General features: G+C 46.0%; 1 protein-coding gene across 1 annotated transcript; it reads left to right on the forward strand.

The window, feature by feature from the left end:
• Window positions 1-4,022: 4,022 nt before the first annotated feature.
• BRPF1 (bromodomain and PHD finger containing 1) lies at window positions 4,023-42,458 on the forward strand. The gene is given in 16 exon segments (XM_044300520.1): window positions 4,023-4,306; window positions 7,748-8,356; window positions 9,746-10,705; window positions 17,754-17,910; window positions 19,632-19,727; window positions 24,478-24,609; window positions 24,706-24,852; window positions 27,151-27,321; window positions 27,323-27,464; window positions 27,715-28,032; window positions 32,854-33,147; window positions 33,953-34,094; window positions 35,224-35,354; window positions 37,479-37,600; window positions 37,799-37,953; window positions 41,626-42,458. Coding segments are annotated over 15 exon segments (3,750 nt in total). The 5' UTR covers window positions 4,023-4,306; window positions 7,748-7,757; the 3' UTR covers window positions 41,810-42,458.
• Window positions 42,459-72,089: the final 29,631 nt, after the last annotated feature.

Here is a 72,089-nt window from a genome sequence, read left to right on the forward strand (position 1 = left end):
TCTCCCCTGTGCTGCTCCTCCTCCCCTCTCACAGCAGGCACTGCAGCTGCATCCCCCTCCTCCCTGTCTGCTACTTACTGTGCAATTCTAAATTGATATTTTGGAGACAGAGTAGGTTTCTGGACATTTAAAAGGGGAGGCTGGAAAGTGAGGAAGATATCACTTTCCCTATCTACCTAATATCTATCTATATCTCATATCTACCTATCTATCGCTTGCATATCTATCTACAGGGTGAGTCAAAAGTCTCAGGACACCCTTTTATTTCAGAAATGAAAAGGAAAATTAAATATCTGAATACCCCAGCAAGTAATGGGCGAGGGGGGCTTATCTTTTAGGCCAGGCATGCTCAACCTGCGGCCCTCCAGCTGTTGTAAAACTACAACTCTCACAATGCCCTGCTGTAGGTTTATAGTTGTAGGCTGTTCGGGCATGCTGGTAGTTGTAGTTTTGCAACAGCTGGAGGGCCGCAGGTTGAGCATGCCTGTTTTAGGCTATGTCCGGAACATGGCCCCCATATGGGATCAAGGGCAAGCTTTTTCCAATGGTAAGGTAGTACCAGAAATCGATTGCAGCAATCAGATTTGCAATATCTCTTGTGGTTCAAAAGTTATCAACACAGAAAGTTGCAACAACTGGGAACGTTCCCTGTGATGCACGGCTATTTGATGTGTTCACTGTGTTTTCCCTGGTGCTGAAGGCTCAAGAGTTTTGAACATTCTGTGTTGATAACTTTTAAACCACAAGAGATATTGTAAATGTGTTCGCTGCAATCGATTACTGAGAACATTCTGGCCTGCTGTGATATGCTACATGACCCCCTTCCATTGAAAAAAATTGCTCTTTATCCAATATGGTGGCCATGTTCCAGACTTTTGACTCATCCTATCTATATATCTATCCATCACGAAAATGATGAGGCAGCACTCCAATTGTAGAGATAAGGCCTCATTGAGGCCTTTGTCAACCAAACAAATGATGTCCAGTACAAGTATATACTGTATACCTATAGTGCTTAGCAACAACATAATTACATGATTGATTGCCAATAATCCAAATAGTATTACATTTTATACAAACCGTGATTCAAAATACACGACAATAATATCTAGAGTGTTACATGATTAGAGTATCATTCATGTCGTCCAACAAAAAACAATGTACAAAGTTGAAATAAAGTGCATAGTGTGTGATCGACCAATTAACACCTGCTGTGAAAAAGTGAAATATGCATAATAGAAAAAGCAGTAACAGCTGGTTTAAATAAACTAAAGCTACTTTCACACTGGCATTTCGGCTTTCCGTTTCTGAGATCCGGTCAGGGCTCTCACAAGCGTCCAAAACGGATCAGTTTTGCCCTAATGCATTCTGAATGGATAAGGATCGGCTCAGAATGCATCAGTTTGCCTCCGTTCAGTCTCCATTCCTGCTTGCAGTGTTTTGGTGTCCGTCTGACGAAACTGAGCCAAATGGTTGGCACACAAAGTAAGTCAATGGGGACAGATCCGTTTTCTATGAAACAACAGAAAACGTATCCGTCTTCTATTGACTTTTAATGGTGTTCAAGACTGATCCGTCTTGGCTATGTTTAAGATAATACAAAAATGGATCCGTATTGAGCAGATGCAGACGTTTGTATTATCTGAACGGATCCGTAGGCCGGGCACATGACGTCAGTCGTGACGCTGCCGCTCGTCTGCCCGGCCGGCCAGCATTAAGATAACAGCCCTGTGAGTAGGATGTGGCTGTATTGAATGTAATACTGCAGAGGGGGCCTCATGAATAGAATCCTTATTAATTGTACACATTTTATAACTACTGGAGCTGGGGGCCGGAGCACAGTGAACGCACCGGCCCCCAGCTCCTCCTCCCAGTCCCTCCCCGCTGATACATCGCAGCCTGCCATGCTGGAGCATGGCAGGCTGCGATGTCAAAAGGTGGCGGAACGCCGTTCCGGTGCGTTCCGCCAGAAAAAAAGCCCTGCCGCTCATTATGCGATTTATTATCACTTCCTGCAGGGGCCGCCTGCAGGAAGTGATAATAAAAGGTGAAGGCTGGCGGCCGGCGGCGGCTACGCGGGCCACATGACGAGGTCTGGCGGGCCGGATTCGGCCCGCGGGCCTTGTGTTTGACACCCGTGATCTAAAGGATAGATCATCAGTTTAAACAAAGTGCAGAACCCCTTTAACAGTTTTACTTGAAAAAAACTTGCAATAAACTTGTGTCATCCAAACAATGTTTGATCGTTCTCTTGGCTCCAGCAGGCGAAGGGTAAACTGGCAGGTGAACCTGAATACTTTGCTTTATCTCTCTATTCTGCTGAGCTAATCTCTGGCTTCAGTCTGGTTCCTATCAGCTTCAGTTACCATTTCTTATGAGAGTGAGGTATCCGGTGACCCATTTTGCTGAGTAGGGGTATTTGGCTCTGTTTTCCCTCTCAGAGGCACCAAGCCCTTTTATCTATCAGACATGGGTTGCTCTCTGAGCTACTTTCCCAAAGCTCCTGCAGCAGCGAGGGGAACCGCTCCCTCACCAGACCATGCTACTTCACTCTTACTCCAACTCTCAGCTCAACCATGGCTTCATCCAACCCTTTCGGTGGTAGGAAGCAGAAGTAGCCCACCACTACCAAAAAAGGGGGAGAATGGAATGGTAAATTCCATTCTATCTAAAAGGTACTCTCTGCCAGATAAACTGCCACCTGCTGGTGAACCAGGCACATTACATGAACATAACAGTTTTTGCATATAACAAAATGCCGCTTTGCTGCTGGTGGTACAGTTTGTGGTGCAAACCAATACAATGGTGGCAGGCAGGCTAGCAATAGGAATGTCGGAGTGGTGGTGTCCCTCTGGGCCACTACATATACCTCTGCCATTCTACTACTTATCCTGTGTACAATATTTTTTAGGTGTCACTCATAGGAGAATGTAAAGAAGGCGTCCGCGACCCTCAGCTGAAGAGACCCAACAAGACCATGACTCAAAGCACACGAGTAAATCAACTGAAGAATGGTGGAAAAATTGTTTTGAGAGGTCCATGTCCTGACCTTAACCCTATGGAGAGCCTGTGACAAGACCGGACGAGGGCTGTGCACACAGGGAACCGCAGATTGATTGACAGGGCCAGGTGTGATGAGGTTTCCACTGCCTGATCCTATCAAAGTGCAGAGGACGCAGCAGTTGCAGAGAGAGCTGAGCCTCTAGGTGTAATGACAACGCCCCCGTTGCTCCTAGAGGCTCATTTGCATATAATAAAACATCATTTTTCTCAGCAATGCGGGCACATATGAACATGGGAACAACACAGATGCCTTCAGCTGCCAAGCGCACATGTAACAGGTCAGCCAGTGTCATAGGGACAAAGCTGCTGACAGATGCCCTTTAATGGCTGCCTGCTGCTACCTGAGCAGCTCCGATGCTGACTGTACATGTGTATTACAACTCCCATCAGGAGGAGTCCGGAGAAGGTGGGTACTGGGCAGAGTCATTATGGTGCCCATGGGTTGGCTGGCACCCTGTATCACTGCCCATCAGTCATGTGTAGGGCAGCCATGTGCCACAGAAATGGAGGGTGGGGCCCCATTTCTGCCTCAGGGGTACATTGAGGGGGGTTCACGTTTCCCTGCGGTTCAGTCACAGACTTGAAGCCGCAGAGTTCACTGTCTCCTCTCAAAAAAAAAATTTTTAAACCCGTAAAAAGCAGAAATAGTAAAGAAATCCGAATTCAAACAGGAAAACAATGGACGATTTCCCGACCACTCGTCGTCCCTCCGCCTCCCCCCGTGTCACCCCCTCCACTCCAGGACGCTGCATGAAACCATCGGCGGCGGCAGATTCGTCACAACAAAAAAATAAAAATAAAACCATTCGTTTCAAAAATGAGACTAAAACCCCCCCGAGGTGTATCCCGGGCGGACAATCGGTGTTGCTCTGTTAGAGTCCTATATTTTTTTTCCGGAGGTGTCAGATGTGAGGGGCGGACGCGAATCTGCCGTGCCTGGCGCTGCGAGGGGCTGACTTTACACGGGCAGGGCCGCAGCTCCCTCAGGAGACTCCATTGTTTTCCCGCGGCTCGGAACGAGGGCCCCGGGCTCGGCACTTGGCCCCTGGTTGCCTGGTTAACGTGTAGGAGCCCTGGGATAGAAGTGCTGGTGCCCGGTGACCCCCTCGGCGGGAGCCGCCACGCCCTGCTACCGGGAGCCCGGACTCGGGGCCTGGTCGTCGGTTGCTGTGCGGGTGTAGGCTTCCTTTCCCCGGTACTAGGGCTGCACTGCCTGGAGATGAATCAGGGCGGTCTCCGGCCGGTAAGTCACGTCTGTAACGGCTCCGTACGGCCTGCCTGTTTACATATATACCCCATCAGTGACGTCACTAGCGGCAATGCCAGCCTCCAATTCTTTAGGGCATGTTCACACTGTGGACGTTTTTTTTTTTTTTTTTTTCATTGTGCCAGAATCCATTCACAACTTGCATCCCATTGTTTTCTATGGGAATCCCTGCCACAGGTCATTTTTCCAGCAATCAATCTGTGGCAGAAATCCAAGGGTTAACTTCTGGGGTGGGGGAACAGCCTGCCGCACCTGTGCTAACGCTAGCCCACCGTGCCGCCGAAAGTCCGCTCCGGCCCCGTTCACTGTAATGGTGGAGGTCCGGCCACAGCACGGCGACCAAGCTTAGAGTCAGGCGGACAAAAACCGCAGCGTGCTGTATTATAGTGAATGGGGCCGGAGCGGACTTTCGGCGGGCTAGCGTTAGCACGGATCCAGCAGGCTGAAAAGTCGCAACCTGTGGGTTGGTTTGCAATGTTTATACTCCAGTTTCTCAAGTGGGGGGGTCATAGTGAATGACCCCTATACCTGACAGGAGCAGAAGGTAATATTATGTATAATGACCCCCCGCAGGGACGCCAGCATCCAGACCCTACTAATCAATGGGGAAGCTCATCTGTAAAGGGGTGTTGTGCTGAGCGAGCTTCCCATTATACACACAGTATAGCGAGCGTTCATCCGTCAGCGATCTCCATAAAAATTCACGCCGGGGTTGGCTGAGCTGCATGTTTATTCGGGGGGGGGGGGCAAGCCGAGGCCGGACACCCCAACTCCTCAGTACCCTCCGCTATCATGTCGTTATGTCTGGAAAGACGTACAGCGCTAAGTAGCAGAAAAAAAAACAACAACTTTAAACCTTAGTTAGGCTACTTTCACACTAGCGTTCGGCTGTCCGCTCGTGAGCTCCGTTTGAAGGGGCTCACGAGCGGACCCGAACGCTTCCGTCCAGCCCTGATGCAGTCTGAATGGATGCGGATCCGCTCAGACTGCATCAGTCTGGCGGCGTTCAGCCTCCGCTCCGCTCGCCTCCGCACGGACAGGCGGACAGCTGAACGCTGCTTGCAGCGTTCGGGTGTCCGCCTGGCCGTGCGGAGGCGTGCGGATCCGTCCAGACTTACAATGTAAGTCAATGGGGACGGATCCGTTTGAAGATGCCACAATATGGCTCAATCTTCAAGCGGATCCGTCCCCCATTGACTTTACATTGAAAGTCTGGACGGATCCGTCCGAGGCTATTTTCACACTTAGCTTTTATATGCCAATATAATGCAGACGGATCCGTTCTGAACGGAGCCTCCGTCTGCATTATTATGATCGGATCCGTTCAGAACGGATCCGATCGAACGCTAGTGTGAAAGTAGCCTTATTGTCCCGTACGGGGTCCGTTTTTTTTTTTTTTTTTTAGGCTTTGTTCCAGTTCATTAAAATAAAGAAGAAAAATAACTTTTCAAAGTGGTTAAAGATCTGCCGTTCTGTGTGTGCAGCTCCTGGGCACATTTACACATCACAAACAAACCCTTTACATATCAGGTTGTGATAGTCGGGTGCATCTAAGGAGAAACTTGGGCCTCTTTACACGCGGCAGATTTTGTTGCAGAAATTTTCTGCGATTGAAAATCGGTTCCATTCTCCTGATTCGGGGTCGCAGAAATCTTTGTGCTTTGCCCTTAAAACAACCCCATTCCCATGAACAAGAAATGTCTGCAACAAAATCTGCTGCATAGGAAGGCCCCCGTATACACAGTTGTCAGTTTATCCATACAATTCCTGGAGGAATAACAGAGGAATGATTCCCAGAATTCTAATGTTGCAACGTTAAAATTTAATTGGGAATAAAAGTATTTACTGAAACGGACAAGTCGGAAGAGATGACAGGGCATCCTTTTATCAGACAGAACAGTCCGAAACATGATCGGTGCAATAAAGGGGTTGTCCAGCTTTTGCTAAGTGATGGCCTATCCTCCGGACAGGGGTCTGACACCGCACACCTCAGCTGTTTGGGTACAGCCCTGACAATGGAAGTCCGGAAAGAGCTTGTAACTGTAGCTCTGCTCCCGTTGACTTCACTCTATTACACAGTTTAGGTTACTTTCCCACTCACGTTTTGTATGGATCTGTTCAGATAATACAACCGTCTGCATCTGTTCAGAACGGATCCGGTTGTATTATCTTTAACGTAGCCAAGACGGATCTTGAACACCATTGAAAGTCAATGGAGGACGGATCCGTTTTCTATTGTGCCAGATTGTGTCAGTGAAAACGGATCCGTACCCATTGACTTACATTGTGCGCTGGGACGGATCCGTTTGGCTCAGTTTCATCAGACGGACACCAAAATGCTGCAAGCAGGAATGGAGACTGAACTGGTGCATTCTGAGCGGATCCTTTTCCATTCAAATGCTTTAGAATGCAAACTGATCCGTTTTGGACCGCTTGTGCGAGCCCTGAACGGATCTCACAAACGGAAAGCGAGTGTGAAAGTAGCCTTAGGGTGCTGTGTAGTCCCGGCACAGGAGCTACATTCTACAGCTGGTTGTCAGAGGTGCAGGGTGTCAAACCCCCGGCCGATCAACTAGTGCTGGCCTATGCTGAAAATAGGCCATCACTTAAAAGCTGGACAACCACTTTAAGTGATATTAACCAAACACATAAGACACAATAGTACGACGCACTATCTGCTCCACTTCCCCCGTAATATGACCATTCGTTATCGTGGAGGGGAGACATGGTTTACAAATAGAGCAATGCGTCCACCCCTTATTTCCACCATTAGATTGGCCTGTGCCTCAGACATGCTGCGGTATTTGTCCGGTGTTTGCCGAGCTGCAGTCGGACTTCTGGCCCATCCCAATTATAGGGACTTCCGGCAGCACACATGTGCAAGCGTTAGTACGGATCCACAGCCTGCCGGACAAATCCAATGCTATTGTGAAAGTAGCCTAAAGGTGGCCGTGGACACTTGATGGCTGTCACCCAGACACTATTCCTGTCACCCCACACGACCAGAAGCACGCTCGGCCAGGCCGAGTATAGATGTGCTGTCGATGGTGGTAGGATAAGGTGCTACCAGACACCTGTGGTCTGATCATTTTCTTCTCATGGAAGATAAACTGCTAAGTTGGAAGTCCAGCATGCCTGATCCTTCTTGAGCTAATATCTGCAGTTGGAGGAGTAGGGACACCTCCATATTCACATTAGATGGTTTGTCAGTCCCTCAGAAATTGGCAGGTTCTTCTAATGTAAAATCTCCTCTGTGGCCAGGTTAAGGCTGCATTCACAGTAGAGGGCGAGAACTGCACATTGCCTGCAGTGGCACACTGACTTCACTGGCTGTAAGCTTTAGGAGCTGATTTGCTCTGCTTCCATTTGGTTATTTTGGATCACTCGGTGACCTGCTTGTTCTGTATTTTATTGCAGATGTAACATAATGGGTGTGGACTTTGATGTGAAGACATTTTGCCACAACTTGAGGGCCACTAAACCTCCCTATGAATGTCCAGTAGACACCTGCAGAAGGATCTATAAAAGCTACAGTGGGATTGAGTATCACCTTTACCATTACGACCATGACAACCCACCGCTCCAACAGCATACACCCATCCGAAAATCCAAAAAGAAGGGCCGGCAGCCTCGTTCCACCAACAAGCAATCGCCTAGTCACTCCGAGGTGTCCCAGTCACCTAGCCGAGAGGTGATGACCTATGCTCAGGCCCAGCGGTTAGTTGAAGTGGAGCTGCATGGAAGGGTGCACCGGATAAGTATCATGGACAATCTGGATGTAGTTTCAGAAGACGACGATGTTCCGGAGGAAGCTCCTGAGAATGGGTGCAATAAAGAAAACACAGAGACTCCGACAGCAACTCCTAAATCAGGAAAACATAAGAATAAAGACAAGAGAAAGGACTCAAACCATCACCATCATCACAGCTCGTCCACTGGTACCACGCCAAAGCTTCCAGAGGTCATCTATCGGGAGCTGGACCAGGACACTCCAGATGCTCCTGCTCGTCCTTCCTCTTATTACAGGTACCTGCAAAACCTCCTGTAGCGTGATAATTAGAGGGGTTGTCTCATCATGGACAATGGGGGCATATCGCTAGGATATGCCCCCATATTCTTATACATGCGGGTCCTATATCGAGAATGAGGCCCCGCAAGGTGGTGACTGGAGGACTCCGCTCCGGCCACCACCAAGCCGGCTCCCATTAATTTCTATAGGGCCGACGGAAATAGCCGAGCCAGCGCTCAGCTTTTTTCGCCCGGCCCCGTAGAAAATAAATGGAGGGCGGCTGCGCAGTGCACCCTCTGTCACTTGCGGGGTTGCGTTCTTGATATACGCACCTATAAGACAATGGGGAGCATATTTTAGCGATATGCCCCCACTGTCCATGATTAGACAACCCCTTTAAGTCTTTTTTTTTTTTCTCTACCATTTTCTTTCGCCATTTCCAGACATGGGTAGTATAGAGAATACAGCAGCGTGGAAGGATTTGATTTCTGCATTATATTTTCCACTCCTTTGGATGTGCAGACATACTTGTATTTCAACATATTCGCACTTCAGTCTAGTCTGTTTCCAGCATTAGACCTGTAATCTGTTTTCTCTTGCATTTCCATAGAGAATGAATGGAGCAGCAGCGCGCATACTTGACTGCCACTCCATTCATACAGGGGACACCGGACCCCTCTTCTTATGATTATTGGAGGCCCAGTAGTCAGACCCCCACTGATCAGACTCTTATCCCCTATCATGTGCATAGGGGATAAGTTTAATACTTTGCACAACCCTATTAATTTCAGCTCTCGTATATAGCATCTTCACATGGTCAAAGAAATGTCTTATTTGTTTGTTGACCACTTAACCTACACTTTACACTCCCTTGCATATTTTCCTAGTAATATTAAAGGGGTTGTCTCATCTGAGTCAATGGGATATGACACAATTTCAGATAGGTGCAAGTCCCACCTCTGGGACCCGCACCCATCTCCAGAACGGGACCCCAGAAGTGAATGGAAAGCAGCTGTGCATGCCCCACTGCCCTGCATTTATTTCTATGGGACTGCTGACAATAGCCAAGCGCACTCGCTCGGCTATTTTCGGAACTCCCACAGAAATGAATGAACAGCTTGCATGGGTGTTGCGCTCTCCTTTCCTTTAGGAGGCTTGTTCTGGATAGAGGTGGGACCTGCACCTATCTGACATTGTTGGCATATCCTATTGATATGCCATCAAAGTCCCAGATGACACAACCCCTTTAAGACGAAGATTTGCTTTATTTTAAGCCGCAAGAACTATTAGATCAGTATATTAGTATATTTTATTAACAATTCTCTCCTGGGTGGAGAACACCTCATAGGATAACTGCTGATTTTTGTTTTTTGCTTTTGGCTATTTTTCCCCTTCTACTTTTCAAGGTACATTGAGAAGTCTGCAGAAGAGCTGGATGAAGAAGTTGAGTATGACATGGACGAGGAGGATTACATCTGGCTTGACATCATGAATGAAAGGCGAAAGACCGAAGGAGTCAACTCCATCCCACAGGAGATCTTTGAGTACTTAATGGACAGACTGGAGAAGGAGTCGTACTTTGAGAGCCATAACAAAGGGGACCCAAACGCGTTAATAGACGAGGATGCCGTGTGCTGTATCTGCAACGATGGGGAATGTCAGAACAGCAATGTAATATTGTTTTGTGATATGTGTAACCTGGCTGTGCACCAGGAGTGCTATGGGGTGCCTTACATCCCTGAGGGACAGTGGCTTTGCAGGAGGTGTCTCCAGTCACCTTCCAGAGCTGTAGATTGTGCACTGTGTCCTAACAAAGGAGGCGCATTCAAGCAAACAGATGACGGCCGCTGGGCCCATGTGGTCTGTGCTCTCTGGATCCCTGAGGTTTGCTTTGCTAACACAGTCTTCCTAGAACCTATAGACAGCATTGAACATATTCCACCGGCCCGCTGGAAGCTGACGTGCTATATCTGCAAACAGCGTGGCTCAGGGGCTTGTATACAGTGTCACAAAGCAAACTGTTACACGGCCTTTCATGTTACGTGTGCTCAGCAGGCCGGACTTTACATGAAAATGGAACCTGTGCGGGAAACGGGAGCCAATGGCACTTCTTTCAGCGTACGCAAAACGGCCTACTGTGATATCCACACACCCCCTGGCTCTGTCTGCAAACTCCCTGCCCTCTCGCATAGCGAAGGCGAGGAGGAAGACGACGAAGAAGATGATGAGGGGAAAGTCTGGAGTTCGGAAAAAGTGAAAAAGGCAAAGGCCAAGTCAAGGATTAAAATGAAAAAAGCCCGGAAAATCCTTGCAGAAAAAAGAGCTGCGGCCCCAGTTGTTTCCGTTCCTTGCATTCCCCCACACAGGTAAATACGTTAATGCAGCAATATATGACCCATAGCAAAAACTCAGTTGTTCCAGTCAGTTAGTAATCTTAAATTAAATTACATTTTATAGGGGTTGTCTGGTAATTATTATTGATGACTTATCCTCGGGATAGGTCAGCACGGGGGGATTAACACCCAGGACCGCTGCCAATCAGCTGTTTGAAGATGCCAGGCGCTCAGCACCATGTGACATTGCAGCTCAGCCCCATTCACGTCAATAAGAATACGCTGCAAAGAAAGCAGCCACTGTACTAGGGTTGTTTCGATACCAAAATTTGGATTCGGTTTCGATACCATAAAGAAAGTATTGCAATACTCGATACCACGCGAAAAAAATAAAATGGCAACAAAAGCCGCGTGCATTCCGCATTTTATGGAACGCTCGGCCCATAACCGTAAACAGTCCTATCCTATTTTTTGTGGGGACAAGGTGACTAATAAAGGCGAATCATGCAGCTTTTTTTTTTCTTTTACGGCGTTCATCGCATAGGAGATATTTTTTTATATTTTAATAAGACTTCGGATGTGGCGATATGTAATATTTTATTTATTGTTTATATATTTTATATGTAAAATTGGGAAAGGGAGTGATTTAGGCTACTTTCACACTTGCGGCAGTGTGATCTGGCGGGCAGTTCCATCGTCAGTTCCGTCTCGCCCTTGTGAAAGTGCCCCTGTTACGGAACTCTATACCGGAAAAGAAAAACGCTAGTGTGAAAGTACCCTTATACTTAATATTTTAGGTGTGTTTTTTTTTTTTTACAGTTTATTTAATAACTATTTCCCCCCCTTAGGGGCTAGAACCTGGGACCTTTTAGTACCTTGTCTATTTACCCTAATAGAGCTCTATTAGGGTGAATAGGATCTTACACTCTCCCTGCTTCCCTGTGCATGGTTCACACAGCAGCAGGGAGCCTACCATGGCAGCCAGGGCTTCAGTAGCGTCCTGGCTGCCATGGTAAACGATCGGAGCCCCGCAATTACACTGCTGGGGCTCTGATTAGAAACTGCCACTGCCACCAATGAGAGGAGGTGAGGGGACTCTGTGGCCACTGCCACCAATGATTTTAATACTGGGGGGGGGGGGAACACTGCGCCACCAATGATAATTAACGTTTAATATACAAATACAGCCGGCGGCAGAAACACATTGCCGGCACCCGACCTCTGACAGGGCGCTGCGAGGGGTTAATTGCCGCGGATCGCAGCACAATGTGTTTCTTCCACCGCCTGCATTTGTAATGTATTAAACGTTAGTTATCATTGGTGGCGCAGTGGCCACAGCCCCTCCACCCCTCTGCGCTCTCATTGGAGGCAGCGGAACAGGGGGAGGGAGAGACTGCTTCCTTCTCCGTGCTGCTGAGGGAACATGGCGCACGCTGAGAGCAGCGCGATCCATGTTCTCTGATACTGGTCTGTTCAGTAGCACAGCCTAGTATCGATAAAAGACAAATACCGGTATCGTATCGATACCGGGCTAAAAGTATCGATTGGGTCTCGAAAGTTCGATACCCGAAACAACCCTACGCTGTACCATGTACGGCTTCCTAAAACAGCTGATTGTGGGGGTGCTGGGACTTGGACCTCTGCTGATCTAATAATGATGACTTATCCTGAGTATAGTAACGCTCCTGTCCATCCACTGTGCAAGTGAATGTGACTGTGAGGGTCTCTGTGCAGGGAAATGCAGTGATGGAGCTGCAGAGCTCATCTAGTCCGACGGCCCCTTCTCTCTAAGGGTCACGGGGTTCCCATCCCAGCATTACTATAGTAAGAAAAGCCATTTCATTTGGGGTTACCAGACTATGGCCGCCTTCTATCCGGTTCATACAATGCATAAATTAAAATTTGTGGCAGTTAAATATATTTTGATAAATTATTTGTCTCTTTAATACAATGGGAATAGTCGAACTTGCAGCTGATGGGTCTGTTTCCATGGAAACTTCACGCCAGAAATGGCTTCAGTACAGTGCAGCGTTGCTGTAGTGATTGTCTTGACAACCCTCACGGATAAAATGGAATTTAACTCTTTAGTGCCTGAGCTCTTTTTTTCCATACTTTGAAGAATGTATTAATTATTCATGTATTGTCCATTGACATTTAGCGCTCTGCAGCAGCAGGTCCTCTTCAGTGGCACCTGCCGTGGGGTGAATTATGTATAAAGCGTTCATTAAATGGACTGCTGGTTTTCTGTCTTTATTTCGCTGGGCTTTTCCTAGTAGGAAGTAATTGCATTCTTTCAGAAAGAGCAGCTTTAGCGCATAGCACATGCTGTATTCAACACAGCAAACCTGCATGGCAACACATTTAAAGGGGTTTTCCAGGGATTTTTATCCTGTTGACCTATCCTCAGGATTAGGTCATCAGTATCTGACCCCCGAGACCCCTGCCGATCAGCTGTTTGAGAAGACCTTCTCGCAGCTTACCAAGCACAGCGCCGACACTGTATAGCGGCTGTGCTTGGTATCACTGTGAGCTCCATTCACTTTAGTGGGGCTGAGCTGCTCCTAGGCCACGTGACAGATGAACGTGACATCACATGGCCTAGCAAAAGCTGACAGAAGGCAGCTGTACTACTGCCAGTGCGGCTGCCTTCTCGAACAGCCGATGGGTGGGGGTCCCGGGCGATCAGATACTGATGACCTATCCTGAGGATAGGTCATCAGTATAAAAATCTGGGAAAACCCTGTTAAAGGGTTAATCCTACCTGATAAAGTGGTGACATGTGATTTTATGATCTGTTGTTGTCAGACCCCTGACACAACCTCCGACCTCGAGAATAAGGGGCTGCAGGGCTGATTTGGCGCTGAGGCTCTGAAGTTTTCCCTGCACCACAGGGCTCCCAAACACCCAGCTGTGCAGAAAAATGTAGCACAGCCCCATTCAATAAAATGGAAATATGCTGCAGTTCGCTGCACAGCAGGGGTGTACAGTGAAGGGGTTATAGCACTGCACCAGCCATGCGTCCGCTTCATTCTATAAATCAGTAGATCGATCATAAATAGCTGGCATATCCTAGCAATATGCAATCGCCTTTTAAAGCCCCGTATTTTTGCTCCGCATCCGATCCGCATTTCTTGCGGGTTGGATGCGGGCCCTTTCACTTCAATGGGGCCGCATAAGATGCAGACAGTACACCAGTTTGCTGTCCGCATCCATATGTCCCTTCCGCGGCCCAGCAAAAACATGGAACATGTCCTATTCTTGTCTGTTTTACGGACAAGTATTGGACAGTTCTATAGAGGGCATGGAATTCCGCAAAATGCGGAACATAAAAGGCCAGTATACATTTTGCGCAATTTGCAGACCGCAAAAACTGCAACGGCTGCATGCATGAGCCCTAGGATAGACGTTCTCTGGCAGATCTGCTTGGAATCTGAGCCAAACTGCTTACTTGACACTTGGTTTGTCTGCTCGTATACAATGGCTATCAAGCTGTACAATGTCCTGAGCAAGTGGGTGAAAGTATCAGGACATGGAATATAAACCGTGTGAACCCTTAAGGCCTCTTTCACACGGTCATCGCGTGTTAGGGCCAGATAGGATGCGGGTGCGTCGCGGGAAAATCGTGCGATTTTTGCCTGCGAGTGGGGTGAGTTTTGTATGCGATTGCGTTCTTCAGTTTTTTCCGCGCGAGTGCAATGCATTTTGCACGCACGTGAGAAAAAACTGAATGTGGTACCCAAACCCGGACTTCTTCACTGAAGTTCGGGTTTGGGTTAGGTATTCTGTAGATTTTAATATTTTCCCTTATAACATGGTTATTACGGATGGAGGGGTTAAAAAAATAAAATTAAACTCACCTCATCCATTTGTTTGCGCAGCCCGGCTTGTCGTCTTTCTTCTTCTTTGAGGACCTGGGAGAAAAGGACCTTTGGTGACGTCACTGTGCTCATCATATGGTCTATCACCATGGTGATGGAACATGTGACGGACCATGTGATGAGCGCAGTGATGTCACCAAAGGTCCTTTTCTCCCAGGTCCTCAAAGAAGAAGAAAGAAGACAAGCCGGGCTGCGCAAACAAATGGATGAGGTGAGCTTAATTTATTTTTAACCCCTCCATCCCTAATTTACTCAGCATTCTGTATTAAGAATGCTATTATTTTCCCTTATAACCATGTTATAAGAAAAAATAATAAAGATCTCGTCCCGATCATCACCTAGAAACCAAGCTTGCGGATGCTTGCGATTTTCACGCAGCCTCATTTACTTCTATGGGGCCTGCGTTGCATGAAAAATGCACAATATAGAGCATGCTGCGATTTTCACGCAAAGCACAAGTGATGCGTGAAAATCACCGTTCATGTGCACAGCCCCATTGAAGTGAATGGGTCCGGATTCAGTGCGAGTGCAATGCGTTCACCTCATGCATTGCACCCGCAAGGAATTCTCGCCCGTGTGAAAGGGGCCTATGGTCCTGATTTTCCTTTCCCTCCACTAAAAGTTTAAATCTGACGGCAAAAGACAAAGCTTTCAGATTGGGCTGCCCTCTTGGCGAGACGGTCAAGCCATCCAGGAGAGGCTTTGGGACGATATATGGTCCTTCCAGAGTAAATAGTTGCTACGATTTTTATATACATCTGTTTTAATGTATGCCAGGCGTTGTCTCCTCTCTCCCATGCCAAGGCAAGATGAAACACAGTCGCAATCAAAAAGAGCGCATGCTCCGATGTTTCCCGGTCGGGTGCTGGTCAGGACTGTCTCTCATCTTGCTTTAGTATAGGTGAGATGAGACAACCCTTTTATTTTTTTTATTTTTTTAAAGGGATTTTCTAGGATTTTAATATTGATGACCTATCCTCAGGATAGGTCATCAATATCATATATCGTTGAGGGTCCGACACCAGACACCCCCGCCGATCAGCTGGTTGAAGAAAAGGCGCATGCTGTGCGAGCGCCCCCCCCCCCCCCACCTTCATTTTTTACCTATCAGGTGTAACTACAAGCCATCCCATTCACTTCTATGGGACGGCTGTATAGTAAACACTTTAATAGGGAGGGGGGGGGGGGGTTGCGCTCGCACAGCACGCGCCTTCTCTTCAACCAGCTGATCGGCGGGGGTGTCTGGTGTCGGACCCTCAACGATATATGATATTTATGACCTATCCTGAGGAAAGGTAATCTATATTAAAATCCTGGAAAAACCATTTTAAGTTCCTAAGTTAAACCTCAGACAGGTTATCCGATTTTGGCCTTTGTAATCTGTAATTATGGTCTCCAGTTAGCAGAGCGAGCCGTGTGCCTTGTGATTGCTGCTGCCATTCTCCTTGGCCTTCTATGCTTTCACATGGCTGTTACAGCTCGAGACTCCCTTTTTCCACTGTACAGTTTTGCAGTGTTTATAGTGCATTTACTATCACACGGGCGGTCGGTTCTTTCTGGCCTGAAGTTGAGCTGCCACGAGAAACTACATGACCACGATGCCTCCTCCTGCCACAAGTCCGACCTAGGGAATATAAGGGCTATAGGACAGGTGGAATATGCTCAGCACAAGTGCCAGCCAGTTGTCACCTCGTCCTGCTGATTGCATGGGCAGGACAATGATTGTAATATGCACAGCAGTTTCAGACCAGCCTTATCAGTCTGGAAAAAAAAACGCTGTATTTCCCGGCCTGAACACTGCTCTGATGAAGTCGACTTGCAACGTTATAATGGTTGATGTGATGTTAATTCCACTCTCAATACCAGTCTGCGGAACTGTAGTCGCTGCATTATATAACAGTGCAGTAGACCAGCTGGGAGATTGGAAGGCAAAAAATAATAAATCATTACAATATTGTGAGTTCACTTCACAGGAGCAGCATTCAGGCCGGGAAATACTGCTCACACACGGAGCATGTTTACTGGACTGAATACGCTTGTCTGAAACCGGCCTAAAAGTAGGGATTAGTGGAACCTTTTGATCTCTACCATTTAACCCTTTGAATGCAATCAATGCTGATACTGCGTTTAAAGGGAGAGGCTGTGAGGTAGACACATGGAATCCCTGTGACCTGATCGAGGTCCATACCTTGCACGGGGAGACGACCCAAGGACCATAGGACTGTCTATATTCCCTGTTGTTTTGGCATACTTGGGTAGGAAAACAGTGTTTTCCAGGATTAGGTGAACATCAGCACCATTCACTTCAATGGAACTGCACTACAAGTATCGCGCTCAGCTCTCTTCACTGCAATGGGGTTGAGCTGCTCCCAGGTCATATGACCTATGAAGGTGACGTCACATGGCCCAGGGAAAGCTGAGAGAAGGCCGTGGTACTACTGTGAGCACCACTGCCTTCTCTCCGCTCACCAAGCACAGCGTGGTACATAGTATAGCGTCTGTGCTTGGCATGGTGCTCACTTCTTTGGTGCTGAGCTATGCTCAAGCCTTGTGACTGATGAACGTTACATCCCATGGGGAAAGCTGTAAGAAGACCATGGCGTTGCTGTGAGCGCTGCTGCCTTCTCAAACAGCTGATCGGTGGGGGGGTCCCGGGTGTCAGAGGTGATCAGTTTTTAAATCTTGGGAAAACACCTTTAACACATTTGGTATTGTCACAATTGTAACAACCTGTGCGATAAATTTATAAATAAAAAAGTTTGTAGGAAAAAAAATTAATGGCACCTGTGTAAAGCACAGCTCATCTCTTAAAACCAAAGCTCCGGACATCTGGGTCGAACAAGAAATATGACTGCTGGAATGCAAAGAGGAAAAACAAAAAATGTTCTGGTCCAGGGTTTTCCTCTGGCCTCCTCTTCATCCATGAATGTCATTCTGTATCCTGCGTCCTGGAGAATACAATACACAAATTCACCAGAAGGGCCGCAAATGTGATGACATTACTGTTCTTACTTGTATGAGGCCTTTTCCCACCGTCCAGCCCTTCCCATATCCAGCTATATTCAGACATGGAAAGCCGGACGACCTTATAACTGTGGTTCTACTAGTCATGCACAGTCTGATTCCAGACTGGATATATAGCACGTGCCTGTTGGAGATTCTGGTCAACTCTAATCTGGCCGCATGTCTTCTTTTTCTTACAGGCTCAGCAAGATCACCAATTGCCTGACTATACAGAGGAAAAGCCAGTTCATGCAGAGGTTGCACAGCTACTGGACACTAAAGAGACAATCCCGCAATGGTGTACCCTTGTTGCGCCGCCTACAGACACATTTACAGTCTCAAAGGAACTGCGAACAGGTCAGAACGCGATGTGGTGTGTTTATTGCATTTGACAGGATTCGGAAAAACTGGACCTTGGCTTGTGAAGCTTAGATTCACTGATAGTAATTATACGCTGCCCATTATCGTTCAGTAATGCCTCTGACATACGGAGGGGCTGGAGACCACATTGTTTTATATAATCGACTGTGTAGAGCTTTTACATGGTTTACAGGAAGGTTGTGATTCTGCAGTGACCATTGGCAAAAATGTCATTTTCCAGTTTTCTAAAGTCTTTAAATCTGCTCAATATTCATCTGGAATTTGCTGCTTTGACATCTTCTTTTGTAGAAAACTGCAGGGCAGCATCTGGTCTCATGTTATGTTTTGTTTTGTTTTTTTGCCCATAAAATTATTGTAAAAAGCCCCCAGTAAACAGAGTTGTCATCACTGTTAAAAGTTGGATTCAGCTGTTTTTTGTCATATCTGTTTCTAGGAAAGCAGAGTGTCACCCAGCTTTTCTTAGTGGTTAAGATGGGTATTCCCATCTTGGACATTGGGGGCATTTCGCTAGGATATGCCCCCAATATCTGATAGGTGCAGGTCCCCCACCTATACTTAGAACGGAGCCCGCAAAGTGCCGGAGGGTGCACCTCGCATGGGTGGCCGCCTTCTATTCATTTCCGTAGGATTGCTATAAATACCCGAGCGTTGGCTGGCCCATTTCCGTAAGCCCCATAGAAGCAAATGGAATGGTGGACCTGCTTGCGCAGTGCGCTTCCCATTCATTTCAACGGGGCTTCGAAAATAGCCGAGCGCGGCTCTCTGTTATGTTCGGCACTCCCGTAGAAATGAATACGCCGCGCAGATATAGCGCCAGTTAAATTGATTGCCACCCAGCTTTCTTAGAAACGGGTAATGCTGTGAAATAGCTGAAATGCATTTTTAACAAATATAAAGGGAGGACCGCTGAAATACATTTGTTTACTGGGGATTTTGTTCCAATTGATAGGGGTATTCCTCTCCGAAATATATATAGTATAATAATCCATAATAGCCTGATAGTTGCAGGTCCCATCTGAGGACCCTCACCTGTTGGGAGAACCAGGGTCACAGCAGCCGTAGTCCCGATAAGACTTCAGTGCAGAGGCGGGAATGTTTCCGTGCAGCCTTTTCCATTGAAGTCTTAAGCAAAGAGCTTAGCATGGTGGATATGCCATAAATATTTAACGGGGTCATCCCAAGATTCAAATTTATCACTTAACCACAGACAAGGTGGTAAGTGATCAGCGGGACCCCCAGTGATCATGAGAACTGGAGTTTCCCCCTGTTTCTAGGGTTTAGCGTGCATACTGCAGCTCCATTCAAAGTCTGCTGAAGATAGAAGTAAAGCAGCAGTGCGCATGCTCAACCGCTGTTCCATTCAAATAGGGTATGCATGTTCCCCAGTTCTTGTGAGCGTTGGGGTCCCTGCGTTTCGGATCCACCACTCAAATTTTTTTACCTATCCTGTTCATTGGTTATAAGTTTCATTCTTGGTTCAATCCCCATCGAAATCTGTGAAATCTGCAGACTATAGAATAAGAATTTGTATTATATTTGTGGAGCAGAGATACAGGAGGCCAGCTTTGTATCTATACGAGTAACTCAACTGTACAGTGCCGTGTGCATCCGACCCTTATGTAGAACGAGAGGGGAGACGAATTTCATGGATGGATCATCCAAGAGCAGATGAATAAAAGCGTTTACTCTCCCAATAGGAGATGAAGTGGAGAATACCTAAATCTGATGATGTCTCTGTTTACCCGGGGGCAGTGTCTAAATCAAACGATGAGAACGGGGACCAAACAATGAAGGTGATTATAAGGCGGCTGCGCTGCAGTGATAGTCTTCTGAGTTGCATTGACTTATCTTATGTCTTGTCTTCCTTGATATGAAACTTGCAGGTTTATGACGTCACCATCATCCGGCAGATCCAACCCTCTGAGAAAGTACACAGTGATCATAGCTGACTAACTTTTGCACCTACTTTTAGTGACGCTGTTACACTTTACTGGTCATCATGCTGCAACCCGTCGTCCAACCCCGTTCTTGGCCATTTCCCTTTTACAGTCTTTTATGTGTATTTATTCCTGTATACCCTTCACTCTTCAGTGGGTAGAAATATTCTTGATTATATCCAGACGCCGGGCACCCAACCTGAGCGTGTCGTGTTGACTCACACTGTAGTGAGATGTAAACTTGCTCTTAGTGGAAGTCAAGCAGGACATGACAGGTGATATCAGGATAGGTTTTCGCTTTCTTGGTGTAAACAAGTGTGTGTCTATTCACTGACGGCAAGCAGAGATCTAGTAAATGGTGCAGAGTTTAAACATAATGCATAATTTAGAATTTTGCACAACCTTACATTATATTATGCCTTCCTGGGGATTTTTGGTGAGTTACGGTGGCACTGATCAAGAGTGGACATCACTTAAAGGGGTATTCCCATCTTAGACAATGGGTGCATATTGCTAGGATATGCCCCCATTGTCTGATAGGTGCCGGTCCCACCGCTGGGACCCGCACCTATATCGAGAACGGAGCAGGGAACGCTGTGGCTGGAGGACCCCAGATCTCCCTGGGTCCGTCCACGACCAAGCGCTGATCCCCGCCTCTCCCATAGAAGTGAATGGGAGCATGCCGCGCATGCACGGCCCATGCTCCCATTCATTTTGATGGGGCAGACAGCAATAGCTGAGCCAGTGCTCGGCTATTTTCGGCGGCCCCATAGAAATTAATGGGAGGGCGGCTGCATGCACAGTGCGCTCTCCTTCACTTTCCGGGCTCCGTTCTCTATATAGGTGCAGGTCCCAGCGGTGGGACCCGCACCTATAAGACAATGGGGGCATATCCTAGCAATATGCCCCCATTGTCTGAGATGAGACAACCCCTTTAAAGATATTTGATGTCTTAAATATTAACCACAAATTCTAAAAACTTTTAAGGTCATAGTGACCTATGAAAAGTTTTGATTGTGTGGGTCCATGTGCTAGTAATCAGCCATGTGGTTAGTTGTATAACGCTTGGAGGGTATTCCTGTATTATAAAGTGGTGATATATTGCTAGGATGTGCTATTACCTTTTGATTGGTGGGATTCCAACCATAGGACCCCTTCTCGTCCTGGGAATGAAGGGCTGCAGTGCTGCTTTTAGCTATGTGTCCTGTTGTAAATTCCCCCTGCACAGCAGGGCTCTTGGCTCCGGTGAGGAACTGTAGTCCACTGTGTTCAGCTGAATGGGGTCCACGCTGCAATTCCCTGGAGAGGAAGGTGGCCGGGACGACGCTGTGCAGGGAAAAATGGTGAAGGACATACAGCTTTCCAACACCTTCATTTCAAGGATCCTAGAAGTCAGACCCCCACGATTATGGCATATCCTGTGCAGCACTATAAGATGGGAATACCCCATTAATGTCATATCATGGTTACAGAAAATAAATTGATTTTCAATTAATATGTCAGCGTCAGTCCTGTTCTCCTTTTCTTTTTTTTTCTCATGATTTTAATCATTTGAGCTTCATAGACCCAAAGGTTGAGGTGACCGAGGGTCCATGGTTATGAAGATAACTTTGTATGGTCCATAACCCCTGAAGGAGGCAGCTGTCACAAATGGGCTCTGCATGTCATTTCCAATCATGGGAAGATGGGATTGTGCTAAACGGACTGCTTCTATAGAAGCCCATTCAGAATTGGCAACATTACATTCAAGCCAGCCTGTGATTAACTGTACTTTTTAATCCCTATGCAAATGAGCAGTTAAGTGCACTGAGGGTGGTCCCAAGCCACCATTACTTCTGCTTTCTCGCCAGACCTCCCCCTCCTTGACTGACAGGGCCAGGAGGGATATCTATGCAGGAACGTAACCCTGTCAGTCAAGAAAAGGGAGAGGCTGGCAAAGGAAGCAGGAGGAGCAAGGGTGCACAGAGTGGATTGGGCGCGCCCCCAGTGCAACAGGACTGCTTATTTGCCTCTGGATTAAAATTACTCCGCAACGGATCACTTAGTGAAAGGTATCATTACATTCATCTGAGCTCGCCCTACAAGGCACTGCCCTGCTGACACATTCCCTTTGATATAGGCATAAACTGCAAATCCCATTTTGCATTTTAAAGGGATTTCCTATATTTTTAAGTCTGATTCTGAACAATCATGAAATGAAGCCATATCTTAGTGATGGTGTTGGGTTGGGTGCAACCGCTGGGACTTTCAGGATCCTAAGAATAAAGGGGCTGATTCAGTGCTGTGCCCCCCACCTCTAAGGTTTCTACAGAGCAGCCCCCTGTGCAGAGAATGCAGCATGGCCCCAGTAACTTGCATGGGACAGTCCTGCAGTGTCCCTATCTGCAGCCCCTTCATTTTAGGATGGGGGGGGGGGACCCCAGAAGTAGGACCCTCACCAGTGATAAAGTATACTAGTGATATACCATCACTTTATAAGCTGGGAATGCCTCTTTAATTAACAAATCACTTTTCCAGCAGGAGCGCCCTTATAATACGCTCATGCCGTTGCTCTGGCCAGCGGAATGCAGGCTTACATTATGGCTTGTGGACGGCCCTGCATTTGCTCTTGATATAGGAAATATGTGCCAGTAGGTCAGTGTACCTCAAAATTAGTCGCTGCAGCCTGACTTGGAGGTAGTCTCTCCAACTTTACACTTTGTTAATGCAACTGAGATGCAAAAAAAAAAGAGAAAACTCAACTTTAGACATTTTGGGGAAATATCTTCTACAGTTTTGCTTACACAGCACCTATGCAGATCTATGAGTCCAAACCCCATATAATCTGATCCTGTAGATCTTACTCCATCTTGGTTCCTGACGAGCAGTAGAAAGGAGGATAGTAACAGATGACTGCAGAATCAGACTACACGTGGTGTTTGTAGCCCGCTACCCGTAAGACACATAGCTTTACATAGGAGCTGTATACACAAAAACTGTAGGAAATTATTCATCAAGACTATTTGCAGTATTGTCTCATTTGGAACTGTATTAAAAATGAGTGCTTTAACTGAGTATTCCTATTGTGCATAAACATAAATTATTTCATCGACCGTAATACATATCATCTTCTCACTATTTCATATTAAAAACATCGTAATGAAAAACATTCAAAATAAAAGTATTCCAAAGAAATACAAAAATAATGCAAAAGCAGTTCAATACTCGGTTTATTTAGTCAAAGGAAAAGTCCCAAATTTGTATGTTCTTTTTGTTACTCCATAATTATATCAAAATCAAATGTCTTCATGGTTAATGTAGAAAGTTCCTATTTAAACATGAATAAAAATAATTGAAACCAGTGATTGTGGATATAAATATTTATATCCACAATCACTGGTTTCAATAATTTTTATTCCCTTGATTAATCATGTTGAAAGGGGTTCTGCAGTTCATTTAAACTGATTATCTATCCTCTAGATAGATCAGCAGCATCTGATCGCGGGGGTCCGACCCCCCCGGGACCCCCGCTAATCAGCTATTTGAGAAGGCAGTGGCGCTGGCAGTTAACCTTTGGGCCCAGTGACGTCACGACTAGTTCATTCAAGTGAACAGAGCTTAGCCCCTCCTGGGCCAGTTGATACTAGTCGTGACGTCACTGGGCCTGAGGGAAGCCAAGAGAAGGCCGAGGTGCTCCTGGACTGCCGCTGCCTTCTCAAACAGCTGATCGGCGGGGGTCCCGCCAATCAGATGCTGATGATCTATACAGAGGATAGATCATCAGTTTAAAAGAACCGCAGAACCCCTTTTAAATGTGATTAATCAAGGGGATAAAAATAATTGGAACCAGTGATTGTGGATATAAATATTTGTATCCACAATCACTGGTTTCAATAATTTTTATTCCCTCGATTAATCATGTTTAAATAAGAACTTTCTACCTTAACCATGAAGACATTTGATTTTGATACAATTATGGAGTGACAAAAAGAACATACAAATTTGGTGACTTTTCCTTTGACAAAAGAAACCGAGTATTGAACTGCTTTTGCATTATTTTTGTATTTCTTTGGATTACTTGTATTATGATGTTTTTAATATGAAATAGTGAGAATATTATATGTATTGTGGTCGATGAAATATTCTGCTAATTGCATCTATATATTGACTATTACTAGTCTTGACCTGTCAACATTGAGATTTTAAATATTTTTTTCTTTCTCTCCTTTTATTCATGATTATTTTATGTTTATGCACAATAGGAATACTCGGTTAAAGCACTAGATTTTAATACAGTTCCAAAGTGAGAGAGTGTGTGTTAATATAATTATTTTTGTATATATTTTTTATTTTTTTGTAGAGGTTTTAGGGTAAGCTTACCAAACAGGGCACCTAACTCCAGAAATCATGACGGGTGAGCCGCTACATACATCTATCTATTGGCAGTATTGTTTTAGAGCAAGCTTATAAAACGGTTGCAAAATCATACTTTGGTTTACCCTGGATGTATGTTAATGAACTGGTATGGCAGCACAGCAGCCATGTGTATGTAGTCGCCGACTTTACTTAGGCTGATGAATCACGTCTAACTTTTTGGCTTTGGTTAACGCATTTTCTCTTTCAACAGAAAGACTCCAGTGATAATAACTGGATGCTGAAGGAACAATTAAAATCTTGGCAGAGGCTCCGACATGACCTGGAGCGAGCACGCCTTTTGGTAGAATTGATACGCAAGCGAGAGAAGTTCAAGAGAGAAGCGGTAACCATCTGCCACCTGATACCTCCTCGTCCCTAAGACTTTTCTCTCCATGTCCTGTGCTTTACACCGCTGTTTTTCTCTGTTTTTCGGTTGCAGATTAAAATCCAGCAGTTGGCTCTTGAGGTCCAGCTAACTCCATTTCTCATTCTTTTGAGAAAGACCCTGGAGTTATTACAGGAGAAAGATACCAGCAATATATTTACTCATCCGGTTCCTCTGTCTGAGGTAACAGAACTGTACAAAGTAAGAATCCAATCTCTCACCACATTTTATGTGCATTTCATTGTCATTTTGTCTGTATGGTGCATGTCTCTGCCGGTGTGACTTCTGTTTTGCAGTGTTTGACAATGGTAACGGGATTATTAAGGCTTGTTGGGCTTCGTATTTGTGTGTGCTATGATGGGGTATTTGACTATTTGTTTGAACTATGCATTAAAGAGCAACTCCACTCACTAATAACATTCTGATTGCACCATGAACGGATTCCTGTTTAATAAAGTGATATCAAATATTCTATCACTTGATGTCTTCTGGGAACCCACTGATCCTGAGAATGAAAGGGCAGAAGCATTATTTTAGTGCTGCATCCCCTCCACTGTTTTCCTTTTCATTTTCACGCCCCATTCACCCACTGTGCAGGGAACTTCCGCACCTCCTTATGCAAGTGAAAGGGGCCTTACTGCAGCTCCCTGAACAGCCTTGTGTCCGGGGCGCCGTTCTGCAGGGGAAAACGGGAGGGGAGGCAGCACTATGGCCCCTTCATTGCAAGGATTTTTGGGGGCATTTTTTTATTTATTATTGCAGTGTGCTCATTTTGAGCTAAAAATCATTTTTTTTCAATTGGTCTTTATTAAAAATATGAAGCCCTTTTTTTCTGTACAGAATTGAGATGATCTAGTAGCAGTCTCTGTATTTTCTCTCTTCCGTCAGTTGGGGAGCTGAGGGGTACCTTATCTCTGCTCTCTGACATTATAAACACTCATTATAGCTCAGTTCTTGGCTTTAAGGGAAATTTCGTGTATTTGGTTTTCTTCAAGCCTGTCTGTCTTTAGCCATAGACTTCTAGCTAAGGCTACTTTCACACTGGCGTTTTGACTTTCCCTTTGTGAGATCCGTTCAGGGCTCTCACAAGCGTCCAAAACGGATCGGTTTTCCCCTAATGCATTCTGAATGGATAAGGATCCTTTCAGAATGCATCAGTTTGCCTCAGTTCCGTCTCTATTCCGCTTTGGAGGCTGCTTGCAGCGTTTTGGTGTCCGTCTGACGAAACTGAGTCTAACGGATCCGTCCTGACACACAATGTAAGTCAATGGAGATGGATCAGTTTTCTGACACAATGGAAAACGGATCCATCCTCCATTGACTTTCACTGGTGTTCAAGACGGATCCGTTTTGGCTATGTTAAAGATAATACAAACTGATCCGTTCTGAATAGGATGCAGACGGTTGTATTGTCTAAACGGATGCGTTTGTGCAGATCCATGACAGATCCTCACCAAACGCGAGTGTGAATGGATGCGCAGCTGCCCTCCATTCATTTCAATGGGGCCGCCGAAAATAGCCGAGCGCTGGCTCGGCTATTGCCGTCTGCCCCATAGAAATCAGTGGGAGCATGGGCCGTGCATGCGCGGCACGCTCCCATTTACTTCTATGGGAGAGGCGGGGATTAGCGCTTGCTGGTGGACAGACCCTGGGAAATCTGGGATCCTCCAGCTACAGCGCTTCCCGCTCTGTTCTCAATATAGGTGCGGGTCCCAGCGGTGGGACCCGCACCTATCAGACAATGGGGGCATATCCTAGCGATATGCCCCCATTGTCTAAGATAGGAATACCCCTTTAAAGGAGGTTGTACAACCTTGTCTAGGATAAGCCATTAGTTACTGATAATTTGGTCGATAGACACAATAATAAGGAATGAGCGTTCAAAAGTGCAGTCGTTTACCTGATCATGGGCCTTTACATGGCCCATCAATATTGGATCGGCGGGGGTCCGACTCCCAGCATCCCCCCCCTCCCGATCAGCTGTTTGAGGAGAAGGTGCTGCCTTCCCTTTATTGTTTACCTGCTCCCAGTCGCAACCGCACGTATGCCGTCCTATTTACTTCTATTCTATTCAAATGAACACTACAGCGACGTCCCATAGAAGTGATTGGGATGGGATCTTGTCATTAAACCTGCTCACCGTCGCTGCTTTCTCTTCAAACAGCTGATGGGCGGGGGTGCTGGAATTTGGACCCCCACCGATCTGATATGAATAAAGCGGACAACCCCTTTAAGCCTAGAAACCGCTTCGGTTATTGCATGGTACTTTGGTTTATTAAACCTCACTCCAGTTACATTTTGCAGGTAGTGTGCAGTAGTATTTATATTGCAGTGTCTGGCTGCACGACTACAGTATAATCCAATTTATGTCATTCATCCCAAAAAAATCTGCTTACGGCAATTGGCAGTCAGTCTTGTAATGCTGTTGACGTTGCTCGCGGCTCCTGCAAGCTTCTTCCTTTCTTTTAGCCCTTGGCTTTTTTTCTTCTTTCTTCAAAGGTCCCGGACTACCTTGAACATGTCAAGAAGCCAATGGATTTTCAGACGATGAAGGCTAACCTTGAAGCACTATGCTACCAAAACTTTGATCAGTTTGAAGACGACTTTAACCTTATAGTCAACAACTGCATCAAGTATAACTCTAAGGACACCATTTTCTACCGGGCGGCCTGTCCGGCTGCGGGAACAGGGGGCGGCCATCATCAGGCAGGCTCGTCGTCAGGCAGAAAAGATTGGCATCGACTTTGAGACTGGAATGCACTTGCCCCAGGTTGGCTCTGGGAATGAGATTGTACGTCATGGCAAAGAGACTGGTAAGTTGTGCAGCCATACTAGGATAGTATATATACATATTTTTTTTTTTTTTTTTTTGGCAAGCTCATAAAACTGTGTAAAATCGGGAGCACTCCTATGGTGAAGGGGCACTGGGGTGATACAGAAACAGCCAAGTTAGCATATGCAGGAAATGGCATCCTTGTCAGGATTGGTGGGCATCTAGGTGGTTGTTTGTTGAATTAAAAATAAGCTCATAAATAATTTGGTTTCTTTAAAATTCTTCCCCAGATACTGAACGTACGGCTCCCTCCGACAGCCGCAAACCTCTCCCTCTGGAAGAACAGCTTAAAGTCCAGCTCGCACGGCTGGACGAGGTCAATGCAGGCAAGCAGAGCATAGGAAGGGTGCGTCGGGCCAAGATGATCCGGAAGGAGATTACTTCCATCCGCCGTAAGATGGCCCACCGACAAGAGTCCAGAAGGGACGGAGCCATGGAGCGGCACAGCATGGCTGGGAGAGGCAACTTGCCTATGCATGGCCGTTCCGAGAAGGATGGACAGACGGACAGTGCTGCAGAAGAGAGCAGCAGTCAGGAGACGGGGAAAGGTACTGACCTGTGTTAGTTGACTGCTTTCTGATTCCGGCAGGGGCCTCTTCTGCAGCTCTGTATAGTTTCCAGATCTGTTTACATTCATGTCTGTGATTTTTATCATACAGCACTTTTTTTTTATATATATATATTTTTTTTTTTCTTCTACATCAGATAGACAAGAATTTGTTGAACTGCAGGTTTCTAAAGATTTGTGGCTCAACATGTTATGTAATTTCTACGCCTTCTTTTATAGTAGGCTAAATCATGTGAGTGAAGCGAATTGCTTGGTGATTATTTTGTTAGGCAGTTTTTTTTAGATGCCTCTTAAAATGCTGCTATATATGTTGCATAGAATAGATCATGTGGTTAAATGTGCATTACTAGATGGATGGATCTGTGACCTCACTACACCAGTTCTGTGATTGTGGGCTATGCCACTACTTAGCAGCACCTTATGCTTCTTCCTGATATTACTGCGGTAAAACATTTTGAAACGGTTGTCAATGTGTGCAGCCACCGCTGAATGCAGAATGGTGGAGGCAGCACTAGGCACGGCCCGAGCACATATGGCCGTTATATAGCAGAAAAGCATAAAGAATTGTCATGTGGGATCTGAATGCATTTAATGAATAATCACCGTGGGGAATATCTAAAGGGGTTCGCTTCCTGAAGTGATCTTTACAACGCCATACGCCTGTGGCTGTTAGCACAGTCGACCCATTGTTCCCTCATTTCTTACCACAGTTAAAGGGGTATTCTGGTTGTTTGAAGTTTACCCCTTATCCACAGCGCTGTACTTGGGTATCTCCAGAACTCCCATAGAAATGAATAGAGCAGCCGCACACATGCCCGACTGGCTGCTCTATTTATTTCAGGGAGGTATAGGGTCCCTGTTCTTGTGGTCGGTGGGACCCCCAGTGATCTAAGGGTACTTTGACACTAGCGTTTTTCTTTTCCGGCACTGAGTTCCGTCACAGGGGCTCTATACCGGAAAAGAACTGATCAGTTTTATCCCCATGCATTCTGAATGGAGAGTAATCAGGATGTCTTCAGTTGAGTCATTTTGACTGATCAGGCAAAAGAGAAAACCTTTGAGACTTGCCTGAATGCCGGATCTGGCATTTTTTCCCATAGGAATGTATTAGTGCCGGATCCCTCCTTCTGGTCTGCGCATGCGCAGACGTGAAAAAAAGGTGAAAAAAATAAATGCCGAATGACACCGGAAAGACGGATCCGGCATTTCAATGCATTTTTTTGACTGATCAGGCATTTTTAAGACTGATCAGGATCCTGATCAGTCTTACTAATGCCATCAGTTGGCATACGTTTTGCCTGATCCGGCAGGCAGTTCCGGCGACGGAACTGTTTGCCGGATCACTCTGCCGCTAGTGTGAAAGTAGCCTAATTATTCTTCCCTATCCCATTTAAAGGGGATAACTTCAAACAACCGGAATACCCCTTTAAGGGTCACCTGCTGCCCATGGATTCCACCTGTAAAGAGTGGACGGTAGAGTCCATTGTGTTCTTAGCCATCAAGATGGCAATGATCACGTGACTTATCTATGTCACAGCTTCCTCCCCTGCATCCTCTTCTCTGTTAAACTGAAAACATTCAACCAATGCACAGAGACATGAGATTACCACTGCGTGTATTTTGAGCATGAACGCAATGCTGTCAGGATTAGTCCGTAAGAGACAAGTATACAAGGAAGCGTATGTAAATCTCATGACCGTCCACCTCTTCCAGATGGGATCCATGGGCAGCAGGTGACCCTGAACTGGGTTGCTGTGGTAAGAAATGAAGGGGACATGGAGTTTCCTATGCTAGTGCACACAGGTTGGAGATTTTAGACCATTTAAGCAGAAAGCGGCCAGTCATCTGGGTTAATTTACAATTTTTGTAATTTGAGCCCAGAGCAGGAAAAATATAAAATAATGATATTAGCGATCCCATTCGGCCCTGCTTCCTGCCAGTCTCGGCACACCTGAACTGCCGACTGGCTGAGCCGGGTCACCACAGTGAATGTATTTCCAGAGCTGGAGCTAGCACAGGACAGCGGATAGCAGGGATTTGGGATGTCAGACTGATGATCTATCCCAACGATAGGCCATAAATATAAAAATCCCGGAGAACCCCCCTTAAGGCCCCATTCACACGTCCGCAAAAGGTTCCGCACCTGTTCCGCATTTTTGCGGAATGGGTGCGGACCCATTTATTCTCTATGGGCCCGGACGTGAAGCAGAGAGCACACTATGTGCTCTCCGCATTTGCGGAGCGCGGCCCCGAACTTCCGGTCCGCAGCTGCAGACAAGAATAGGCATTCCTATAGGGGCTGCCGGACGGGTGTGTTGCGGATCCGCAATTTGCGGGTCCACAACACACCACGGACGTGTGGAGCTGCTTCAGATACCAGTTTTTTCCTGTTGTGGGGGAGGATGATACAAATCCCATACTACATTACTGAAGGATAAGTACACTGAAGTTTTTTTTTTTTGTTTTTTTTTTACCAAAGTTATAAAGATATATATTAAATTTATTTTTCGGTATAGGCACCTTACCTTTTGCTGTCATATTTGTTTTCAATAGATTCCTATTGAATGTGAAGTATTATGGGCTCAGTCCCGGTATAGGTTGTGCCCACTTGAATGGGACAGAGCTGACATACAGACACACTGCCAATTGTGTGGCGCTGTGCCTGGTAGATATCGGCTGGTGGAGGTCCTGGGAGTCGCACCCACACCAATCAGACTTTGATGGCTCATGTTTCAGATAGGCTGTCAATGTTGAACCCCTTTAAAGGGATGGGAGCGATGATAGCCTTGCACACGCTCATCCATCACTTCTCCAAAAAGGGGGCCCGAAATCCCCTCACTTGACCTGAGCAGGTCATAAAAGAAACTGACCAGAAATATCAGTTCACCTCCAACAAATTATTATTCTCCGTGGCCACACGGGGTCGCCTGCGAGTCACTGGAATATGGGACATCTCGTTTGCTCTGATATAGTAGTGCCCTTTATAGTCCCGGGGGAAGACGACCTTCAAGAGTGGGCATGTGTTTTTGTTATTATTTTTATAAAACCAGAAAAAAATAAAATCTTAAGCTTCTCGGACGAAACATTCTGCAACTTTAATATCCTTTTGTGTTTCAGTTCCTCATGATTTTCATGATCTCTGCTTGCTATCTGTGAGTAGAAACATTCTTGTTTACATCCGGAAAATAGAAAACCACCCTGAACTAATCTTTCTCACAGCTGAGGGTTGCAGTGTGGAACGAGAGCCATTGTAATAAGTATTGGCGAGATTTACATCCATCAAGCTTGCCTGGGATGGATGCATCACAGCAAACTCTTAGCTTTAAGAAGTAGACAGTGAGGACTATTTTCATTCCCTGTAGACAAATACAAATATTTTGGTTCACTGACGGCAAGCAGAGATCTTGTAAACGACGAGGAATTGACCCTGAAGTCTATTAGAAACCTGCAACAGTCAAACTGGAGGATCTGTTTACTTCAAGGGTTTTTTCTGGGAATTTAGTATTGATGACCCATCCTCAGGATATATAGGGGTGCGACTTCCGTTTATCCCCCGCTGATCAGCTGTTGGAAGAGGGCAAGCGCTGTGGCCTCTTCCTGTGATGTCACATCCCGTCAGTGCACAATGTATACAGCGTATGGTGCTGCGCTTCATATAGCGTCTTCACACAGCAGGCTGCCAGGAGTCGGACCCCCACCCATCTATCCTGTGGAAAGATCATTAATATTGAGTTTCTGAAAACCCCCTTTAACAGCAGTGACTCCATTCTAGCACTTATCTGTACATGCCAAGTGTGGAGAAGACGCTCCTAGAAGGTCGGGTTTTTCCGAACACGTTCCTGTGATTGTATTTGCATCGAACACTGTTAAGGGGATCATTTACTTTTGATGAATCTCTAGAAGAGTAAATTGGCTCAGGACGGAGTTACAGAATCCTAATGGGATGCAAAACTGAAATATTAGCTATGTCTGCGTCATAGAGTGTGCATTGTGTCTGTGCCAGCGGGTCAGGTCAAAAGTGTAAGGCTCCATTCACACGTCCGCAATTGTGGTCCGCATCCGTTCCGCAATTGTGCGGAACGGGTGCGGACCCATTAATTCTCTATAGGGGCGGAATGGATGTGGACAGCACAGAGTGTGCTGTCCGCATCTGCATTTCCGGCGCGCCACAGATTTTCCGGTCTGTGGCTCTGGAAAAAAATAGAGCATGTCCTATTCTTGTCCGCACTTGCGGACAAAAATAGGCATTTCTATGGGGGTGTCGGCCGGGTATCCACAATGCACTACAGACCTATGAATGGACCCTGTTTGGTCAGCGTTGGTGTTTCTCGCCGCACAGAATGAACCTGTAATAAATGCTCGCTGTTCTCTCTTTGTCTTTGTATCTTTGTCCAGTTTGCCGCTCTTTTTGCGCACAGTTTTTGTATTGAGCACTGTACTTTTGAAACGTTTCTTTTGGATAATGTTTTCATAATTTTTTCTACCAATAAAGCGTGTTTATTGAAAACTTCCGATTTGGCAGTTTTTGTGTTTTTAGCGCGTAGGACGTGGTCAGTGCTTCATCCGGGTTCGTGTTATCACGTGAAAAACTCCTGATTTTAAATTTTTATTATTTTATTTTATTTTTTTGTTAAGCTGTTTATAATGTGTTTTCTGGAGAAAATAAATACTTTTCCTTCCTTCTCCTCCTCCTCCTCCTCCTCCTCCTCTGTTCTGCCCTTTTTCTGTTCTTCACCGCTCGGTCTTCTCTTCTGGGTCTTAACATCCTGCGCTATCTCTACCTGTCTCTTTTTCCTCTCAGGACTTGGCCCAAACACTTCTTCCACCCCTGCACATGAAGTTGGTAGAAGGACCTCTGTCCTTTTCTCAAAGAAGAATCCCAAAACTGCAGGACCTCCAAAGAGACCAGGGAGGCCTCCTAAGAACAGGGATAATCAGCTGACCGCAAGGCAGATCAGCAGTCCCATCGGACCCCCTCAGCTCTCTATAATGGGGGGGTCCCAGAGGCAGCGGAAAAGAGTCCGAAGTCCCCGTCCTACGTCTAGCTCAGACAGTGAGAGTGACAGCGACAAGTCGGCAGAAGATGCATCTCTAGGTGAGTCGTGATCGAGGGGCAGGGGGACAGTCTTGCTATAGTTTGAAGGACTAAATCCTGCAGCGGTGCCATTACAGTACATCTGACCTTGCAAGCAAAAGTCCAACATTTTTTCTTTTCTTTTTTGCTTAACAGAATTTTTCGAGACTTGAATACTAATGACCTATCCTCAGGATAGGTCATCAGTACCCGATTAGTGGGGGTCCGACACCCAGGACCCCCGCCGATCACTGTTTGAGAAGGCAGTTATGGTGCGGCCTTCTCTCTGCTTTTCCTAGGCCAGTGACACGCTTGTTGGTCACATGACCTAGACGAAGCTCAGTCCCATAAAAAGTGAATGGGGCTGAGCGTGATGCCAATCACAGCCAGTATACAATGTACGGCGCTGTGCTTGGTGAGTAGAGAGAAGGCCGTGGCGCTAACAGGAGCGCCGGTGCCTTTCCAAACAGCTGATTGGCAGGGTTCCCGGGTGTTGGACCCCTACTGATCAGATACTGAGACATGTCAGGAGAGCGGACAGGTCCTCGTTCACTTCTGAAATAAAATACAAATTTAAAAAACTGCAGCAGAAACAAGATTTTATAATTCTCTGGGGAATTACTTATATTAACCCTCTCCTGTAACACTTGCATTTGTCGAATGTTCTAATAATCCTCCCTTCCCACCAGGGGGAGAACTTTGACTTTTACTAGGATACCTGGGACAGAATTAACTCGTTTGTACCTTTTTACTATGTTTATAATAATAATGTTCTTAATTGTGAGGAACGCGCTTTCAATGAATCTTTCCGTTCTTTTCACTTAAGATTTACCCACGAATGGCTTCGGCAACCAGCAGGTGAAGAAAAGTTTTTTAATCTACCGCACTGACTGTAATCTTCCCCGCAGCAGCTCAGACTCGGAGTCCAGCACAACCAGCAGCAGCAGTGCCGCCTCCGACAGAACCAGGTAATGCAGAGTTTGGAACTGTTTAGAAAGGAAATTGTATGTGGTTGTTTTTGTTTTGTTTTGTTTTGTTTTTGTTTGTTTTTTTATAAAGGGGCTTTTCACATAAGTAACCTTTTAAATAAATAAATAAAAAATCACCTAACTACTGGCATATTGCAGTCTGTAATAGGGGATAACTATCAGATTAGTGGGGGGGGCCTACCACTGAGACCCCCACCGATCAAGATAACTGGGGCCCCCCTGAAATGAACGGCGAGGCTGATGGGGCATGCGTGCAGCCGATCCATTCATTTCATTGGAAGTTCTGGAGATCGCATGCCCGACCGTTTCAGGGGGGCTGCAGGAGGTACAGTGCCCCTGTTAGTGTGATATGGGACAACTGTCAGATCGATGGGGGTCCTACTGCTGGGAACCCCACCGATCTGATAGTTATAACTAGGATAACTTCTAATAATTGGAATACCCTTTAATTCTTGGAAAGCCGGGTGGCAGCTGTAATGGTGGTTTTATTGGGTACCAGCAATTATTCATTAAAGGGGTTTTACCCACCATTAAATTTCACATTCTTTGTATGGATCCTAAAAAAATGACACATATTTGACATTTACATCCTGTTAGAAGTAGCGGTGTTCTAATTTACCTATAGTATGGCGCCACCTGGTGTTCACATCACATAGCACTGTAGACAGCCATCTACAGAGCTAAGTGCTGGTGGACACGCATCCTCAGTCAGTGTCCCCACAGCCAGGTCTCTGCCCAGGCATCCTGTGTTAACTGCAGGGCAGCCACAAGGGCTTGCCAGGGAAGGAGCAGAGCCTCTGCAGTAGACAAAACATATTCTGCAGGGGATGTAATGAGGGACTATATTGTCAACTGTCAGAGGGGGAAGGAGACTCATTCTGTCCCAAATCCACCCATAGCAGCACCAAGGGGGGCAGATTGAAGCCAAAAATGATGAAAATGTATTTTCTTATGTTAAAAAAAAAACACAGCTATTGACATCATTTCAGGACCCTTTAAATATGACGTGACTAGGTCTGGGGAAGTTGGGCGCAGATTTGCTCATTTTCATACCGTCTACAGATCATGTATTAGTAAATGTCCTTGTTCTCATCTTTCTCTCTTCCAGCACGACTCCCTCTAAGCAAGGACGGGGAAAGCAGTCATTCTCCAGAGAGAATTACCACGACTATAGCAGCGAGGACACGTCGGGCACTGAAAATGAGTCGTATTCCATAGGGAGCCGAGTAGGGCATGGCTGTAAGCGACTTATTACAAATAATGCGTAGATAAGAAGGGCGAGCAGATGATAACGTTAATGCCCATAAGTATATCTTCTGCACGCCGTTTGTATTTAGATACCACATCCTCTTCTTCGTATAAGAGCTTGGCCCACCCAGTCTATTCTTTTACTAAAATTGTTAGTCACATGACGCCTGATCTAAGTGGGTCATTAAAGGGGAAGCCATGATTTATTCACAGGGCTTGCCAAACTTGTAGTAGTCAGAGATGGTTGTGATCTTGGCGATCGGGGACAGTATTGTAGTGCTATGTTTGTGTGCAGTCGGTTATAAAAATGGATTCCCCATTTAAATGGAATTTGTCAAGAGCGACCTCTCTATCAGGCTTCATGCACACGACCATATGTATTTTTCAGTCCACAAAAAATACGGATGACGTCCGTGTGCATTCCGTATTTTGTGGAACAGAACAGGCGGCCCCTAATAGAACAGTATTATCCTTGTCCTTAATGCGGACAATAATAGGACATGTTCTATTTTTTTGCGGAACGGAAACGGAATGCACACGGAGTAACTTCATATTTTTTTTTAATTTTTTATTTTTTTGCGGACCCATTGAAATAAATGGTTCCGCATACGATCTGGAAAAAAACGGAACGGGCACGGAAAGAAAATACGTTCAAGAGCCCTCAGACTGTTTGCATACACATAGCTGTGCTTCACCTGATTTAAAACAGTTTTCCTTTTGTTGATACAAAGCTCAGTTCCCAAGTTATACTTTTTCTTAATATGCAAATTAGGCCTTTGGTGCAATGAGAGCTTAACTATTGCTCTTGTTACACCGAAGCTCCACTCATTTCTGGGGTAGGCCCATCCCCCACTGCTTTGCGACTGCCTGGTCCTGTCAGTCAAAGCAGTCAGGGGCTGGTCACAGACAACAAGAGCAACAGAACTTTATATTACTAATTATAATAGTAATACAGCCCCAGAGGAAAAAACTGGACATAACTGAGGGCAGGGTTAATAAACAGTATGTAATGTATGTACACAGTGACTGCACCAGCAGAATAGTGAGTGCAGCTCTGGAGTATAATACAGGATGGAACTCAGGATCAGTACAGGATAAGTAATGTAATGTCTGTACACAGTGACTCCACCAGCAGAATAGTGAGTGCAGCTCTGGAGTATAATACAGGATGGAACTCAGGATCAGTACAGGATAAGTAATGTAATGTCTGTACACAGTGACTCCACCAGCAGAATAGTGAGTGCAGCTCTGGAGTATAATACAGGATGGAACTCAGGATCAGTACAGGATAAGTAATGTATGTACACAGTGACTGCACCAGCAGAATAGGGAGTGCAGCTCTGGAGTATAATACAGGATGTAACTCAGGATCAGTACAGGATAAGTAATGTAATGTCTGTACACATTGACTGCACCAGCAGAATAGTGAGTGCAGCTCTGGAGTATAATACAGGATGTAACTCAGGATCAGTACAGGATAAGTAATGTAATGTATGTACACAGTGACTGCACCAGCAGAATAGTGAGTGCAGCTCTGGAGTATAATACAGGATGTAACTCAGGATCAGTACAGGATAAGTAATGTAATGTCTGTACACAGTGACTCCACCAGCAGAATAGTGAGTGCAGCTCTGGAGTATAATACAGGATGTAACTCAGGATCAGTACAGGATAAGTAATGTATGTACACAGTGACTGCACCAGCAGAATAGTGAGTGCAGCTCTGGAGTATAATACAGGATGGAACTCAGGATCAGTACAGGATAAGTAATGTAATGTCTGTACACATTGACTGCACCAGCAGAATAGTGAGTGCAGCACATTTTAACTTTTCAGTTCTTCTTTTATAACTCTTAAGTTGTCACACACCCAAACATTTGACAAAGGTGAAAGCAGCCATTACGTGGACTGACCGTTACTCACAGGAATTTGTTGCCTATCGGTTCAGTAGGAAATACTGCCTCGTGGTTAGAAATGATCTTGTGAATAATGGCCACGCCCACAACATGGCTGCCACCAGCGCTCTATCACACTTTAGACTCTCTTAATATATTGTATATCATGTGAGCACCCAAAGCAGGCCTGTGACTTGTGCTCTTTTCTGTTGTTCAATAGTGGTGCGCAAAGGAATGGAGGGACGAGGGGCGGGGTGGCTGTCCGAAGACGAAGACTCCACTCTAGAAGCCTTAGACTTGGTGTGGGCCAAGTGTCGGGGATACCCCTCCTATCCAGCTCTGGTAGACATCAGTTCCTCCCCTATTATTTTTCCGTGTTGTTGTAGCTGTTATGGATATAATTGTAATCCACACATGATCACAATGGGTCCAACTAAATCATAGTAGAAACTAATCACTTGTGTGTCTGAGTCAGTGTCATTGATGTCCACAGTTGTTAGAAAACAACAAAAAGCTTCATCCCGATTGTTCTTTGTCTAGATTATCGACCCAAAGATGCCCAGAGAAGGAGTGTTTCACCACGGCGTCCCAATTCCTGTGCCGCCCGTAGATGTACTCAAGTTGGGAGAACAAATGACTCAAGAAGCACAAGAACACCTCTACCTCGTCCTGTTTTTTGACAACAAACGTACCTGGTAAGAAACCACTTTCTCCTTAATGTGTGAGTCTGCTACACATGGATCTCTGGAAATGTGCAACCTGAAGGTGGTAGAGATTTCCTAAATCCATGCTGTATGTAAGTTTACTGTACAGTGCACACGTCCTATACAAATGTAGTATAAATCAGCTGCTTGCTTAAAGGACTTCACTGTAAAAACAATGTGAACTAAGTATGCTGACATGTAGAGTGGCGCCCGGGGATCTCACTGCACTTACTATTATCCCCGGGCGCCGCTCCGTTATCCCGTTATGCCCTCCCAGACTGTGAGCTCTGCGCTGCGATTGGCTAGTGCTGCAGCCTAGGAGAAGGAGACGCCCACAGAACAAGGGCAGACTACCGCCTACTATAACCTTACAGAGCGAAGATACCGGAGGGCATAACGGGAGAACGGAGCGGCGCCCGGGGATAATAGTAAGTGCAGTGAGATCCCTGGGCGCCGCTCTACATGTCGGCATACTTAGTTCACATTGTTTTTACAGGTGAAAGGTCCTCTTTAAAAAGGACTTTTCATGGGATTTTTTTTAAAACTAATACCTTAGTACGTAGTATACCTGCTGCAGATGCTATTGCTTTTATTTCCTGATGGACCACGCTGTTGCTCCACTAGGACCCCATGTGTGTTCTGGCGCCAAATATGCTAATTAGTACCATCGGTACAGGGAGGAGCAAGACCTCGGCTCTCCTCAGCGGGCGTCTCCTTCCCCGCCTGCAACACTGTCCAATCACTGCGGACCGTTCCGCAACCAGGGAGGAGACGAGCTGTTCTCGGGAGATTTGGTAAATCTCACGAGAACAGGCTATGCAACTAAGGTATTAGTTTAAAATATAAAATCCATGAAAGGTCCACTTTAAAAGTTATGGTCACCTTTAAACACAATTTTAGAGTAACTTTGTAAATAAATTATATTATTTTCCTGTTCTGATATGATTTACATCCTGTATTATACTCTAGAGCTGCGCTCGATATTCTGCTTGCTATGTGCATACATCACTTAGGCCTCATGCACACGACAGTGTTTTTTCACTGTCAGTGATTTGGCTTCAGTGGTCCGTGTCCGATTTTGCTTCAGTTGTGTTTCCTTGTGTCTTCCTTTTTTTTTGTCTGACGGGGGGAAAAAAAGGAAGGTTAATGAAAAGTGTAATTTTATTGCACCAAGGTCTTGTAGAAAACAAACAAACGCGGATGACATACCAGTTGTGCATCCGTTAGTTTTTTTTTGACTGACCCATTGACTTGAATGGGTCCGTCCTCCATTTTCCACTGACAAGAATAGGACAGGTTATATTTTTTTGACGGACTGGAATCACGGACACGGAGAAAAAACTGAGGACTATCAGTTTTTTTTCACAGCTCGATAGAATTTAATGGGACCTCCGCTAAACTATGAAAAATTACTGAACGGACGCGGATGCACACAACGGTCGTGTGCATGAGACCGAACTTGTACTGATCCTGACTTACCGGAGAACTGCGTTCATAATTGTGCTGGTTGTCAGACACAAGATATTTTTCCAAAATCTGCTTAGTCAGCAGTACCTTGTGAACAGATAGCTCTTTGCCAGAGATTTATCAAGCCTGCAGAATAGTGAGTGGAGCTCTGAAGTGTAATACAGGATGCAACTCTGGATCAGTACAGGATAAGTAATGTAATGCATGTACACAGTGACTGCACCAGCAGAATAGTGAGTACAGCTCTGGAGTATAATACAGGATATAACTCGGGATCAGTACAGGATAAGTAATGTATGTACACAGTGACTGCACCAGCAGAATAGTGAGTGCAGCTCTGGAGTATACTACAGTATGTAATCCAGGATCAGTACAGGATAAGTAATGTAATGTTTAGTACAGACCAAAAGTTTGGACACACCTTCTCATTTAAAGAGTTTTCTTTATTTTCATGACTATGAAAATTGTAGATTCACACTGAAGGCATCAAAACTATGAATTAGCACATGTGGAATTATATACATAACAAAAAAGTGTGAAACAACTGAAAATATGTCATATTCTAGGTTCTTCAAAGTAGCCACCTTTTGCTTTGATTACTGCTTTGCACACTCTTGGCATTCTCTTGATGAGCTTCAAGAGGTAGTCACCTGAAATGGTTTTCACTTCACAGGTAGTGCCCTGTCAGGTTTAATAAGTGGGATTTCTTGCCTTATAAATGGGGTTGGGACCATCAGTTGCGTTGTGGAGAAGTCAGGTGGATACACAGCTGATAGTCCTACCGAATAGATTGTTAGAATTTGTATTATGGCAAGAAAAAAGCAGCTAAGTAAAGAAAAACGAGGGGCCATCATTACTTTAACAAATGAAGGTCAGTCAGTCCGAAAAATTGGGAAAACTTTGAAAGTGTCCCCAAGTGCAGTCACAAAAACCACCAAGCGCTACAAAGAAAGTGGCTCACATGCGGACCGCCCCAGGAAAGGAAGACCAAGAGTCACCTCTGCTGCGGAGGATAAGTTCATCCGAGTCACCAGCCTCAGAAATCACAGGTTAACAGCAGCTCAGATTAGAGACCAGGTCAATGCCACACAGAGTTCTAGCCGCAGACACATCTCTAGAACAACTGTTAAGAGGAGACTGTGTGAATCAGGCCTTCATGGTAGAATATCTGCTAGGAAACCACTGCTAAGGACAGGCAACAAGCAGAAGAGACTTGTTTGGGCTAAAGAACACAAGGAATGGACATTAGACCAGTGGAAATCTGTGCTTTGGTCTGATGAGTCCAAATTTGAGATCTTTGGTTCCAACCACCGTGTCTTTGTGCGACGCAGAAAAGGTGAACGGATGGACTCTACATGCCTGGTTCCCACCGTGAAGCATGGAGGAGGAGGTGTGATGGTGTAGGGGTGCTTTGCTGGTGACACTGTTGGGGATTTATTCAAAATTGAAGGCATACTGAACCAGCATGGCTACCACAGCATCTTGCAGCGGCATGCTATTCCATCCGGTTTGCGTTTAGTTGGACCATCATTTATTTTTTAACAGGACAATGACCCCAAACACACCTCCAGGCTGTGTAAGGGCTATTTGACCATGAAGGAGAGTGATGGGGTACTGCGCCAGATGACCTGGCCTCCACAGTCACCGGACCTGAACCCAATCGAGATGGTTTGGGGTGAGCTGGACCGCAGAGTGAAGGCAAAAGGGCCAACAAGTGCTAAGCATCTCTGGGAACTCCTTCAAGACTGTTGGAAGACCATTTCAGGTGACTACCTCTTGAAGCTCATCAAGAGAATGCCAAGAGTGTGCAAAGCAGTAATCAAAGCAAAAGGTGGCTACTTTGAAGAACCTAGAATATGACATATTTTCAGTTGTTTCACACTTGTTTGTTATGTATATAATTCCACGTGTTAATTCATAGTTTTGATGCCTTCAGTCTGAATCTACAATTTTCATAGTCATGAAAATAAAGAAAACTCTTTGAATGAGAAGGTGTGTCCAAACTTTTGGTCTGTACTGTATGTACACAGTGACTGCACCAGCAGAATAGTGAGTGCAGCCCTGGAGTATAATATGGTCTGTAACATACAATAAGATAAATAATGGCGATTTTCAGTTGATGATGCCGGCAGATGAATCTCACAGTCGCCATATTCACTCTGTTTTGGTGATGAATCTATTCTCCCCTCTTTGCAGGCAGTGGCTTCCCAGAACAAAGCTGGTTCCTCTGGGGATGAATCGTGAACTGGATAAGGAAAAGATGCTAGAAGGAAGGAAGTCAAACATTCGTAAATCTGTTCAGATTGCCTACGACCGGGCCGTGCAGCACCGCAATAAGGTTCAGGGTGCACCGAGCAGTGATACCAGTGAAAGCGATTAGCCTCTTCCTTCCTCCGGGGCGGCATATACTTGTGTCTTACAAACTGTCGCTTTTCTATATTGCTGCTATTACAATGAGCAAAAAAAAAAAATTATGGTAACCAAAATTGTTACCTTAAAATGTGTAGAATTTTAATCAAGAAACATAATGGAGGGCGCCTAGGGCTGACAGTGTAGATAGGAGAAGCCCTTCTGCCTTCGGTTCTAGTACCCGTTTCTCAGTGGAGGCTATTATGGTCGCTGGTTGACCATCTGATTACAAGCCATCTGCTGCAGATCTTCTTGTATATGACTTTTCTAGGACTTCCGGTTAATTATGAACAATACAGATGACTTTTGTGTTCATGGATGTTTTACATCTGGTTTTCGTCTCATGGGAAAATGAAGATCTAGCCCCTTGAGATGCCCCATTTCTTAAAAAATAGCTCATAAAGACTGTCCACTCAGAAGATCGATGAGGAGGAAGAATGACATCCTTACTTCCAGCAAAGTGAGCTGTGTGCAGCATTTCTGCAGTCCGAACACTACTTTAAAAGGGTTTTCTTGGATTTTAATGCTGATGACCTATGCTCAAGATAGGTCCTCAGTATATGATCGGTGGGGGTCCAACCCTGAGACCCTCTCCGATCAGCTGTTTGAGAAGGCAGCAGCACTTGCAGTGGTACTGTGGCCTTCTCTCTGCTTTTCCTAGGCCGAGTGACAACACGTTCATCGGTCACGTGGCCTAGGAGCAGCTCCGTCCCATAGAAGTGAATGGGGCTGAGCTGTGATACCAAGCAGTGTACAGCGTCGTGCTTGGGGAGCAGGGAGAAGGCTGCAGCAGTCAGAGAAGCGCTGGCGCCAGTTCAAACAGCTGATCAGTGGGTCTCCCAGATTTCCGTCCCCCACCATTTAGATACTAAATCATGGAAAACCCTTTTAAGGAGGACCTGACCGCCCTCCTGACGTGTCTGGAGCATAATTTCTTAGTTCTCTGCAGAACTGGTATCATTCCTCTTTTATTCCTCCTGGCAGTGTGTGACAGAATTGACTGTGGGTGTTACCCTGAACGCTGTCCGAACTGTGCTGACAGTGTCCAGCAGGACACACCCTATTGGGAAAGGCAATGGTAACGCCCAATGGAGGAATAACAGACGAACAGCACAACTAAGAGTTCTAAATAAGATGCTTATTTTTCTGTTTTATAGTGGATACAGGTATTTACAAAAACAGGCTCTGTTTGGTTTTCTAACTTGTCTTTCATGTAAACCTCGTGGACTTAAAGGGGTTCTGCACTTTGTTTAAACTGATGATCTATCCTCTGGATAGATCATCAGCTTCTGATCGGCGGGGGTCCGACACCCAGGACCCCCGCTAATCAGCTGTTTCAGAAAGCAGCAGCGCCACGGCCTTCTCACTGTTTACCGCTGGCCCAGTGACATCACGACTAGTATCACTGGCCTGGGCGCGGCTAAGCTCCGTTCCCTTGAATGGAGCTTAGCCCTGCCCAGGCCAGTTGATACAAGTCGTGACATCACTCAGCCAGCGGTAAGCAGTAAGACGGCCGCGCCGCTGCCTTCTCAAACAGCTGATCGGCGGGGGTACCGGGTGTCGGACCCCCGCCGATCAGAAGCTAATGATCTATCCAGAGGATAGATCATCAGTTTAAACAAAGTGCAGAACCCCTTTAATATCTGGCTGCATGGATGGGCCTTATGCCGTATACCGGCATGTTCAATCATTAGGCAGGAGAAGAGAGCGGGACATGTTCTCACATACCACTACTTTAGATGCATCCTGCTCTGTATGGGTCCATGGGGTGCATTCTATAGCTTCGATCAAGTGGCCGTCTGTCTGTAGGATGCACTCTGTAATCAATGGCATCTACAGGTGCTGTTAAAGGGGTCCGATACCATGCGAGTGCGCTGCTCTTAAAGGGCCCCTGCCCCTCACACCATACAGGAAGCCATATTGTGAACTGCGCCAATACCCATACATCCTAGTGATGTGACAAGCTCCAGACGTGACTGTTGGTTTAGCCCCCAGCATGGCTACGACTTAGGCCGGGGGCACAGGAATACAGGTCCCCTCTCCCCGTCTCACCTTTGTAAATTATGTATATGAGAGGAGAATGAAAATTATTCTGATTTGTAAACATTTTGCCGCTGTTTATTACGAGGGTTTTTTTTTTTTTTTACCGTATAGGTTGATGGTTTTACACAGTAGAATTAGGAAGGAATGTTTTCAGATATCATGTGGGCACCACAACGTCCAGTAGAACTTTCTCTTCTTTCGTCTTTTTTATTTTTTTGTTGTTTTTTATAATTATGTTTGGCGTCTTGTGTATTTGTTTTATATTTATTTCACAAGGAAAATTTATTGTTCTTAGAAAATAAACCCGTCTATATGGAATGACTGATTCTTATTCTTTTAATGGGCTGGGCTGTTTTTTTATATTGCGCAATTGTACATTGTATTCTCATCTTCAATATTTATGGCATCGCCAGGACATGCCGTAAATGTCTGCAGTCCCCAGTTTTGGAGTCTCCCTAATTCTGGAGCATTTAAAAAGAGGGTAAGTTTTGCCTTTCCTCTGTTATTCCCCCTGGCAATGTGTGACTAGATTGACAACAGTGTGTTATTCCTCCTGGCAAAGGGCATCCGTGCTTCTATCGATAGACTGTGTAGGGGACACACCCCATCAACAAGGGGTGGTAACGACTGGTTGCCAGTATATTCCTATATTTTCAGGAGGAATAACAGTAGAAAGGCACAGCATAGTCCCAAGAAATTGTTTTTCATGAAGAATTGAAGTAGTCACTAAAACAGACATGTCGGGGGTTGTGTCAGATCTTCCTTATCCTTTTTCTTGTGCTCAGTGCTGCCCCCTTTTGAGGAATTATTGTATGAGCTGTTCAAAGGAGTAGGGGAAGGAAAGCGACAACGGCTGTGAACACATTTCTGGCTCAGAAAAGATGGTGTCGCATTTTTACACCCATGGTGACATAAAACTGGATATGATTACAATACCAAGACTCATGTAATGCTGCCCCCTATGGGCAGAGATGGGGATTGTCACATCTGATAGATTTTTAATATTGCCAGTGGGCTTGTCAGGATTTTTGTCAGGTGCTGGGACCCCTTCCCTTCTGCTTGGACTTTGATGGGGCGCCGGATCGGCAAGCAAAGAAGATGGCGTGAAAATGAGCTTTGGTGTTGGGCGCACAGGACTTTTATCGAAAACTTTGAAGTCAGACAGGCTCTCGTAAAGCCGAGATAAAACGTATTGCTACAATCATCACTCTAGTCTGATCTGCTGTGATTCGTGGGGAGTGGAAATGAACCCCCATTATGAGGAACATCCCAGCAAAATAAAACTCTGACAGGAATCGCTTTCCTCTGTCATCCATGTCTGTGAGCGCCTGACCGGACAGAGGAGGAACCGCTGTGAACTGCACTACTATGCTGGGACCAAATGTGAGTATAGCTGGCTGCAGTGCTATAGCCTATACATGGCTCAGACACAAGGGGGCGCTGCTGCAATGGAACAGCTCTGAGACTGGTTATTATAACTAGATGTGCGAATTTACGGTTATGAAATTCGTTTGCTATTCGTTTACTGGTAAAAGGTTACCACGGACCATAACGCAATTCTAATCCTTTCTATGCCTTTAGAGGCATTCCGTCATAATAGAAATCTATGGGCTGCATAACGGATCCGTCCCATGTCCGTTATGCAGGAGAGGACTCCCCTAAATAACGGAACGGATCCGTTTTGCAGCCCATAGACTTCTATTATGACGGAATGAATAACGGAATGGCATTCTGCCATAGAATTGCGTTATGGTCCGTGGTAACGGAATCCATAACGCAGTTCACCTTTTACCAGTAAACGAAGAGTGAACAAATTTTAAAATATGAAATTCGCTCATCTCGAATTATAACCCTGTGGACTGCGTGTACTTGGCCACCTAACTTTCCCACCTTCCTGAATGAGTCTTAATGCTGCGATATAGTCCCTTGATCCCATTTCACTGTGTAACCAGCACAATTTGCCATTTTCTGCAGTTTCTCCTACCGCCAGTAAGAGTATCACTGCTCTGTACCTAGTATATGAGGCCTAAAGGGGCATTCCGGTTATTTGAAGTATCCCCTAGCCTCATACCCCTGTGCAGCCCCCCTTAAATGAACAGAGCGCCGATCAGGCACATGTGCAACGGCTCAATTCATTTCTATGGGAATTCCAGAGATAGGTGAGCGCTGTACTCCAGACCTGCCGTAGAAATGAATGGAACCTGCCGCTCCGTTCATTTGACGGGGTTCAAGGTTCTCGTGATCAGTGTAGGACCCCCACCTATCTAATAGTTATCCCCTATTCTGTAGATACAGGATAACTTCAGACAACTGGAATACACCATTAAATGGGTTCTCCAGCTTCTTAACAAATTTTGTCTGCCCCCATCCTCACCGGACCTGTGGAGGGAAGGATACTTACCTCCTCCGTTCATCTCGGTTTCCGGCTCCTTTGGTTCACGGCTGCATTTACCATGCGCTAGTCCCCACTTGTAAACTTGTGACATGGACGCGGATCATGTTTGCCCATGACTGGCTGCAGCGGTGACATGTCCTCCCAAGGGACGCATGACCCAGTGATGTGTAATTCCAGGGCAGTGGCGACTCTAAGAACAATATATAGGGAGGGGGGGGGGGGCACATAAGATACCACAGTCAAAAATGGGGGTGGGGGGCACTAATAATTTTCACCATCTACCGTATTCATACTACTGCAAAAAACTAAACAAGTTTATATAAATAAGATTACAAAATAAGAGAGTATCGCGGTCTGCAGGGATAGCTTTTTATTGTACTAACCGAATACTTAGAAGACAAGCTTTCAAGAGTTTTCCTTTCTTCCTCGGTTTTGCTTCAGACCTGAGAAAGAGAAACTCTCTCCAAAACTTTTCTTTATAGTTTAAAGCAGTTTCCGCAAACACCAGGGCTGTGTAAATAATCCCATGTGTTAAACATGTCCCTGAAGAAGACCAATGAACAGACGCTCAGAGGCTTATTTACAAAAGGGTGAAGAGTTTGGAGAAGGGAACGATCTAGGACAACATAACTGAATAGGACATTGAGCTGGATTGGATAATTTTTTATTTTTTTTTTAATCCGCTATGTTGTCTTATATTCACTTCTCCTGACGACCCAAACTCTTCACCCTTTTGTGGAATAACCCTGTGGGTGTTGTTGGTGTGTGCAACTAATAGTACTTATTCTGCTTGCAACGCAGAATGCAGCAGTCAGGGGTGCATGAAACGCAGGAGGGCGCTGGTCAAGTGGTGCTTGTAACGCAAGGTGTGCTAGTCAAGTGGTGCTTGTAACGCAGGGGGTGCGCTGGTCAAGTGTGCTTGTAACGCAGGGGGTGCGCTGGTCAAGTGTGCTTGTAACGCAAGGTGCGCTAGTCAGGGTTGCGTGTTATGCAGGATGCGGCGGTCAGGGGTGCATGTAACACAGGGGTTGCGCTGGTCAAGAGTGGATGTAACTCAGGGTGCACTGGTCAGGGGTGCGTGTAACGCAAGGTGCGCTAGTCAGGGTTGCGTGTTACGCAGAATGCGGCGGTCAGGGGTGCTTGTAACGCAGAATGCGGCGGTCAGGGGTGCATGTAACTCAGGGAGCGCTGGTCAGGGATGCATGTAACGCAGGGGGGCGCTGGTCAGGGGTGCATGTAACGCAGGGGGGTGCTGGTCAGGGGTGCTTGTAACTCAGGGTGCGCTGGTCAGGGGTGCGTGTAACTCGGGGTGCACTGGTCAGGGGTGCTTGTAACGCAAGGTGCGCTAGTCAGGGTGCACTGGTCAGGGGTGCTTGTAGCACAGAATGCGGCGGTCGGGTGCATGTAACGCAGGGTGTGCTGGTCAGGGGTGCATGTAACGCAGAGGTGCGCTGGTCAAGAGTGTGTGTAACTCAGGATGCGCTGGTCAGGGGTGCGTGTAACTCAGGGTGCGCTGGTCAGGGGTGCTTGTAATGAAGGGTGCGCTGGTCAGGGGTGCATGTAATGCAGGGTGCGCTGGTCAGGGGTGCATGTAACGCAGAGTGTGCAGGTCAGGGGTGCATGTAACGCAGGGTGTGCTGGTCAGGGGTGCATGTAACGTAGAGGTGCGCTGGTCGAGAGTGCGTGTAACTCAGGGTGCGCTGGTCAGGGGTGCGTGTAACTCAGGGTGCCCTGGTCAGGTGTGCTTGTAACACAGAATGCGCCGGTCAGGGGGTGTGTGTAACTCAGGGTGCGCTGGTCAGGGGTGCTTGTAACGCAGAATGCGGCGGTCAGGGGTGCATGTAACGCAGGGCACGCTGGTCAGGGGTGCGTGTAACGCAGGGCACGCTGGTCAGGGGTGCGTGTAACGCAGGGCACGCTGGTCAGGGGTGCGTGTAACGCAGGGCACGCTGGTCAGGGGTGCGTGTAACGCAGGGCACGCTGGTCAGGGGTGCGTGTAACGCAGGGCACGCTGGTCAGGGGTGCGTGTAACGCAGGGCACGCTGGTCAGGGGTGCGTGTAACGCAGGGCACGCTGGTCAGGGGTGCGTGTAACGCAGGGCACGCTGGTCAGGGGTGCGTGTAACGCAGGGCACGCTGGTCAGGGGTGCGTGTAACGCAGGGCACGCTGGTCAGGGGTGCGTGTAACGCAGGGCACGCTGGTCAGGGGTGCGTGTAACGCAGGGCACGCTGGTCAGGGGTGCGTGTAACGCAGGGCACGCTGGTCAGGGGTGCGTGTAACGCAGGGTGCACTGGTCAGGGGTGCATGTAACGCAGGGCGCGCTGGTCAGGGGTGCATGTAACGCAGGGGTGCGCTGGTCAGGGGTGCATGTAACTCAGGGGTGCATGTAACGCAGGGGTGCGCTGGTCAAGGGGTGCATCGCAGATAGAAAAGGTACTTACAGTTCTGATGTGCTCTTCCTCTAGGCGTGGTGGAAGGGGGAGGGGCGCGGAACGATGTTTTGTGAGGTTAAATTGTAAAGCCGCATTCTTTTCTGCCTCTGCAGGCCCTGCTAGGCTGAAATACACAGGCAGCCAATGGCAGTGCTGCCCTCTCCCTCTCAGCCAATAGCAGTTGAGATGGGCGGGGGAAGATTCACTTGGCTGCCGACTGTCGAGGAGCTCGTAGTGAAGCGGGTGAGCAGTACTTTCAGTTTGGCAAAACTGACAGATCCAGGGCCGTCTTTTTTATTTTATTTTTAAATCAAATCTTTTTTATTGATTTAAAATAAGATTTTATGCAAACAACCCAAAAAGGGGAAAACATAAACCCTTCACCCTGAGTCCTGAGTTCGCCGTTGTAAGAAAGTCCATAGGCGAGGTATCGATGATGGCTTCATATTACTCCAAGAACCATAGTCCAAGAAGATCTTCAGGATAAGCCCATTGCTCGATTTCCCATTGGTTCTCCTATTTTCCACATGCAAATCCTGCAGCCACGCCATCTATCTCCCAGCCTTACAGACCATCATGCAATACGTTCTACAAGTCTACTACATTACACCACAACATTATAATGTGATCTCCAAAGGGACCATATTTTTTCGAATTTCTTATTACTCCCTCGTTTTTGGTATACGTAGCTCTCCAGTCTTACTAGCATATGAATCTTATCCACTAAGTTCTGGATAGCCGGGGGGACAGAGGCAATCCAGTGAAACGCAATTAGCTTCCTTGCCTGGTAAAGGATTCTTGTGATCGCTATTCTAAGCTCGGGGGTAACAGGTATCTTTTGGTATATCCCAGAATACAGATTGTAGGAGTTAGATCAATAGTTATACCGAACACAGTACAGACCAAGCTCCCCACCTCAGACCAATATCAGTCGCAGCCTTGGGCAATTCCACATTACGTGAATTAAATCCGCATTATGTGCGCCACATCTAGGGCAAGTCTCGTCCGTCCTATACTCCTTATTATGTAATAAGACTGGAGTTCTGTGCACTGTATGTAGTAATAGCAGTTGTGAGACTCTGTGGGCCTCACTGACCGCTACCACCGGGAAATCCTCCAATACCTCCTCCCACTGCTCCATTATTAGGTCAGTGACATCTTGCTGCCATTTGGAATATAGCTGCAGCGGATGGGCCTTGTGTAACGCCTCCATTAAGCTCAGATAGAACGAGGAGATCACCCCTCTTGTGTCCCCCAGGGGGGTAATATGAGTAATAATCGGATGCGTATCAGCAGAGACTGTTTTCTCCTTACGGTCTTGTGTTTGTACAGCATGTCGCACCTGAAGGTAGACATAAAATAACGTCTTAGGCAGACCAAACTCCTGCTGTAACATATTAAAGGATTTAAGACCGTTATTCTCATATAGCTGACACATTCGATTAAGACCATAGACGTCCCATAATTTCGCATTAGTTACCGTGTTTAGCTCCTTGTACAGGTAGTTAGGCCAGATCGGGGTAGGTTGTGTGTACCCTTGGATTCCTACAATCTCTTTAGCTTTCCACCATACTGTGTGTATGGTGCGTAGGATACCATATTGTCGTAAAAAACTCCACCCTCCAAAGCTGCCATTACATCCTTAGTACGGATAAGCTGCTGCACGACTCGCCCAGCAGTGCTCAACTTATCTGCCTCTCCCCATCCCCGAAGATGCTGTAATTGGGCCGCTACATAATACATCCCTGGGTCGGGGACACTCAGCCCCCCCTGGGTTTTGGATCTACACAGCACCGCAAGTTTAATTCGGGGTGTTTTTTTTTCTTCCAGATGAGGTCTCGGAATATTGCATTAATAGAATGAAATATTCGTAAGGGGATCCAGGACGGGGAGTTATGTAAAATGTACAAGATCTGTGGCATAAGGATAATTTTTAACGAGTTGGTGCGACCGATAAGTGACAAGGGGAGTCTAATCCACACTTGGATCTTCCGTCTGAATTTATCCAATAGCGGTAATAAATTCAAACGGATAAAATCACTGAGGAGCCACCGATACCTGGATACCCAGATACTTAAGGGTACAATCTGCGAAACCGCAGTAAAACTATGATCTGTCTGTGTAGCACTTCCCAAAGGCATTAGCATTGACTTTGCCCAATTAATAGTCAAGCCAGAGAGACGCCCAAAATCATTAATGATTTGCATAGCTGCCGGTAGAGAGGAGGTCCAGTCATCGAGAAGTAACAAAAGGTCGTCCGCATAGAGAGCGACCTTTTCCGTTACTGACCCACAAGTGATACCCTTCACCGCCTCTGCCTTTTGGAGAGCCTCTGCCAAAGGTTTCCACCGCAATTGCGAACAATAGCGGTGAAAGAGGACACCCCTGTCTAGTCCCCGTGTGCAGTTCAAAGGAGTCAGAAAGATTGCCAGTCACCTGTAGTCTAGCAGTAGGGCGTGCATATACTAACTGGACCCAATTGATAAACCCTGACCCGAATCCATGGCCTTAAGTACGGTAATGAGGTATCGCCACTCCACACTGTCGAATGCTTTGGCCGCGTCCAGAGACGCGACCGCCGCATCCGATGCATGGATTTGGCCCACCTGAATATTCAGGTACAGTCGCCTAATATTCACCGCCGTCGACGTGTTGGGTATGAATCCGGCTTGATCAGAGTGGATTACAGACTTAATCACAAGGTTCAGACGGTTAGCCAACACCTTCGCCAACAGTTTGATGTCCACCTGCAATAAGGAAATGGGTCGGTAAGATTCTGCCTCTAGGACGTCTTTCCCCCGGTTTTGGGACAATCACAATAATGGCCTCATTCATAGAAGCTGGCAGGGCCTTAATGGTGTGATCCTCCTTAAATACTTCAAACAACTGGGGCAGGAGTACCGAGGAATAAGGAATAATTTTGTATATTTCAGCTGGTAGTCCATCCCCCCCAGGAGCCTTATTATTGGACATGTCTCGTAGCGCTATTTCCAATTCCATAAGGGAAATGGGGGCGTCCAATTGGGATTGGTGGTCTTGTGTAAGAGCAGGGAGGTCAAGTGGGACCAGAAAGTCTTCCATCTGAGCCTCAGAGGCAGTAATTTTTGAGGAGTATAAATTGGAGGAGTAAAAGGAATACATGACCTCTACCACCTGCTCCGGGGAGGTACATATCGACCCTTCTGAATTACGTAGAGCTGGTATAAAGCTGGACTGATGTTGGGCCTGAGTTAAGAGAGCAAACAATCTCCCTGTCTTTTCTCCCTCCTCATAGTACCGCTGTTTTTGAAAAAAAATCTCCTATTCTGCGCATTCACCAATAATCGATCATTCAGCGACTTTTGGGCCTCTTTCCACTTATTCTCAGAATCTACAGATGGATTTAATATAAACTCATCTTCTGTTTCCGCTACTTCTTGCGTCAGTCTCCTCAACTTTTCTCTAGTCTCCTTTTTCCTCCCATTAACCCTCGCTATCAGAAGACCTCGTAGGAAGGTTTTCAGCGCGTCCCAAACAATCCTCCGCGAGAGAGTAGGTAAATTAAAAGTGAAAAATTCTGCCGATTGCTGCTTAACATCCGCTACATCCAGTAGTATATGCAGCCAATTCGGGTTAAATTTCCAACACCTGTCTCCCTGCTGCAAGCGCAGCTGCAAGGCGATGACTGTCAGTAACGGAGAGTGATCAGACAGCCTCCTAGGGAGGTAAGCAATATCCTGTACAAAACGGCCCATAGCTGCATTTCCTAGCTCCAAATCAATTCTAGACAATGAGCCATACGAACTAGAGTGACAGGAATACTGCCGCACATCCGGATTTCTCAGTCTCCAGAAGTCAAAAAGCGCCGCCTCCTGTATTAAGCGCGTGAAGGGAGTAACGCCCTCATTAATCACACTGGGTCTGGCTGAGCTTGTCTAGTTTTTGACAGGGAACAGTATTAAAGTCACCGAAAAGTAGAGTGGGAACCTGTGGTAAGTCCGCGATAAAGGAGATCACCTTCCTTATCAGTAGTGGAGAATAGGGCGGAGGGATATAGATCCCTATAAGAACGTATTCGACATTAAATAAAGTGCAGTGTAAATATATATATACAGGTCCTTCTAAAAAAAATTAGCATATTGTGATAAAGTTCATTCTTTTCTGTAATGTACTGATAAACATTAGACTTTCATATATTTTAGATTCATTACACACAACTGAAGTAGTTCAAGCCTTTTATTGTTTTAATATTGATGATTTTGGCATACAGCTCATGAAAACCCAAAATTCCTATCTAAAAAAATTAGCATATTTCATCCGACCAATAAAAGAAAAGTGTTTTTAATACAAAAAAAGTCAACCTTCAAATAATTATGTTCAGTTATGCACTCAATACTTGGTCGGGAATCCTTTTGCAGAAATGACTGCTTCAATGCGGCGTGGCATGGAGGCAATCAGCCTGTGGCACTGCTGAGGTGTTGTCACGGACGGTGTACAGGAAACAAGACAAAGCAACATGCATATGACTGAGTGGATCCAAAGCTAAGGAACCAAAAGGGAGACCCCTGCACAAGACCTGAGACTTTCCCTGGCTGCTCAGCCTATGCAAAGATCCCAGAGGTGGATGGTTGCATATCCACGTACCTCGACTATAAAACCCCTGAACACCCTACAATAGTGAGGGGACACGACCACCGGCTCCCTACACCAGACACGGAGGGAGTCAGGGTCACCTGGGATCCAGCAAACAGAAAATAACAGATAAATGTTCAGCACTTAACTTTGTAGCAGACTGGAAAACAAGATCAGCATGCACACACACTCCAGGAAGTAGTATAAGCCGCCCAGTAATGCCCCATGGGGAGGAATTTAAAGGGAAGCAATCAGTCCCACTACATGACAGCTGAGAGAGGCTAACGAGATGAGGAACTGAACAGCACAACAAAGAGAACTCAAGGAGGAGGTTCTGAAAGGCTTCTGTCAGAGCTTCTCAGCTGTCTGGTTGTGACAGTACCCCTCCCTCTACGAGTGGACTCCGGACACTCAGAGCCCACCTTCTCAGGATGGGACCTATGGAAAGCCTTGATGAGACGAGAGGCCTTAATGTCCGTCGCTGGGACCCACATCCTCTCCTCAGGACCATAACCCTCCCAATGAACAAGGTACTGGAGAGAACCGCGGACAAGACGAGAATCCACAATCCTAGAGACCTGAAATTCAAGATTCCCATCAACCATAATCGGAGGAGGAGGCAAAGGCGAGGGTACAATGGGTTGAACATAAGGTTTCAATAAGGACTTATGAAAAACATTATGGATCTTCCAAGTCTGAGGAAGATCAAGACGGTAGGCAACAGGATTGATGACAGACAGGATTTTGTAAGGCCCTATAAACCTAGGACCCAACTTCCAGGAGGGAACCTTCAATTTGATATTCTTGGTAGACAACCACACCAGATCACCAACATTCAGGTCCGGACCAAGCACACGTCTCTTATCTGCCACACGCTTATATCTCTCACTCATGCTCTTTAGATTATCCTGAATCTTTTGCCAAATAGATGACAAAGACGAGGAGAATCTGTCCTCATCAGGTAAACCAGAAGACCCCTCTCCCGAGAAAGTCCCAAACTGCGGATGAAACCCATATGCACCAAAAAATGGTGACTTATCAGAGGACTCCTGACGACGGTTATTTAAAGCAAACTCAGCAAGGGACAAAAAAGAACACCAATCCTCTTGATTCTCCGCCACAAAACAGCGCAGATATGTCTCCAGATTCTGATTGACGCGCTCTGTCTGGCCATTCGACTGCGGGTGGAAAGCAGAAGAGAATGACAACCGAACCCCCAAGCGAGAACAGAAAGCCTTCCAGAATCTGGAAACAAACTGCGTGCCCCTATCAGAGACTATGTCTGAAGGAATACCGTGCAATTTGACAATGTGATCAATAAATGCCTGCGCCAGCGTCTTAGCATTGGGCAAACCAGGAAAAGGGATGAAATGCACCATTTTGCTAAAACGGTCCACCACCACCAGAATCACAGTCTTCCCCGAGGAACGAGGCAGGTCCGTTATAAAGTCCATGGACAGATGTGTCCAAGGACGGGAAGGAATGGGTAAGGGAAGGAGAGGACCTGATGGCCGTGAATGAGGGACTTTGGCACGAGCGCAAGTCTCGCAGGCTGCCACAAAACCCTCAACCGACTTACGACGCGCAGGCCACCAGAATCTCCGAGCGATGAGATCCAGTGTGGCTCTTGCCCCCGGGTGCCCAGCAAGGACCGTATCGTGGTGTTCCTTAAAAATCTTGTGTCTTAAAGCGAGAGGCACAAACAACCTCCCAGGAGGACAAAGATCAGGAGCCTCTGACTGGGCTGCCTGCACCTCTGCCTCCAATTCAGAAAAAAGAGCAGAGACCACCACACCTTCAGCCAAAATGGGACCCGGGTCTTCAAAATTCCCGCCTCCCGGAAAACAACGTGACAGGGCATCTGCCTTCACATTCTTAACTCCAGGGCGGAACGTGACAACAAAATTAAACCTAGAAAAGAACAAAGACCATCTGGCCTGTCTCGGGTTCAGACTGCTTGGCTGACTCCAAGTAGGCCAGATTTTTATGGTCAGTAAATACGGTAATAGGGTGTCTGGCTCCCTCTAGCCAATGGCGCCATTCCTCAAAAGCCAACTTGATGGCCAACAATTCCCTATCTCCCACATCGTAATTTCTCTCTGCGGAGGAGAGTTTTTTCGAGAAAAAGGCACACGGTCGCCATTTGGCAGGAGAGGAACCCTGAGACAAGACCGCCCCCACACCCACCTCAGAAGCATCAACCTCAACTATGAAGGGTAAAGAAATATCAGGTTGCACCAAGATGGGAGCGGAAGCAAAACTCTCCTTGATATTAGAAAAAGCCTTACGCGCCTCTACTGACCAAGAAGAAAAATCTACCCCCTTTCTGGTCATATCAGTGAGTGGTTTAACAATAGAGGAATAATTCAAAATAAACTTCCTGTAATAATTGGCAAAGCCCAAAAAACGCATCAGCGCCTTCTGATTCTCAGGAAGCTCCCACTCAAGCACAGCGCGGACCTTCTCGGGGTCCATGCGAAAACCAGAAGCGGAGAGAAGAAACCCCAGAAATTGAATTTCTGGAACCGCAAACACACATTTTTCCAGTTTCGCATATAATTTATTCTCCCGCAGGATGAGCAAGACCTGACGTAAGTGTTCCTTATGAGTTTTGAAATCAGGAGAAAAAATCAAAATGTCATCCAAATACACTAATACAAATTTTCCCATCAAATGATAAAAAATGCTGTTCACGAAATGCTGAAAAACCAAATTCTCAAAATGGCCCTCAGGGGTATTGAAGGCCGTCTTCCATTCGTCTCCTTCTCTGACCCTGACCAGGTTGTATGCCCCTCTTAGATCTAATTTGGAAAAGACTTTAGCCCCAACAACCTGGTTAAACAGGTCCGGGATCAGAGGAAGCGGATAAGGGTCACGAATAGTGATACTGTTCAGCTCCCTGAAATCCAGACAAGGTCTTAAAGAACCATCTTTTTTCTTAACAAAGAAAAAACCAGCGGCAACAGGTGACTTCGAGGGTCGTATGTGTCCTTTCTCAGACTCTCAGAGATATAAGCACGCATAGCGATCCTCTCAGGTTGGGAAAGATTGTATAAACGAGATTTAGGCAGTTTGGCGCCTGGGATGAGATTAATAGGGCAATCGTACTCCCTGTGCGGGGGCAAATCCTGAACTCCACTCTCAGAGAAGACATCCGAAAATTCTGAGAGAAAAGATGGTACAGTCTTAATAGCAACCTCAGAAACAGATGTCGTGAGGCAATTCTCTCTGCAAAAGTCACTCCAACCATTTATTTGCCTCGCTTGCCAATCAATGGTGGGGTTATGTTTAGTGAGCCAGGGTAGCCCCAACACTAGAGGAGTAGGCAAACCGCTAAGGACGAAACATGACAATCCTCAACATGAGCATCACTCACAATTAAACGGATATTGTGAACTATGCCCTTTAATGATTTCTGAGAAAGTGGAGCGGAATCAATAGCAAAAACAGTAATATCCTTTCCCAAAGTGCGCACCTGGAAACCATGAGTTATTGCAAATTGATTATCAATGAGATTGACCGCTGCTCCACTATCCACAAAAATCTCACAAAAAATGTTCTTGCTCTCTAGCGCCACCCTAGCCGGCAGGACAAAACGGGAACTACAAGCAAATGGAAAATCTTCAATTTCCGCCTCAACCCTGCCAATAGTAACAGACGGAACATTTTTAAAAGATTTTTTCCTGTTTGTTTCTTTATTACTCCCAGAAAACTGCCTGAATCTCCTAGAGGGACAAATATTTGCCAAATGATTTATACCTCCACAACAAAAACAAACCCTCCCATGCGAGCTGAATCTTCTATTGTCAGAAGCAATCAACCCCAGCTGCATGGGCTCCTGCTCAGAAGGGGCTGACAGCGACTGAGACCCCTGCGCACAGAATGGGACCGCTGCACTGTCCTGGGACTGAGTATGACAGGAAGGGGACATCTCTCCTCTCTCTCTAAGACGCCTGTCAATACGAACGGCCTGAGACATAGCAGAGTCCAAAGAAATAGGCCTCTCATGAAAGGCAAATGCATCTTTCAATCCCTCTGAAAGACCATGGCAAAATTGACTTCGGAGTGCAGCATCATTCCAACCAGTATCAGCTGCCCATTTCCGAAATTCTGAGCAGTATATTTCTGCGGATTGTTTACCCTGGCATAATAGACGTAGTCTAGACTCAGCCAGAGCAATACGATCCGGATCATCATATATCTGACCCAGGGCTAAAAAGAATTCATCCACTGAACGGAGAGGCTGTGCCCCCTCCGGCAGCGAAAAGGCCCAGGACTGAGCGTTACCCCTGAGCAGCGATATAATGATCCCCACCCTCCGTTCCTCATCACCAGAGGAATGGGGAAGAAGGCAAAAATGGAGTTTTCAAGCCTCTCTAAAACGCACAAAATTCTCACTACCCCCGGAGAACGTATCCGGGAGCGAGATCTTAGGCTCAGAACAAACTCCATGAACGCCAGCTGAACCGGTCACTTGAAGCTGAGAAAAAGCTCTGCGGAGATCAGCTACCTCCAATGAAAGACCCTGGAAGCGTTCAGCCAAAAGTGAAACCGGATCCATGCTTGAGACGGTTTTGGCGGCTTATAATGTCACGGACGGTGTACAGGAAACAAGACAAAGCAACATGCATATATGACTCACTGGATCCAAAGCTAAGGAACCATAATGGAGACCCCTGCACAAGACCTGAGACTTTCCCTGGCTGCTCAGCCTATGCAAAGATCCCAGAGGTGGATGGTTGCATATCCACGTACCTCGACTATAAAACCCCTGAACACCCTACAATAGTGAGGGGACACGACCACCGGCTCCCTACACCAGACACGGAGGGAGTCAGGGTCACCTGGGATCCAGCAAACAGAAAATAACAGATAAATGTTCAGCACTTAACTTTGTAGCAGACTGGAAAACAAGATCAGCATGCATACACACTCCAGGAAGTAGTATAAGCCGCCCAGTAATGCCCCATGGGGAGGAATTTAAAGGGAAGCAATCAGTCCCACTACATGACAGCTGAGAGAGGCTAACGAGATGAGGAACTGAACAGCACAACAAAGAGAACTCAAGGAGGAGGTTCTGAAAGGCTTCTGTCAGAGCTTCTCAGCTGTCTGGTTGTGACAGGTGTTATGGAGGCCCAGGATGCTTCGATAGCGGCCTTAAGCTCATCCAGAGTGTTGGGTCTTGCGTCTCTCAACTTTCTCTTCCCAATATCCCACAGATTCTCTATGGGGTTCAGGTCAGGAGAGTTGGCAGGCCAATTGAGCACAGTAGTACCATGGTCAGTAAACCATTTACCAGTGGTGTTGGCGCTGTGAGCAGGTGCCAGGTCATGCTGAAAAATGACATCTTCATCTCCATAAAGCTTTTCAGCAGATGGAAGCATGAAGTGCTCCAAAATCTCCTGCTAGCTAGCTGCATTGACCCTGCCCTTGATAAAACACAGTGGACCAACCCCAGCAGCTGACATGGCACCCCAGACCATCACTGACTGTGGGTACTTGACACTGGACTTCAGGCATTTTGGCATTTCCCTCTCCCCAGTCTTCCTCCAGACTCTGGCACCTTGATTTCCGAATGACATGCAAAATTTGCTTTCATCCGAAAAAAGTACTTTGGACCACTGAGCAACAGTCCAGTGCTGCTTCTCTGTAGCCCAGGTCAGGCGCTTCTGCCGCTGTTTCTGGTTCAAAAGTGGCTTGACCTGGGGAATGCGGCACCTGTAGCCCATTTCCTGCACACGCCTGTACACGACGGCTCTGGATGTTTCTACTCCAGACTCAGTCCACTGCTTCCGCAGGTCCCCCAAGGTCTGGAATCGGTCCTTCTCCACAATCTTCCTCAGGGTCCGGTCACCTCTTCTCGTTGTGCAGCGTTTTCTGCCACACTTTTTCCTTCCCACAGACTTCCCACTGAGGTGCCTTGATACAGCGCTCTGGGAACAGCCTATTCGCTCAGACATTTCTTTCTGTGTCTTACCCTCTTGCTTGAGGTTGTCAATGATGGCCTTCTGGACAGCAGTCAGGTCGGCAGTCTTACCCATGATTGCGGTTTGGAGTAATGAACCAGGCTGGGAGTTTTTAAAAGCCTCAGGAATCTTTTGCAGGTGTTTAGAGTTAATTAGTTGATTCAGATTATTAGGTTAATAGCTCGTTTAGAGAACCTTTTCATGATATGCTAATTTTTTTAGATAGGAATTTTGGGTTTTCATGAGCTGTATGCCAAAATCATCAATATTAAAACAATAAAAGGCTTGAACTACTTCAGTTGTGTGTAATGAATCTAAAATATATGAAAGTCTAATGTTTATCAGTACATTACAGAAAATAATGAACTTTATCACAATATGCAAATTTTTTTTGAAGGACCTGTATACCTGCCTTCCTCATCAATTCTTTTGGTGATGCAGGTAAACGAAATATTTTTATGAACCAGAATGCTCACTCCCCTGGCGTATGACGAATACGTGGCGTGGAAGCTACAGTTGCAAGAAAAAGTATGTGAACCCTTTGGAATGATATGGATTTCTGCACAAATTGGTCATAAAATGTGATCTGATCTTCATCTAAGTCACAACAATAGACAATCACAGTCTGCCTAAACTAATAACACACAAAGAATTAAATGTTACCATGTTTTTATTGAACACACCATGTAAACATTCACAGTGCAGGTGGAAAAAGTATGTGAACCCTTGGATTTAATAACTGGTTGAACCTCTTTTGGCAGCAATAACTTCAACCAAACGTTTCCTGTAGTTGCAGATCAGACGTGCACAACGGTCAGGAGTAATTCTTGACCATTCCTCTTTACAGAACTGTTTCAGTTCAGCAATATTCTTGGGATGTCTGGTGTGAATCGCTTTCTTGAGGTCATGCCCCAGCATCTCAATTGGGTTGAGGTCAGGACTCTGACTGGGCCACTCCAGAAGGCGTATTTTCTTCTGTTTAAGCCATTCTGTTGTTGATTTACTTCTATGCTTTGGGTTGTTGTCCTGTTTCAACACCCATTTTCGGTTGAGCTTCAGCTGGTGGACAGATGGCCTTAAAGGGAGTCTTGTCAGCACATTTACCCCTTTTTAACAGTTCCCATAGCGCTGTAGCCGCAACACAGATGATTAAAACGGTTGGTGCCCAGGCAGCTCTGCCTCTTATCCCCGCCCAGCCTCTTCCTCTGCCCGTCCATCTGTTTTCTCTCCCCCTCAGCGAGATCCCGCGCCTACGCGATAACTTCCTTGTCCTGTGCGTATGAATACATACGCACAGGACAATTTTCTGTTTTCTATTTCTAAACAATAGTTTTATTTATATATTTTTCTCATTTCACCAACTTAGACTATTTGATGTTGGTGTGCTGTGCCTCTTTTTCTCCACACATAGTGTTGTGTGTTTCTCCAAACAACTCCACTTTGGTTTCATCTGTCCACAGAATATTTTGCCAGTACTGCTATGGAACATCCAGGTGCTCTTGTGCAAACCGTAAACGCTTAGCAATGTTTTTCTTGGACAGCAGTGGCTTCCTCTGTGGTATCCTCCCATGAAATCCATTCTTGTTTAGTGTTTTACGTATCGTAGATTCGCTAACAGGGATGTTAGCATATGCCAGAGACTTTTGTAAGTCTTTAGCTGACACTCTAGGATTCTTCTTCACCTCATTGAGCAGTCTGTGCTGTGCTCTTGCAGTCATCTTTACAGGACGGCCACTCCTAGGGAGAGTAGCAGCAGTGCTGAACTTTCTCCATTTATAGACAATTTGTCTTACCGTGGACTGATGAACAGCAAGGCTTTTGGAGATACTTTTATAACCCTTTCCAGCTTTATGAAAGTCAACAATTCTTAATCGTAGGTCTTCTGAGAGCTCTTTTGTGCGAGGCATCATTCACATCAGGCAATGCTTCTTGTGAAAAGCAAACCCAGAACTGGTGTGTGTTTTTTATAGGGCAGGGCAGCTGTAACCAACACCTCCAATCTCATCTCATTGATTGGACTCCAGTTGGCTGACACCTCACTCCAATTAGCTCTTGGAGATGTCCTTAGTCTAGGGGTTCACATACTTTTTCCACCTGCACTGTGAATGTTTACATGGTGTGTTCAATAAAACATGGTAACATTTAATTCTTTGTGTGTTATTAGGTTAAGCCGACTGTGATTGTCTATTGTTGTGACTTAGATGAAGATCAGATCACATTTTATGACCAATTTGTGCAGAAATCCATATCATTCCAAAGGGTTCACATACTTTTTCTTGCAACTGTATGTCCAGCCTAGAAAGGAGTGAGCGAGTGAGTTTCCTGCAAACAACATATTAAAGGCTGGTGTTGTCGTACATTGTCTAAAACTGCTTTTCTTTTGTTGGCGTCCTTAATCCCTCTCACATTCCAGCTCAGAAGATTTACGGAGCTAGCCATAGTCATCAAATATCAGCAAGTGACTAATTAGAGCGTACCTATTAGGAACCCAATCTTCCCTATCCGCGACCCTTGGAACCCCCCTATCCCCATCCCATGTAAACAATTAGAACCAAAGGACAGACACCGGCCGTACCAACAGGTCCACGCAAAAACTCCCATGACAGGACCGCGGGATCAATAACCAAAACCCGTCAGCACCACCAAGCCCAGCCCCGTAGTTGGCTACCCCGTGAGGGGAGTGGTAGTAAAATACAAGGGTAAACTCTGAACCATGTAACACGGAACAATGAAAATAGAATTTGTAATCATTGGGGCCTGTAGAGTCCATGGACCCACCGCTATCACCCCCTCGGACTATGCAATTTCAATATAATCTCAAACCTAGCTATATTATATAACTTCTATGGATCCCTGATATCTTTTGTTAGAAAGGGAAAACAGTGCAATCAAAATGGAAACTCTAGTACATAGCAGCACAAACATTCAGGCGCACGTTCTCCTGCATGCATTCAGTGCAGTACACTCAAGTGTTCAACGGCAATCAGAAGAGGAGATAATTCAGTCCCCGTCTGCCTGTGGTTCCGCCGCACGGAGTTGTCGCTCATGACACAATCCAGCCATCGCACCGCTTCTCTTAAGTCTTCAAAAAATGTGGTAGTCCCAAGGGGGCAACTACTCTCAATTTTGCCGGATAAAGCATAGAGTAGGACACGTTGAGAATTCGCAGGTGACGTTTTATATCCAGGAATTTCGCCCCTTCTTTCCTGGACATCCAGAGAATAGTCGGGAAAGAGTGACACCTTCTGGCCATTGATAGACATTGCAGGCATTTTACAAGCTTTTCTGAGAATAATGTCCCGGTCTTTATAATGGAGCACTGGTCTGGGTGGGGCACCCGGTGGTAAGGGTTGGGTCAGAACCCGATGCGCTCTTTCTACTGCGAAAAGCAGAGTGAGGGATTCTGTCCCAAATTGCTCTTTAATCCAATTTTCAGAAATCAGTAGGGTTCGGCCCCTCCACTTTTTCCGGTACTCCCACAATACGCACATTATTTCTGCGTAGATGGTTTTCCAAGTTGTCCTGTTTGGCCGCAATAACATCTAGCTTGCGGGCATGCTCACTCGTTTCCCTTCTGAGAGGTGGTATGGCGTCCTCCAGATCCCCCATGCGGCCTTCTAAAGCAGTGGTACGTTCCGCCAACCGTTTTAAATCATGGCGCACTATAGACACGCCCTCTTTAATAGTGCCCACTTGCATTGTAAGAGCAGTTAAGGACTTACTGCATTTAGTGATGGCTCGCAGGAGGTTCTTCTGGCTCTGGATCTGCATCCATCTCAGCTCTGTCTTTATAGGTTAGCAGGGAGTCACTTATGGCAGAGACATGCCTGGCTGCAGCGCCTACAGCGGTATCTTCTTCCTCCGAATCAGTGGGAGGACTGTGCCTGTCGCCACTGCTATTCTTTGCTGGGGTTGAGGCTGTATTACGGGCGTACTTGCCCAGCTTAGCTGCTGCTTCCCGCTGAACCTCCCCAGCTCGCTGTGTCGGGTCCGGCGCCATCTTGGATATCTCTATCGGCGCTTTTAGCTCCTCTCCGGCCGGTCATTTCTCCTCCTGCTGCTGTAACACAGGTACCGGAGGACTCAGGGCACCATTAGGCAGGCTGTAGGGATCTAAGTATAATATCTGGAGCGGTTTAACAGGATAATATGCCGAGGGTGTGCGGGAGCTCACCGGACCTGCGGCCGCTCACATGCTCGGCTAGCCACGCCCCCCCAGGGCCGTCTTTAATATTGATTGGACCCTGGGCAAGAATTTACTTGGGTCCCCTGGATGCCGCCTTCCCGCACCCTAGCATGCGATCACGCCCTCCACCACAACACGAACACAAAAAAATTAAAATCCACGCACCTCGTAGAGTAGTAAACTTTAATAATGATGAGCCCCCCACACAGTATACAGCCCCCCACACAGTATAGAGCCCCCCACAATATACAGCCCCCCCCACAGTATACAGCCCTCCTCCCACAGTATGCAGGCCCCCCACAGTATACAGGCCCCCACAGTATACAGGCCCCCACAGTATACAGGCCCCCCACAGTATACAGGCCCCCCACAGTATACAGCCCCACACAGTATACAGCCCCCCACACAGTATACAGCCCCCCACAGTATACGGTCCCCAACACAGTATACAGGCCCCCCACAGTATACAGTCCCACACAGTATACATTCCCCCCACCCCCCACAGTATACAGGCCCCCCACAGTATACAGTCCCACACAGTATACAATAGAGGTGTTCCTGGGCAGTAATGTAAATACTGCCCTTTTTTTCTGAAAAGGCAGTGTTCACATTGAAAAGCTGTTCGCCACCTTATCAGTAAGTAAGCACCAGTAATGGCGGTGTGGCTGCAGGTTCAGACGCTTCCACCTCCTCCTTCACTCCCACGCATTTTTAGAAAACATTAAGGATTTCTGGAGAAGTGGACCAGGCATCCTTTGAAGTCAGTCGCACTCCCTATCCTTTCATTCTGTTTAATTTTTTACTTTTCTTTTATATATTTTTGGCATAATTGACAAAAAAATAAAACCCCTGTGGAATTTTCCTTCCTATTGGACCTTGTAGGCGAATCTGTGTGTTCTGCAAGAGATGAGACATTGGGGTCACCCAAATTTAAATCTCTGATCTTCACTCGGAATAAAAACAACTTTCAGGACGTGTATACTTGGGCAATCATTTATATACATCTTTAAAAAAATCAATAATAAACTTTGCAGATATCTGACCTTTTTGTGTATACAGCTCCTGTGCAGACTGATGTCTCTCCATAGACGCCAACATACCCAGCGTGAAGTCTGATACTTCAGACCTTTAGTCCCTTCTTGATGATCTGTTGAGTGGAGCAATGCAGGACTACAGGGTCCGACTTCTGTGTAGTCTGTTACCATGGAGACATACAAGCTGCAAGCACAAAACGATAGATTTTTCATCAAGACTTTTTGCAAAGTTGCTTTATTATTTTTTATTTAGGTGTATTACCGGTGACCTATCCTCTGGTTAGGTCATGAGTATCTGATTGGTGGGGGTCCAACAGCTGGGACCGCAGGCCAATAAGCTGTTTGAGAAGGCATCGGCGGTCACAGTAGTGCCGTGGCCCTCTCTCTGCGCACCAAGCACAGCGCTGTATAGTGGCTGTGCTTGGTATTGCAGCCCAGGCCCATTCACTTTAATGGGGCTGAGCTGCGCCTAGGCCATGTGATCGGTAAACGTATGGCCGACTGAAGAGCTGTGAGAAGGCTGTGGTGCTGCTGCAAGCAGAGGTGCCTTCTCAAACAGCTGATCGGTGGGGGATCAGATACTGATGACCTATCCAGAGGAAAGGTAACCCCTGCCTGTCAACAATTCCAGTGGTTGTATTGCCCTTCAGTCCTCCAAAGGCAGACCATGAAACTGCTATGGGTCCAGTAGGTTGGAGGGACCCAAACCATATATGTAGGCATTAAGCAAATACAGTGCCTTGCAAAAGTATTCAACCCCCTTGAATTTTTTCGTATTTTGGTGCCTCACAACCTGGAATTAACATGGATTGTTTGAGGATTTCCATCATGTAATTTACAGAACATGCCGACAACTTTGAAGATGTATTTTTTTATTTTATTGTAAAGCAAACAACAAATAGGACAAAATAACAGAAAAAGTCAATGTGCAGAACTATTCACCCCCCTAAAGTCAATACCTTGTAGAGCCGCCTTTTGCGGCAATCACAGCTCCAAGTCGCTTTGGATCAGTCTCTATGAGCAGTCGCCACATCTTACCACTGGGATTTTTGCCCATTCCTCCTTGCAGAACTGCTCCAGCTCCTTCAGGTTGGATGTTTGCGCTTGTGAACAGCCATCTTTACGTCTGACCACAGATCTTCTATTGGATTGAGATCTGGGCTGTGACTCGGCCATTCCAACACATTTACATGTTTCCCCTTAAACCAGTCAAATGTTGCTTTAGCCGTGTGTTTGGGGTCATTGTCCTGCTGGAAGGTGAACCTCCGTCCCAGCCTCAGATCACGCACAGAGTGGGACAGGTTCTGCTCAAGAATATCCCTGTATTTAGCACCATCCATCTCTCCCTCCACTCTGACCAGTTTCCCAGTCCACCCCAGTATGATGCTGCCACCACCATGTCTCACTGTGGGGGATGGTGTTCTTTGGGTGATGTGATGTGTTGGGTTTGCGCCAGACATAGCGCTTTCTTTGATGGCCAAAAAGTTTAATTTTAGTCTCCTCATACCAGAGCCCCTTCCTCCATACATTTTGGGAGTCTCCCACATGCCTTTTCACAAACTCACAACGCGCCTTCTTGTTTTTAGATGAAAGTAATGGCTTTCTTCTGGCCACTCTGCCATAAAGCCCAAGTCTATGGAGCGTATGGCTTATTGTGGTCCTATGTACAGATCCTCCAGTCTCTGCTGTGGAACTCTGCAGCTCCTCCAGGGTTACCTTAGACCTCTGTGCTGCCTCTCTGATTAATGCCCTCCTTGCCCGGTCCGTGGTTTTGGTGGGCGGCCGTCTCTTGGCAGGTTTGCTGTTGTGCCATGTTCTTTCCATTTGGTTATGATAGATTTGATGGTGCTCCTGGGGATCATCAAAGATTTGGATATTTTTGTATAACCTAACCCTGACTTGAACTTCTCAGCAACATTGCCCCTTACTTGTTTGGAGAGTTCCTTGGTCTTCGTGGCAGTGTTTGGTTAGTGATGCCTCTTGCTTAGGTGCTTGCAGCCTCTGGGACCTTTCAAAAAAGGTGTGTATATATAATGACAGATCGTGTGACACTTACATTGCACACAGGTGACATCATGTCACTAATTATGTGACTTCTGAAGGTAATTGGATGCACCAGAGCTTTTTATGAACTTCCTAACAATGGGGGTGAATACATACGCACAGGATAATTTTCTGTTTTCTATTTCTAAACAATAGTTTTATTTATATATTTTTCTCACTTCACCGACTTAGACTATTGTGTTCTGATCCATCACATAAAATTCAGATTAACAAAACATTGAACGTAAGGCTGTAATGTAACAAAATACGAAAAAAGTCAAGGGGGGGGGGGGGTGAATACTTTTGCAAGGCACTGTATATATAAAGTAACCTAGGTGCAGAAAGAGCAGCCGCACCAGGTCATGGTGTGCAACAAAGGCTCCTCAGGCACATAAGATGCCAGTATAAATGGCACATGATACGTGGGGGCGTCCTGTTACATATCCTGGGCCCCCAAGAGCTTCAAATCACACCCCTGTTTATGTAATAGTGTGAGTGCAAGAATGTTGAGAATGTAAGTGTGTATTGTATGTACTGGAGCACTGTGTGGCGGTAATATCCCCTGGGTTACTCTGACTCAATAATAAAAGGGATTTTCCAAGACCCTAAACATTTTTTGCAGAATATTCTAAACTAGAAATAAAAAGAACCCTTACATACCTGCGCAATCCCCCACCGTTCCTGGCACTCTGCGGTTCCGGTGCTGCAGTGATGACGCCACGTGATCACCACAGCCAGTCACAAAAATTTTGGGGGGGTCTTGGAAAACACTGTCCAGTGTTTTCTAGTTGTGCCTATGGAAAGGGGGTGCGCTGTCTCTGGATGTAGGGTTCTAATGCTATGAACATACACCAGGAGGAGCCCCTAATTCTATGGCTGCTATAGACGCCCCCCCAAGTACTTCTTTCTACGCCCCTGGGTATACACCGAGTCACTTCAGACGCTGGACGGATGTAGAGGAGTGAGAAATGTTCTGTGTTGCTCAATACTTGTCGTCTTTACATGGTATTAATCCATTTCTACTCGCCCCGACTTGTACAAGTCAAACCTTCAGCAAATACATGCTCCATTAGTACCCGCCATTATCAGTAATAGAGCGGATGCTCGGCCTTGTGGTCAGATGAGCGCAGCGGGACGTGTCATCCCCTTCCAGGGGAAATCTAACTTTACGAAGACGGTTTTTCTATATTGTGTCTGGCAGGGGGTATGCATACTTTTGCAACCAATAAAAAAAAATAAAAAATCAAGTGACTTTGCAAATAGCCTTGATCAAAAAGCTCCGTCCCCGTTTTGTGTATACAGCTCCTGGGCAGAAGCAGGTGTTTCTGTGGTTACTGCAGTAAGGCCTCTTTCACACGAGCGTTACGGATTCTGCCTGGATCTGTTGAACAAAAAATTGATGGTTTTGCACGCAAGCTTAGTCCAGCTTTGTCTGCGATTGTGTTCAGTGTTTCAGTTTTTTCCACGTGGGTCTAATCAGTTTTTGATGTTTTTTTTTTTTCTTTTTCACACGCATGAAAAACAAAACCTGAAGAATAACAATCTACATCTCCTAGCCACCATCAGTGAAAAACGCATTGCATCCGTTTTTCACTGAAGCTCCATTCACTTCTATGGAATCAGAGCTGCGTGAAAAAAAAACGCAGAATATGGAACAGGCTGCGATTTTTCCTGAACGCAGAAATGATGCGTGAAAAACTACGCTCATGTGCACAGACCCATTGAAATGAATGGGTCAGTATTCAAGTCCGGTTGCCATGCGTTTGCTTCACACATCGGACGGAAAGCTCGCTCATGTGAAAGAGTCCTAAAAGCAAATCAAATAACTAAATAAATACAGTGGATATAAAAAGTCTACACACCCCTGTTACAATGTCAAATGAGACAAAGATAAATCATTTCAGAACTTTTTCCACCTTTAATGTGACCTATAAACTGTACAACTCAATTGAAAAACAAACTGAAATCTTTTAGGTCGAGGGAAGAAAAAATATAAAAATAAAATAATATGGTTGCATAAGTGTGCACACCCTTAAACTAATACTTTGTTGAAGCACCTTTTAATGTTATTCCAGCACTCAGTCTTTTTGGGTATGAGTCTATCAGCATGGCACATTTTGACTTGGCAAGATCTGCCCACTCTTCTTTGCAAAAACCCTCCAAATCTGTCAGATTGCGAGGGCATCTCCTGGGCACAGCCCTCTTCAGATCACCCCACAGATTTTCAATCGGATTCAGGTCTGGGCTCTGGCTGGGCCATTCCAAAACTTTACTCTTCTTCTGGTGAAGCCATTCCTTGGTTGATTTGGATGTATGCTTTGGGTCGTTGTCATGCTAAAAGATGAAGTTCCTCTCATGTTCAGCTTTCTAGCAGAAGCCTGAAGATTTTGGGCCAATATTGACTGGTATTTGGAACTGTTGATAATTCCCTCTCGCTTAACTAAAGCCCCAGTTCCAGCTGAAGAAAAACCGCCCCTTGGCATGATGCTGCCACCACCATGCTTCACTGTGGGGATGGTGTTCTTTTGGTGATGTGCAGTGTTGTTTTTGCACCAAACATATCTTTTGGAATTATGGCCAAAAAGTCCAACCTTGGTTTCATCAGACCATAACAACTTTTCCCACATGCTTTTTGGAGACTTCAGATGTGTTTTTGCAAAATGTAGCCTGGCTTGGATGTTTTTCTTGGTAAGAAAAGGCTTTCGTCTTGCCACTCTACCCCATAGCCCAGACATATGAAGAATACGGGAGATTGTTGTCACATGGACCACACAGCAAGGACTTGACAGATATTCCTGCAGCTCCTTTAATGTTGCTGTAGGCCTCTTGGTCGCCTCCCAGACCAGTCTTCTTCTAGTCTTTTCATCCAGTTCTTGTTAATGTCACTGTTGTGCCATATTTTCTCCACTTGATGATGACGGTCTTCACTGTGTTCCATGGTTTATCTAATGCCTTGGAGATTCTTTTGTCCCCTTCTCCTGACTGATACCTTCTAACAATGAGATCCCTCTGATGCTGTGGAAGCTCTCTGTGGACCGTGCTGTGGGATGCGGCAAAAAATTTCAGGAAAGACCAACTAGAGCAGCTGCACTTTATTTGGGGTTAATCAGCGGCACTTTACATGATGGCCGGTGTATGCTGACTCCCATTTAACATGATTCTGAATGTGATTGCTTAATTCTGAACACAGCTACATCCCCAGTTATAAGAGGGTGTGCACACTTTTGCAACCACGTTATTATCATTTTTTGTTTTCTTCCCTCCACCTAAAAGATTTCAGTTTGTTTTTCAATTGAGTTGTACAGTTTCATTTTTTTTACATCACAGAAACCTGACATTATAACAGGGGCGTGTAGACTTTTTATATCCACTGTACTTGTAGAAAGTTCAGATAGGATTTTTGGATTAGCCATTAGGGGTCTTATAGACTCGGTATGATACAATATAGATCTATCTACTTCTGCATTATTGACTGGTCTTATATCCGCCATCTACAGCTACGAGCTGTGTAACTGTCCCAACATGTTGGGAGTGGTAGTTTTGCCCACAGCTTGGAGACCCCTGTTCTATAGGATAGAGCAGTGTTTTTTTTAATAAAAGGGGCAGGATTACAAAAACATGACTGATTTTCCCCAGAAACAGCGCCACACTTCTCCATAGGTTATGTCTGGTATTGCAGCTCCATTAGGGCTCATGCACACGACCATATGTATTTTGCGATCCGCAAAACACAGATGCGTAAAAAATACGGATGGCGTCCGTGTGACATACGTATTGCATCCATTTTTTTTGCTGATCCATTGTAACAATTCCTATCCTCGTTCCGCAAAACGGACAAGAATAGGACATGTTCTGTCTATTTTTTGCGGGGCTACTGAATGAACATACGGATGCGGACAACACATGGTGCATTTTTTTTGCGGACTCGTTGAAATGTATGGGTCCACATCCTATCTGCATAAAAAACGGAACGGACACTGAAACAAAATACGTTTATGTGCATGAGCCCTTACAGTGAATGCAGCTGAGATGCAATACCACCCATAACCTGTGGACAGGTGTGGTGCTGTTTTTGGAATAATGCAGATTTTATTTATTTTTTGTACTCCTGGACATCCACGGTATGTGCTTGAATTTTACAAGGAGCAGAGAAATACTTGGGGGCAGCATAATAAACCAGTGGGGCTTATTAGCTTTATATATACGTGTGTCACTGACTTCTTATTGCTGGGTATACACTGGGGGGGGGGGGGGGGGTTCACATACTTATAATCACCAGCACCTCCAATGAAAGAGCTCTATAGTAATGTAGACATTGGACTTATGTTAGGATTGACTGTGACCTCGGCAGCGTCTTCTTCAGGTGTAAGGACGTTTGGTTATTTGGGTGACATAATCGCGCCGCTGACATAAGTTGCCGGCCTCGGATACATTCCAGATACAGATCAGTTACATATAATTACAATAATGTTACATATAATTACACGGTCTTTTATTGTTTATCCTTTGGAGTCAACAACTTTAGCCTGTTACTTAATTAGTTAGGTGATGTTTATAGGATTGGAGTCGGGCGGGGGGGAGGGGGGGGTAGTTACCAAGAGACAGATGACCAAGGAGCAATAAAAAGGGAAATAGGCCCGTGGTTTTTACTTTTTAACCCTTTACAGGGATCTGGCCTTCACTCCAGGTCATGATGGCTAGAGTAGTCTCGGATTTGCGGTGGTCAGTGGCATAACTCCAATAGAAGCAGACCACTCGACTGCTGTGGGGTCCGCACAGAGACTATTTTCTTCCCCGCTGCATTTTCACACAGCCGCCACTAGGGGGAGCTCAATGCAAAGAGATTATTAAAGCTTCCATGGTAGTTGTATTAATTCCAGTTCAGTGAGCTCCCCCTAGTGGTGGCTGCAGGGCAGACAGCTTTTTATAATAGAAGAGAAGCAGGAGATTTCTCAATGTATTTTTGCCAGTTTTCTGACCTAAATAGATTGAGAAATATGGTGTTCGGAATGAGCGCCATATATTCGAAGCACCTGTTCCACTTTTTCTGCCATAAAAGTTGGATAAAGCGGTTGAGGTCAAAGGCAATTTTTTCTTTTCTTTTTTGCAATTTGTATTTAAAATTTGTACTGTATTAGAAAAAGAAAAACATAAGTTTGTCAGAGATCTGGGGCATTGCATATGTTCTGCATTGCCCGGAAGTAATTGACACGCATACACTGGGAAACTAGGTGCATAGTAAGCCCATACTATATTTTGCTATGGGGCCCTATGGTGGTAATGTAGCAGTATGGAAAAATAGTCAGAAATAGGCAGGAGTCAGCAACAGGAGGTCAGCAGAGGTATCAGGGACAGAGTGCAGAAGTACAAGTGCAAGGCAGAAGTCCATGTGGTGATACAAGAGGTACGGCAGAAGGAAAATCCAAGGTCCACAACCTGCTAGGATAATACTTTATCACCGGGCAGCGTCCAGAGACAGGAACGAGGTTCAAATAGGTCGCTGATGATGTCAACTTTGGATACCAGGAGCTTTGGCAACAC

Source organism: Bufo gargarizans, chromosome 7 (genome assembly GCF_014858855.1).
Source record: "Bufo gargarizans isolate SCDJY-AF-19 chromosome 7, ASM1485885v1, whole genome shotgun sequence".
Taxonomy (NCBI): Eukaryota; Metazoa; Chordata; class Amphibia; order Anura; family Bufonidae; genus Bufo; species Bufo gargarizans.